The following is a 72,089-nucleotide window of genomic DNA, read 5'->3' on the forward strand; positions in this document are numbered from 1 at the left end:
CCCTCGGCCCCTCCGGTACGTTCCCCATTCACACCTGCACAAGCTCCTCCGCGTCTATGCCATGGCACCGCCTATCGTGGCGGTAAACACTTAGCTCGACGCCTGTCGCCGCCGTCAGGCTGCTGGCAAAGCCCACTGCATTTCGCCACTTCCGCTTGCCGCCGTCTATCGCCATCAACTTTCTCGACGCTGCTCACGGTCGACCCAGCTCCGCTCGGTTGGGGAATCTACCGTACTGAGGGTACTTTCTCATGGACGACAAGGTAACTAATTTAACGAGATATTATCTCATCTCTTATCTCAGTTCATCTGCCTCCTTTAATCACATGGCGGAAATCGCCGTGAATTCATTTTCATTCGAGCTGATTTGAGGGTTTTCTTTCATTCGTAGAATGTCCAGTGCGCCGACACTTCAGGACTTGGCGACCGCCGCCAGAGATTCCATCTCATCGTACCAGATAACTTGAGGACGCACGTGGTATGTTCAATTTCACCCTAAATCGGTTGGCATGGCCTGCTTTCCTGAACACATTCTAAATATTGCTACATTTGGATAAAAGGTGCCACATGCACCATATACGTCAAAGGGGATTTTCCCCCTCCTCTTTCTGTATTAGGAAAATTAATGATGTATTGTTCTTTCAATTACTCTCATATTTTCATGACATCATGTTTACCCTATCTGTTTAATTATAGAATTTTGTCCTTCGATTTCAACTGATGTACAGTTCTTCCAATTTGGGCCCATATTTGCATGTTACCATACTTTCTTTAACAATCCTACCATTTTCTGCAGGACATCCCTCTCTATGCAACAGATTATGTAGTGCACAATTTTTCCCTTTACATACATCAATGCTCCACGAATGTCGTACTGCACACAAATCATGGATTTACAATCGTTGCTACTGTAAGACTTGATGAACGTGGTGACTCCTATTTTGGCACTGGCTTTTGGAATGAAATTGCAAAGTTTTATGTACTGAAAGCTGGCACTAAAATTGCACTGCACATAGAAGGGCCTGGTCATGAGATATATGCTAACTTCCCCGACAAAATCATCCGTCCAGACTTTGTTTGGAGTAAGTTTTCTGTTCAATTATCTGCATATGTTGACTTACCCAGCAATGTCAAATGAATTGTGTAGTATTTAAGAAACCAATTGTTATTCCCTTTTCTTACTATATCCCTACCTAATAACTTCCGGTTACCAATACACTTTTCTATTGCCATGTTTTAACTAAATATTCCCTGTACTCCCATTTCTATCACAAAGCGCCGCTGACAAGGAGACTTCAAAGGTGGAGAATGGGGCTGCCAACAAGCGGAGGCGGGGCGAGCTAGAACCGCAAGCGACTCCAACAGGCCTAGACTTAATTAGTAGCCTCCCCGATGATATGTTGAGAGTCATCATCTCCCTCCTCCAAATCAAATATGGGGCGCGAACAACCCTCCTTTCCCGGCGGTGGCGCCCCCTATGGAACTCCAGCCCTGTCGACCTCATCGACACCCACGAGCTCGGCCATGGCTATCGCAAAAGCTTGGATGCGTTCTCCAAGATTCTTGGCAGTCACCTTGGCCCAACCAAAGGCCTTAGAATGGGCAAGTTACATTCCAACAGCAAGGACCGAGCCAAGCTTGACGACTGGTTCCGAGCCCCCGCCCTAGATCAACTCGAGGAGCTCACTTTTGAGGATGGGCATATGCGGTCCCTGCCAACGTCCACACTCCGCCTCGCGCCCATGCTGTGCGTCGCCAAGTTCAAGAACTACCATTTCTCGCCCCTTAATGACACGCTTGCTCTTATTCTACCATGACTGAAGCACCTCGAGCTCCATCACCGTCTGCCTCTCAAAGGGTGACATGGAGCGCCTGCCCCTCTCTGGTACTTCTTTCGCCCAATATTTTTTATATATTCTGAAACGTGCTCCCGTGAAATTTCAGGACTTTTGGAGATGTGCAGAATAGGTCTCTAACATTTGCTCCTTTTCCAGCCCAGAATTCCAGCTGTCGGCATTCTCCCTCTTCATGTAAACCTTATAAAATAAGAGAGATTAGGCATAAGTATTGTGACATAATGTGTAATAACAGCCCATAATGCAATAAATATTGATATAAAAGCATGATGCAAAATGGACGTATCAACTCCCCCAAGCTTATACCTCGCTTGTCCTCAAGCGGAAGCCGATATCGAAAAATATGTCCACAAGTTTAGAGATAGAGGTGTCGATAAAATAAAATACGGACATGAGGGCATCATGATCATTAATATAACAACAACATATATATATATATATATATATATATTGTCATATGATCTCTTATGCTAAAGTATCAATTCATTCACAGTTTCAAGTATGAATTATAAACTTCATTGAAAACTAACAAACTATAATCTCAGTCATTGAAGCAATTGCAATTTATCATAACATCAGAAAGAGTCAATATAAGAGCTTTTCAGCAAGTCCACATACTCAACTATCATTTAGTCTTTCACAATTGCTAACACTCACGCAATACTTATGGGTATGAAGTTTTAATCGGATACAGAGAAAGATAGGGGCTTATAGTTTTGCCTCCCAACCTTTTACCTCAAGGGTAATGTCAACAATAATAGTTCATGAAAACTCACACCCAATTAGCTATGTATATCAGGATCTTTCCAACACATTGTGCTTGCCAAAGGATAAAATGTAAAAAGGAAAGGTGAAAATCACCATGACTCTTGTATGAAGTATAAGACAAGAATAAAAGAAAGGCCCTTCACAGAGGGAAGCAGAGGTTGTCATGTGCTTTTATGGTTGAATGTACAAAATCTTAATGCGAAAGAACGTCATATTGCCACTTGTGATATGGACCTTTATTATGCAGTCCGTCGCTTTTATTTATTCCACATCACAAGATCGTACAAAGCTTATTTTCTCCACACTAATAAGTCATACATATTTAGAGTGCAATTTTTATTGCTTGCAACGATGACAACTTACTTGAAGGATCTTACACGATCCATAGGTAGATATGGTGGACACTTATGGCAAAACTGGGTTTAAGGATATTTGGAAGCACAAGTAGTATCTCTACTTGGTGCAAAGAATTTGGTTAGCATGAGAGGGAAAGGCAACCTCAACATGTTGAATGATCCATGACAATATAATTTATTTTGGATATAAGAAAAACATAAGCCATTAAGTTGTCTTCCTTTTCTAACATCAACTCTTTAGCATGTCATATTTTAATGAGTGCTCACAATCATAAAAGATGTCCAAGATAGTATATTTATATGTGAAAACCTCTCTTTCTTTATTACTTCTTATTAATTCCAACGATGACCAAAACTATGTTTGTCAACTTTCAACAACTTTTATTCATCATACTCTTTATATGTGAAGTCATTACTCTCCATAAGATCCATATGATCTCTTTATTTCTTTTTATTCTTTCTCTTCTCTTTTATTTTTATACCCTCAAGATCATCGCAAGATGGCAAAGCCCTTGACTCAGCACTAATCTTTATTATATATAGCTCACGGACTCGATTACATAGAAGGATCATAAAGCAAAACTCAAAACTAGATCATACTAAAACTTTATTCTACTAGATCAAGATATTACCAAAAGGATCAAACTAAGAAAACGGTAAAGATAAAAGTGTGATGGTGAGACGATACCGGGCACTCCCCCAAGCTTGGCAATTGCCAAGGGGAGTGCCCATACCCATGTGTTTATGTCTCTTTCTTCGGGGGTGGTGATGTGATATTCTTGGCGATGATGCCCCTTAGGATACGATTCTCTTCTTCGAGCTTATTCACTTGCTGCTTGAGGTCCATTATTTCTTTACGGAGCTTGCCCGTGACGGCTACAGCTCCTTTCACCCAAGGATGTTGCATAGCTGCGGGAGAACAAGTAACACTCTTTTTCATATTTTCATAAGAAAGAAATCTAACATTGGAAGGGATGACCGAGTTTGGAATAGTTGAGCTATGTAGTTCCCCCATCGTGAATCTGGCTCGGAAACAAGAAGTAACTTCTTGATCTTCCTCCATGGCATCTATCATTTTCAAGTCGACCTCCATCTGTTCCTCAGTTGATGGCCCAAAGTGGTCAACATCGCTGTTTGCTCTTGGCCCTGGTATCGGATGAGACACCCGACTCTCCCTGACTAACTCTTGAGAAGACATCTTGCTCTAGATCTGCAGCAGAAACAACTCGAAACAAAAACAGAGGATATTTGCGTGGTACGGTGGTCAAAACCTCCGGGAGATTATATAATGAAGTTTTACCAACCAAAAGAAGTATCGTGCAAGAAAACGGAGTCCGGAGGGCACACGAGGTGCCCACGAGATAGGGGGCGCGCCCTCCACCCTCGTGGAAGCCTCGTGGCTTTCCCAGACTGCTTCTTATTTCCCTATTTTCTTAAATATTCCAAAACGGGGAAAAATTGCTATTAGAACTGTTTTGGAGTCGGTTTACTTACCGTACCTCATACCTATTCCTTTTCGGAGTCTGAAACGTTCTAGAAAGTGTCATTTATCTATTCCTCCGGGGTTACGGTTTCAATAACATTAGTTTCAACATTTATGGGGTTACCTGAGATATAATGTTTGATTCTTTGATTGTTCACCACCCTCGGATTTGTGCCTTCGAAGTTGTTGATTTTTATAGCACCGGAACGATAGACCTCCTCAATGACGTAAGGGCCTTCCCATTTAGAAAGGAGTTTGCCTGCAAAGAATCTTAAATGAGAGTTGTATAACAATACATAATCACCTACATTAAACTCACCTTTTTGTATCCTTTTGTCATGCCATCTTTTAACCTTTTCTTTAAACAGTTTGGTATTCTCATAGGCCTGGGTTCTCCATTCATCAAGTGAGTTAATGTCAAAAAGCCTCTTCTCACCGGCAAGTTTGAAATCATAATTGAGCTCTTTAATGGCCCAATATGTCTTATGTTCTAGTTCTAGAGGTAAGTGACATGCTTTTCCATAAACCATTTTATATGGAGACATACCCATAGGATTTTTATATGCAATTCTATAAGCCCATAATGCATTTTCAAGTTTCTTGGACCAATTCTTTCTAGATCTATTAACAGTCTTTTGCAAAATTAATTTAAGCTCTCTATTACTCAGTTCTACTTGACCACTAGACTGTGGGTGATATGGAGATGCAATTCTATGATTAACATCATACTTAGCAAGCATTTTACGAAAGGCACCATGAATAAAATGTGAACCACCATCAGTCATTAAGTATCTAGGGACTCCAAACCTCAGAAAAAATAACTTTTTTAAGCATCTTAATAGAGGTGTTATGATCAGCACTACTAGTTGGAATAGCTTCTACCCACTTAGTAACATAATCAACGACAACTAAAATATGTGTATACCCATTAGAGGAAGGAAACAGTCCCATATAATCAGAGCCCCAAAAATCAAATGGTTCAATAACAAGTGAATAATACATAGGAATTTCTTGACGTCTACTAATGTTACCAATTCTTTGACATTCATCACAAGATAAGACAAACTTACGGGAATCTTTGAAGAGAGTAGGCCAATAAAAACCGGATTGCAATACCTTATGTGCAGTTCTATCTCCAAAATGGTGTCCTCCATAAGCCTCAGAGTGACACTTGCATAGGATCTGTTCATGTTCATGATCGGGTACACAACATCTAATAACACCATCTACTCCTTCTTTATAAAGGTGTGGGTCATCCCAAAAGTAATGTCTTAAGTTATAGAAGAACTTTTTCTTTTACTGGTATGTGAAACTAGGTGGTATAAATTTAGCAACAATATAATTAGCATAATCAGCATACCATGGAGCAGTACGAGAAGCATTTATGACAGCTAATTGTTCATCAGGAAAGCTATCATCAATAGGTAGTGGGTCATCAAGAACATTCTCTAACATAGACAAGTTTTCTGCAACGGGGTTCTCAGCTCCCTTTCTATCAAGAATATGCAAATCAAATTCTTGAAGCAAGAGAACCCATCTAATAAGTCTAGGTTTAGCATCTTTCTTTTCCATAAGATATTTAATAGCAGCATGATCAGTGTGAACAGTTACTTTAGAATCAACAATATAAGGTCTGAACTTATCACAATCAAATACAACTGCCAAAAATTCTTTTTCAGTAGTAGCATAATTTCTCTGGGCACTGTCTAGAGTTTTACTAGAATATTGGATAACATTTAATTTATTATCAACTCTTTGTCCTAGAACAGCACCTACAACATAATCACTAGCATCCCACATAATTTCAAAGGGTAAATTCCAATCAGGTGGTTGAACAATAGGTGCAAAAATCAAAGCTTTCTTAAGTACTTCAAATGCTTCTACACAATCATCATCAAAGACAAAAGGAACATCTTTTTGTAAGAGATTAGTCAGAGGCCTAGAAATTTTTGAGAAGTCCTTAATGAACCTCCTATAAAATCCGGCATGAACAAGGAAACTTCTTATACCTTTAATGTCCTTAGGACACGGCATCTTCTCAATAGCATCAACCTTAGCTTTATCAACTTTAATACCTCTTTCAAAAAAATTATGCCCCAAGACAATACCTTCATTAACCATAAAGTGGCACTTCTCCCAATTCAAGACAAGATTAGTTTCTTCACATCTCTGCAAAACTCGATCAAGGTTGCTTAAGCAATCATCAAAACAAGTTCCACATACAGAAAAATCATCCATGAATACCTCAACAATCTTTTCACAAAAGTTCGAGAATATAGCAGTCATACATCTTTGAAAGGTAGCAGGTGCATTGCATAAACCAAAAGGCATACGTCTATAAGCAAAGGTACCGAAAGGGCAAGTAAAAGTTGTCTTTTCTTGATCCTCTTTTGACATAGGTATTTGAGAGAAACCAGAATAACCATCTAGAAAGCAAAAATGTGTATGTTTGGATAATCTTTCTAGTATTTGATCAATGAAAGGTAAAGGGTAATGATACTTTTTAGTAGCTTTATTTAATTTGCAAAAATCAATTACCATTCGATAACCCGTGACAATTCTTTGTGGGATCAGTTCATCTTATCATTAGGAACAACAGTAATACCTCCCTTCTTAGGGACACAATGGACATGACTTACCCACTGACTAACAGCAATGGGATAAATTATACCTGCCTCCATAAGCTTTAGTATTTCTTTTCTTACTACTTCTTTCATCTTAGGATTTAACCGTCGTTGGTGATCAACAACCGGTTTCGCGTCTTTCTCCAATTTTATTTTGTGCTGGCGTAGAGTGGGACTAATGCCCTTAAGATCATCAAGTGTATATCCAATGGCAGCACGATGCTTCTTTAGAGTTTTCAATAGTTTCTTTTCTTCTTGCTCTGAGAGGTTAGCACTAATAATAACAGGATATGTCTCTTTCTCATCAAGATAAGCATATTTAAGAGTATCAGGTAAAGGTTTAAGCTCAAACACGGGATCACCCTTGGGTGGAGGAGGATCCCCTAGGATTTCAACAGGCAAGTTGTGTTTCAAAATAGGTCCCTGTTTGAAGAATACTTCACCTATTTCCCTTCTTTCATTCATAAACATATCATCTTCATGGTCGAGCAAATATTGTTCTAAAGGATCACTAGGAGGCACGGCAATAGAAGCAAGACCAATAGTTTCATCTTTACTAGGCAATTCTTTATCATGGGGTTGTCTATGAAATTTAGCAAAATTAAAATCATGAGACATATCCCCCAAACCAATAGTAACAACATCCTTTTTGCAGTCTATCTTAGCATTAACAGTATTCAAGAAGGGTCTACCAAATATAATGGGCCAAAAGTCATCTTGTGGGGAACCAAGAACAAGAAAATCAGCAGGATATTTAACTTTCCCACACAAGACTTCAACATCTCTAAAAATCCCAACTGGTGAAATAGTGTCTCTATTGGCAAGCTTAATTGTAACATCAATTTCCTCTATCTCATCAGGTGCAATATCATGCATAATTTCTTTATATAAGGAATGAGGTATTGCACTTGCACTAGCACCCATATCACACAAGCCATGATAGCAATGAAATCCTATTTTAACAGAAATAACAGGCATGCCTACAACAGGTCTATGTTTATTTTTAGTATCGGGTCTAGCAATTCTAGCAGCTTCATCACAGAAGTAAATAACATGCCCATCAATATTATCGGCCAAGAGATCCTTAACGGTAACAGATAGTTTTGTGATAAGGTAATTTGTAACGGGTAACAAATAATAAAAGTAAATAAGGTGCAGCAAGATGGCCCAATCCTTTTTGTAGCAAAGGACAAGCCTGGACAAACACTTATATAAAGGAAAGCTCTCCCGAGGACACATGGGAATTATCGTCAAGCTAGTTTTCATCACGTTCATATGATTCACATTCGATACTTTGATAATTTGATATGTGGGTGGACCGGTGCTTGGGTACTACCCTTCCTTGGACAAGCATCCCACTTATGATTAACCGCTCTTGCAAGCATCCGCAACTACAAAATAAGTATTAAGGCAAACCTAACCATATCATGAAACATATGGATCCAAATCAGCCCCTTACGAAGCAACTCATAAACTAGGGTTTAAGCTTCTGTCACTCTAGCAACCCATCATCTACTTATTACTCCCCAATTCCTTCCTCTAGTGTAACACCCCAGATATGACTTTCCCAATATGTACTCCAACTCTTGCCGTTTCCGGCGTTAAGTTATTTTATTTTCTCGGGTTCGGGTCTTTGTCTCCGTGTGTTGTTGTCATTGTCATGCATCTCATATCATGTCATCATGTGCATTGCATTCGCATACGTGTTCATCTCATGCATTCGAGCATTTTCCCCGTTGTCCGTTTTGCATTCCGGCACTTCGTTCTCCTCCGGTGGTCATTTCTACCTTTCTTTCATGTGTGGGGATTAAACATTTCCGGATTGGACCGAGACTTGCCAAGCGGCCTTGGTTTACTACCGGTAGACCGCCTGTCAAGTTTCGTATCATTTGGACTTCGTTTGATACTCCAACGGTTAACCGAGGGACCGAAAAGGCCTCGTGTGTGTTGCAGCCCAACACCCCTCCATTTTGGCCCAAAACCCACCTAACCCTTCTCCTTCACCTAGAGCGTTCGATCACGATCGCGTGGCTGAAAACCACACCTCATTTGGACTCTCCTTGCTCCCTCTATGCCTATATAAAGAACCCCTTCTAAAAATCCCGGATCCCCTCCATCCCTAACCTCAGATCCATCTCCACCCGCCGCCGCCGGACAAAACCGCCACCTACGGACATGTCCGGTCCGCCCCGCCGCTGCCACGTGGCCCTCTCCCGTTGGCCGCCGCCAGCGCGGCCCGCGGAAGCCCGCGGCCGGCCCTCCTCCACCGTCTCCCGGGTCGCGCCTCCACCGCGCCCCGCGCCGCTCCTCTCCTCCGCGCGCCGCCCGAGTCCGCCGGCGCCGCCCCGCCACTCGACGCCGGCCGCCGCGTCGCCTCGCCCGTCGGCCGCCTCGCCGGCCATCGCGCGCCCGGCCGCCGCTGACCCCGCCGACCTCGTCGCCGGCGCCTCCCCGGCCGGCCACTCCGTCCCGGTCTCCTTCCTCTACTCCGGCGAGCTTCCTCCCTCCGGTGAACAGTGATCTCAGCGAACCTCGTAAAGCTCGCCCGGCTGGATCTAGATCTGGGATATTTGCCTCGGTTGACTTTTTGCCCCGAAACCCTAATTATCTTGCCATGTTCATCGCATCGTAACTTTGCATCCGTAGCTCCGTTTTGGGTATATAGCATATCAAAATGTTCGTCTCAGAGAGTACATCATTTCATTCTATTGCATCATTTTCATTTGAGTTCATCTTGATGACCGAAATGCTGTTAGAAGAGTGCTACTTGAGATAATTGTCAGATCTGCTACTCCATTTAGATATTTGTCATTTTTGCCATGATTATTGTGTGCATGATATGCCTATGAGTTCTACAAATATTTTGTTAAGGGTTTTGCCATCTTTCCAAAGGTGCAACCCATGTATTTTTGTGATGTGTGTGGTGACTAGCACAAGCTTGCAAAGTGAGGCACTTGGTAATGCTGATTTCAAGGACTTAGCAATTCCACTAAGTCCTTGACCTGTTTATCTCATATGGCCATATGTTCATGTTGTTTCCTAGTGATCCGTGCCTCTTTTGAGGATGATCAGTAAGGATGTTTTGTTAATCTTGTAGTGCTCTATCCATCCATGCCTTTGTTTGCAATTATGGAGCACCCTACCTTGAGTCAATCGAGCTCTACTTTTGCTACTTCGTGAATCTGGGCAGATTGTCTACTTGTTAGCGATTTTGCCGATGATGTTGTAGTTGATTCGTGCATGCTATGCTATTGTTCTTGCCATGTATAGCTTGCATTTTATGTTTTCTTGATGGGTGTATGCTTAGATTATCATGACTTGCTCCGTAGTGAGTGCATTGAGCTCGTAAACATGCCTACTTGATATCTGTTTTCAGCATGCTCCAGTTTTCACTAAGTCTGAGAACTGATTATGTTTTTGCCATGTTCACATGCTTGCAATTGTATTTTCTGATCCCTTTTGGCTCAAGGTCACTAAGGGATTTTTGTTAAGCTCTTTGAATAGCTCCATGCCATGTTTTACTTTGCCATGTTCAGGTCCTGTAGCATGTAGTTTTGCTACTCCGAAGAGTGCTACCTGATCTGAAATTCCAGACAAGTGTTAATTTCACTAAGTCTGAAATCTGTTTGCCATATGCATTTTTGCCATGCTTGTTTGAACCTGTTAATGGATGAATTGGCCGTAGCTCAGTGCTAGAATTTTGTTAGGCATCATGAATGCATCCTTGCCATGTATTTTGATGCCATGTTTGGGTGCTGTAGCATGTTCATCTCATTGCATTTAGATGGCTACTTGCTGTAAATCGCAGACCGGTGTCATATTTGAATCGCTTGCCATTTCCAAACCGTAATTCCGATTCCGGTGTTCTTTATATCGTTTTCAAGCGATTTCATCTCATCTTTCCAGTGGCACACTTGGATTCCCAAGTTGAGGCCAGGTTCATGCATCCCTTGTCAAATCTTGCATATGCATCTCGCATCGCATCCCGCATAGCATATCGTCCTTGCATCGTATTGTTTGACCCTTGCACATGGTTGATTGTGTTCCGTTTGCTTGTTTGTCTTGTTTGGGTAGAGCCGGGAGACGAGTTCGCTAACGAGGAGCCCGTTGAGTTTGCTTTTGAGGATCCAGTCAACTCTGACAACTTTGCAGGCAAGATGATCATACCCTCGAAATCACTACTATCTTTGCTATGCTAGATTGCTCGCTCTTTTGCTATGCCAATGCTACGATGCCTACCACTTGCTTTCAAGCCTCCCAAATTGCCATGTCAAACCTCTAACCCACCATGTCCTAGCAAACCCTTGATTGGCTATGTTGCCGCTTTGCTCAGCCCCCCTTATAGCGTTGCTAGTTGCAGGTGAAGATTGGAGACCGTTCCTTGTTGGAACATTTATTTACTTATTGGGATATCATTATATTGCCATGTTATCTTAATGCATCTATATACTTGGTAAAGGGTGGAAGGCTCGGCCTCTCGCCTAGTGTTTTGTTCCACTCTTGTCGCCCTAGTTTCCGTCATATCGGTGTTATGTTCCCGGATTTTGTGTTCCTTACGCGGTTGGGTTATAATGGGAACCCCTTGATAGTTCGCCTTGATTAAAGCTTTTCCAGCAATGCCCAACCTTGGTTTTACCATTTGCCACCTAGCCTCTTTTCCCTTGGGTTTCCGGAGCCCGAGGGTCATCTTATTTTAGCCCCCCCCCCCCCCCGGGCCAGTGCTCCTCTGAGTGTTGGTCCAACCGAGCGATGTCCGGGGCTATCAGGGGCAACTCTGGACTGGCCTACCCGACGTCTTGCTCATCCGGTGTGCCTTGAGAACGAGATATGTGCAGCTCCTATCAGGATTTGTCGGCACATCTGGGTGGTGTTGTTGGTCTTGTTTTAACCTGTCGAAGTGTCTTGAAGAACCAAGGTACCGAGTCTGATCGGAACGTCTCGGGAGGAGGTATATTCCTTCGTTGACCGTGAGAGCTTGTCATGGGCTAAGTTGGGACTCCCCTGCAGGGATTTAAACTTTCGGAAGCCGTGCCCGCGGTTATGGGCAGATGGGAATTTGTTAATGTCCGGTTGTAGATAACTTGAACCTTAACTTAATTGAAATGAATCAACAGTGTGAGTTACCGTGATGGTCTCTTCTCGGCGGAGTTCGGGAAGTGAACACGGTGTTGGAGTAATGTTTGCGCAGGTTGTCCTCTAGTTTCTCGCTCGCGCTTTGCCTTCTCTTCTCGCTCTCTTTTGCGAACAGGATAGTCACCTTATATATTAGTCGCTTGCTGCAGCTCCACATATATTTACCTTACTTTACCTATAAGCTTAAATAGTCTTGATCACGAGGGTGCGAGATTGCTGAGTCCTTGTGGCTCACAGATTACTATGCAGGGCCTGATGATTCCGCTCCAGGTGACGCGCTCGCGCTCAAGTGGGAGTTCGACGAAGACTCTCAGCGATACTATGTTTCCTTTCCTGATGATCAGTAGTGGTGCCCTGTTGGGGTGATCGGGACCGTGTCGCATGTTGGGTTATCTTTTATTTTGGCGCCGTAGTCGGGCCATGAGTGTTTGGATGATGTAATGTTATTTATGTACCTTGATTGACGTGGCGAGTGTAAGCCAACTATGTTATCTCCCCTTTTATTATCTATATTACATGGGATGTTGTGAAGATTGCCTGACTTGCGGCATATGCCTTCAATGCGATTATGCCTCTAAGTCATGCCTCGACACGTGGGAGATATAGTCGCATCGAGGGTGTTACATCTAGGCCCAAACAATGGTGAAATGCCATGTAGTCGACGTTTACATGACACCACTAGAGGAAAGACAACATACATCTCATCAAAATATCAAACGAATACCAAATTCACATGACTACTTATAGCAAGACTTCTCCCATGTCCTCAGGAACAAACGTAACTACTCACAAATCATATTCATGTTCAGAATCAAAGGGTTATTAATATGCATAAAGGATCTGAACATACGATCTTCCACCGAATAAACCAACTAGCATCAACTACAAGGAGTAATCAACACTACTAGCAACCCACATGTACCAATCTGAGGTTTTGAGACAAAGATTGGATACAAGAGATGAACTAGGGTTTGAGATGATATGGTGCTGGTGAAGATGTTGATGGAAATTGACCGACTGCCGATGAGAGAAACTCTACAAAGCGCACGTCGTGTACGTGACCAAGGAGGCGTACACGAACTACGACATGTACAGGCGGATCGTTGACATGAGGAAGTCCCTCCTTCCCCAAAACGGTCAGGGATCCAGCCGGAAGCAGAGCAATGGCAAGCGTCATTGCAACAATCCAGCCGGAAGCAGAGCAATGGCAAGCGCCGTCGCAACAATAAGTAGATGATTAGATCCTCGTTTCTCCTACTTTAGTATGCATGTAATTGCTTTCTTTGGTGTGTGGAAATATTATGTGTGTAGTCACTTGTGTAATTGTATGCTTAATTTGGTTATGCAATGTTGTCTTTTTAAGTATATATGTTGATGCTGTAGACAGAGCGTAGATATTGTGCAGACAAAGAAAATCACATCGCACATGGACTAAACAATGGAACCCGTCAGTGATGTTTTCATCAATCACTCACAATTGTATACCAGCAATCGTTTGCTCACAACACACACGGCTTGTTAGCAGTGATCGTCTGTGTTGTTATCGGTCTTCCACACGTCTCCGATTACAGACCTATTTGCCTCATATCATACACATCTTGTTCATTTGAACCGTTTTTGTTCTCATGTCTCAACACAAACAGTTCATCCGAGTGAACCGCATGCCGTATACCACACACACCTTTGATCTGGCTGACCATTCCTTTTGTGTTGCCTAATCACAAACAGTTCATCCGAGTGAACCGTATGCTGTGTATCACACACGCCTTCATCTGGCTGCCTGTTTCTTTTGTTCCTCCTCATCGCAAATAGTTCATTGAACTGAACCGTATGCCCTTCATCGCACACGCAAATAAAACCTGAACCGTGTTTGATGCATCCGTCATCGCAAACGTTTTACACATTTCTGACGGTTTTCATATAGCACCGTTTGCGATTATTGCATCGCACACAGTTTCTCGAAGGGTCTCTGATCATAGTGTCGCGTTAGCAACATCCTGTAGTAGTGTTGCGTTGATTCTTCTTCCCCAAAATCACATATGATCCAAAATAAATCTCCGTAAATTTTTATCATGTGGACTTCGTTTGATATGGATATTCTACAAAACAAAAAACATGCAACAAACATGAACTGTCACTGGGCACTGGATCAATATGTTAGTTCCAAAAATAATATAAAATGTTTTCAAAAGTATATGAAAGTTGTAGAATATTGGCATGAAATAATAAAAAATTATAGATACGACAGAGACATATAACACACCTTTGTCATACAAAGTCCGGTTTCGATGATCTTGCGCTCGTTTTAAAGCTTTGGGAAAACACAAGATCCTCACATAGAGAACCAACCAAGATAAAAAAACATGCAAAGGTTTGAGCTCTCTACATGCGACGTGATCCAACTACTTGCCCGAAACTCCCTCTTGATAGTGCGACTATCAAACCTATAATCCGGTCTCCCACCAAGAACCATGAGACCGGAAAATCTAGGAAAACCTAGCTAAGTTACATCTTTGCCTTGCACATTCCACTTGAGCTTATTGATGACGTTAATGCTTGCCTCCAGTTGGAATCCTGTTCTTGACCACAAACACTTGGTGAAAGATATTTGAATTACTTCCCCATATTGCAACGAGGGAAGCCTTCACTTAAGCACATATTCACATGTACATAATCACAATTTGGACCACAAGCTTCAAAGCATATAACCTCCGGCTTTTCATCTTGCACTTGCACACCTCAAAAACGATGACCATCACCACTTGATGTCACCGTCACATAGCCTACTCAACATCTTTCTTTTGATGCAATCCCCTGAGAAACAACTAACCCACATAGACATAGCAAACACATAGCATGGGTTACTACACAAAACACAATTCACAATTACTTATCATACCACTAGATCACTTGATCCCACAAGGTACATTGTTTGCGCTTGTGTGTTGACAATCTAGATACAATCTTCAAGCTTCATCTTGGTCAACCAACATCTCTTCATGCTCCATATCGGTTTCTTGAAAGCCATAATGAACTCTTCATTTTACTTCATTGCTTCAAGACTAGATCACCAAAGACTCTTTCATGACCATATCAAGTTTCATCATGAACATCATATTGTTCATCACTTGCTCTTCTAAATGCCCCATTACAAACTCTTGAGAGGCACAACTCTAGTTTCTTGTTTCAAGACATGATCAACCAAAACCCAACACATTAGCTCATCATGATCTTCTCTTGGTACCATAGCTTGAATTCTTCTCTTTAATTATACTCTCAAGACCTTGATCCTTATAAGCCCAAATGTGTCAACCTTTGAGATCCTCTGGTGAACTTCACCTTGAACATATTTGGTTAGACATTGAGATAAATCTTGATGACTCCATTAGATACATCCAAAGACCAAGTCGTATCCTCACTAGGCAAGAGACCCCTGAGAGTCAAACCCTAGGCCCTGTGGCCCAAGGGGCATAGACCCCATGCACACGGGGTATCCCGAGAGTTTAACACCCCTGACCCCGTGTGCACGGGGGTTAGGAAGCCCGTGTGCAAGGGGTGTCGAGAAAGATTTCCATGGACACCGTGGGCACGACCCCTAGACCCCGTGTGCATGGGGTAAGCAAAGAGGATGCCATGAAGACTTCTTCCAGAGGCTTTTGATTCCACTCTTCCCAAATAAATCCAACATGCTTCATGCATAACTATGGAACATTTCTTCATATAAGATACAACGACCTTGATGCTCCATAGGAATTGCCATTCAATACCAAAACTTAGAGAAAATCTTCTTCTTTATGGCAATCAACCTTAAGGCACCACCCATGTAATATTCCTTCAAATATATCTGAGTGAAAGTATTAGTCCATAGAGAGTGTCATTAATTACCACAACACACATAGGGGCTACATGCCCTTTCACATAGCACTTAAGTGGCAAGAGTAAAATTCTTGGGGATTCTGGTTGAGAATCTGTAACGATTGTCCCTAAACTCAATGTGACTCTTGGATTCACCAAAATACCTATAAAGTATAAACTAAGATATCAAAGGAGAAACCCACTTAAAGATATAAAATTAGGGATCAATATTGATCTTTCCACTCACAAATGGGATGCATTTCTCGAAATAAACTTTATAAACTATTAATCCTTTCAATGTCCTTGTCGTTTGATCATCAAAACCCAACAAAGGGACATAAGATGCACTCTCACTCATGGAGGGGTTCGACTTTGGTGTCACGCTGCACAACAGAGCGGTATGGTGTCACTCTAGCGATGTTATCGCCATGATCAGGTCTGAGGAACCCCCCCCCCCCCCCCCCCCGCGCGCCAAAAAAACAACCTGATGAGACTATGGTTGATTGTGTGAAATCCCTCCCAGATTTATCTCTCAAGGTGGTTGACGACAAGTTGAGCATGTGGGCTTGGCTACATTACGGACGTGTGTGGGGTGTTGCAGTAAAATTGATTAGCACGACGTAGGATACGGAAATGAGGGTCCCATGGGGTGACGATCCTCGGGAGAAATCGATATCGGCCAACACTTAATGATGGGTAAAATAGGCGGTTTTTCATGTCCATCAATAACTCCTTGATCTTTTCGATGTTTTTCCAAAAAATGACTGGTTTGCCGCCTACAAAAGAAAGAGAGCTATGACACCTTAACTTCGAACGTCTGGCAGATCCAAAGTAGATGTCTCACCGTTCTTTCCATTTTCCACAACAATTATTTTGAGAATGGGTGGAGTCCACCTACCCCCACCCAGGCGCCTTCGGTTTCCTTTTTCACATTTGTTTGTTTTAGAACCGATCGAGTCAACCCCCTCCCCGCGTCGTCGACTGGGTAGAGGATCCATTTCTTTTTTCACCTTCGTTATTTTGAGAACTGGCGGAGTCCACCCCCTCCCCTTTCCTTCGGCAGAGTAGAGGCTATGTTTCCTTTTCACGACCGGTTGGTGAAAGGGTTCGTTTCCCTTTTTCACGCACGTTCTTTTAGAACAAAAGGCGTACAAAAATAAGATCCGCAATTTATTGAGCACGTAATGATTTTGCTATTCCTAAATCGACCGAGAAAATTAATAGAAAAATCACCGGTTAAATACCATCCGATCTAGACACGAGATACATGCAAGTGTAGACGTGTACAGAAATGTTTTTAACGGTTAAATACCATCCGATCTAGACACGAGGATCTATACTCACTTCACTTGCAACGAATAAAACCGAACGGAGAGATGAGAGGAGGGTGATTCCGTAACGCTAGACGGAACAGCACCGGTGCCTTGGAATAGATAGAGTAGACCAGGGTGCGGCCGGGGCCGTACCGCACCGCACCGTCCCAAATAAATCCATCCGTCCGTCCGGGCATTACAGCATCGCCCAACCACTCCTCCAGTCCCGTCCTCCCTCTCCCTCTCGAGCGAGCGAGCCAACCAAGGCGACAAAAATCCAAGCTGCAGCGCACGCTCCAGCAATCCGAACCCACCCAACCACCGCACGCTCCGCGGATCCTCCTCGTGCCCCGCCCGCGATCTGCCTCCGCGAGCCCAACCGCCCCTCGCCGGAGATGCGCGCCTGGTGATCCGGCGAGGAGGGGAGGGCCGATGAGGTGCAAGCTCCACCCGTACGCGAACGCGCTGGGCGTCTGCGCGCCCTGCCTCCGCGACCGCCTCCTCGTGCTCGCCGCCGAGCGCGACCGGGCCGGGGCCGGGGCCAGCAGCGGCGCCGACTGCAGCAGCAGCAGCAGCCGGGGCAGCTCGCCTGCGCGCGCGTCGCCCTTCGCCGCCGCTCCGGTGGCGCAGCAGCACCGGCGCTCCGACGCCTGCGCGTACACGTCGTCCCGCCACAGCCACAGCCACCGCCCCGAGCTCCTCTTCTTCAGCACGCCGCAGGTCGGCCCCGCCACCCGCGCCGCCGACGACGAGCCCCGGGAGAGCGAGCGGAAGAAGTCCTTCCACCGGAGGCGGTCCTTCCTGGCAACCCTCTTCGGCGGCGGGCGGCGCGGCGGCCGGGAGGAGGAGAGCGAGAGCAAGAAGGACTCGCCCCGGCGGTCCACCTCGTGGCTCTCCGCCATAGCCCGGCGCAAGCGGAGGCCGGACGCGTCATCCTCATCTCTGCCGCGGCCGGTGGACGAGGAGCCGGAGTCCCCAGGAGGCAGCACGAGCAGCAGCTGGTGGTTCCCGTCGCCCTCCCCGGCCAGGCACCATCATCACCCCCAGCGACGCGGCAGGCCGGGCGGATCAGGCGCGAGCGGCGACGGGATCTCGGGGTTCGCGGTGTGCCTGAGCCCGCTGGTCCGCCCCAGCACGGGCGGTCCTCGGCGGCGGTGCCAGCAGCCGGAGCCGTCGGCCCTGGGCGAGAGCCACCGGCGGCACCTGTCGGCCAGCAGCGCGGCGTCCTTCGGGCGCAACACCTCCCGGAAGCTGGCCGACATGGGCAGGTTCCGGTGACGTGGCCGCCGCTCCGCTCCGGCCGGCAAACCGCCTCCTCTTTTCCCCCGTCGGAAATCGTCACCTTGTCCTCCTCCCGCAAAATTTGACCTTCTGCTGATGCGCCGTGCGCTGTCACTGCTCGCTGAGAGACGACGAGAGAAAGATAATCAAATGAAGCTGTTTTGTTTTTGAGTTTCTTGTTTGAACGGGGGCAGAGCAGTTCAGCTGCGGTAGCTTGTGTGAATTACGACGAGACGACCTGGGCTGGGCTGGGGCTCACAGGTCACCTCATTTCTTTTGTTTGAACGTGTGTTCTCTGACCTCTGACGCCTACGACTTCAATTTTGTTCCGCTCTGCCCTCCCATTTATTTACGTGCGGCTGTATCGCTTCGAGAGCTCGTGAGCTGCTGCCGTGCCTGTGGCTGTGTTTTTCCATTCATGTTTCGAATTCTTGGAAGACGAAAGACGACTGTCAGCGGCATTGTTTAGCTGAGTAAGAAGAAGAAGCTTCTCCCGGGCAATGCATGTGTCTGTCAGTATGTTTTATTGTTTTCTAAAAAGTGGATAAAGCATTGTCCTGGACATTGGCGAGGCGAGGGCGGTGATTAGCACTCCTCCCTTGGGAACTGAGATGGCATCGAGCTCGAGTGAGAGAAGCTGGAGAGGGGGAGATGATGAAGGCGCGCGCACGCGCTGCCGGCGGTGCGATCATGAGCATACATAAAGGATAATGCGATGACATCACCATTAGGATGAAAAGGAAAGCAATGGGCGCATCACATCACCATTAGGATGATAATGCGATGCGACGCCATGGCTGGCCGTAACAAAAAGAAAACGCATATCCCTTCTCCTCCGCGACGCGCTACAACGACGTCTCCTCTGTGCTTCCCATTTGTAGTACCCACGTAGCACTATTACTACGTTGTGTGTGTGTGTGTGCGCTCCGGTCATCTAGGCAAGGCAGCACAAAACACCACAAAAGCGGGGGCGCCTCTTTCCTCGCAGCCAGGACTGCAAATTCCCACGCCTTTCTTTGTTTGATCGGACAGCCATGCCAAAAAGAGCCCGTAGAGCACGCGTCCTTGGCCTAGGAACAAGGTCCCCGATTCCTACTCATCACAAAACTACAGCTACACCACTCCAGTAAAAAGACACCAACCAAGCGCATCACAGCACCACTCAAGTGCTATCATCCATGATAATATATCTGCCGCAACGGGCCGAGTAAAAAAATACTCCCTCCGTCCGAAAAAGATTGTCCTCAAATGGATGTATCTATAGTGCTAGATACATCCACTTAAGAAACAAGCTTGGGGTAAGCTTTTTCGGACGGAGGGAGTATACGGTAACGCTAACTGGCAAATGTTTGATGGGAAGGAACTCCCAACGAACACTCTCGGCAGTTTTGGGTGAAAAAATTGTCTTCTCTACGAAGAAATTGTCATGCTAGTCTCAAGAAATTGCCACCCCCCTACTCAAAACAAATAGATTCAAGCAGCACAACAACAAGCGTAGCTACCAGCAAGCAGTGAATAATTCCAACCGTTCAAGCAAAAAAAAAAAAAGAATTAGACCAAAACCATGAGACCCATCCATGACTGCCGACTGCCTCACCGTAAAAAAAATAGACGACCGTTTCACCAAAGATACGCCAGCATCGGAACGCAAAGGATAGATGACCCGGCCATCAAGTACTCTATATGTTTACGCTTTCCCTCTGGAGAATGCGAACATATTCAAAAGCAGATGTGTGAAGTGCGTGGTGTGTTTTCTACGCCCTCCCCACAAAATGTCCTTGTCAGGAAAATCAGTGGGAAGGGAAATGCCCGGCAACTCGCTCATCTTGTTAGGGCCTTTATTTCCTTTCAGTATTGTTATAGCAATTAACAAGGCACATAAGTCAACTACCCAGTGCAGACAGTGTGCACTGAGCATGCAGCGAACGCAACGGTCAGGCGCTCACCTTTTCGGCGCTGAAAGAAACTTCCATCCAGCACAAGAGGGCCTACCGTGAAACAACTGCTAGTGGCCGGTGCTCGATGGCCGGCATGCCGAGCAATGGAGCTTTGCTCCTCCATTCTACAGGCTACCCAGTGTGAAAATCATTCGCCCAAAAGATGACTGAGAAATGAACGAAATATTTAATAGCAGGAGACTGAAAATGAAATGAACAGATGCACTTCTCTTGTCAAAAGGAATATTATAGCGGCTGATTGCCATCTTTCCACACGGGGAACCACCCTTCGTACACACGCAAAAGCGCGGGGCCGAAAGACTGATTTCATATAGCTGGTGATGGTCAGATACCAAATTTTAGAGGGGCTACAGGGCTACAGGCTAATCTATCAGTGGCGGTTCGACTGTGACGACTCTAGATGGATCAAGCGAGCAGACTGCCAACTGCTGAAAGCTCCGCTTGGGGTCCTAGTATGGTCAGTCAAGGCGGTGCAGCATCTTGATGTTGTCACTTGCCTCTTTGTTAGGTTGCAAACTTGATTCCAAAATATTATAAAGAAATCAATCTAGGGGTCCCACCGCTAGCTGTGGAGACGCAAATTTCCTCTCAGAATATTAAAGAATTATTAAAGAATTTTAGCCGACACCTTAACTGCTTCTGGTTAGAGTTAGCATCCTAGGATATGTGGTAGCCGCTCAATGGCAAGTGGTCCGAAACAGTGCACTGATCCCAAATGCAACAGCAGTGAAGCATAGTTCAGACCAGGGCTTGGCTCACAATGGCGTGCAGGTTTCAGCTTGCATTGCTGTTAAGAGTAGCTTAACACTGCTGTGTGTTATATGAAAATCTGGCCCGGATTCGTTGACCTATATAAGCTAATTCTTGCAGGAACTAAACAGAAACAATAGCGAAAAGGTACGACATGAGGTCTCTCAATTAGGACATACCTGAAAGCCTTGGGCCTATGTGTCAGGACTCCGCGAGTGCTTCTCGTCGGCCTTTAGTGGGGAACAAAATCATGCCTACCATATCCATTGGCATAACAGAAGGTTAGTGGTGCTAAATGATTGGCATACCTCAATGTGCTCCGCGGGACCCATACTTAGCGTCGAGATGCATATTTCCATTCAGATCTGAAAGCAGTCATGAGATCGATGTGAGGCAGATTTTCATACAGGCATAGAGCACTAGGATACTCTGGCACAAAAAGAACCAAAAAAAAAAAAAGAACAATCAACTGGAAACGGCAACAGGAAGAACAAACATGGGTATGCAGGGACCAGCTTCATGTAGCGTGGAATTCAATATACGGAAGAAGATAATGATAAACAGGACTTATTTTTCATGAAAAACGAATCATCAATCTTGCTAACTCCAGGAGGCCATACGGGAACAAAGTTAAACCCTATTATTCAGACTCATTTAGTTCCTATAAATCTAAAGCTTGATTGATTCTGCTCAGGTGTTTCAGTTTACCTAGATGGTAGCACTAAAGACTGATAGTTGAAGAAAGCTGGAGCGCAAGAACTATTATGTCATACAGACAGAAGTCACAAAGTGAACTACCAGAACCATGCTTTTTGTGAGACTAAGAACAGATAATTAAACTTCTGCAGGCATAGTCTTAGACTATTTGTAGACTTCAACACAGGAAAAACATTAGGTTTTCATGAAGGTCATAGACAAGGAGACGGGCAATAGAGATGCAAAATGAGTACAAGCTTCATAGGTCTGGATGAAGAGTATATATGGTTGGGAATGACAATAATCCGAATGTTAGACATACCTTAGAAAAGAATATTTAACATTAGTTGTACAAGATCTTGTGCTTCGACTTCCACTTCTCTTCTCTCTTGCTCTCTTCCAATTACTATTATTGGGCATAGTCGAAGCATGAAGAAAGGGCCAGTCTACTTCTGACAGCAAAAGATACAAGAACACTAAAAAGACATTTGCAATCAAAATTCAGGGCAAGGATGGGAAAGTAAACGAGTTGGAACGTTAACATACAAGAACAGATCAACAGAGTACTCCAAATAGTGATGAGACTTAGTTGCCTGCAGTTGTTTCCAATGCTAAGACTACAAACAGTATCCCCAGCTACATCCTAGCAGAAACAGTGCCTTACGTTGACACATAATAGTGACGAGTCATCCATCATGCATGATAAGCAGAGTAGTTTGCATGATTAGCACATACTCCCTCTGAAACAATGAAAAATTTATGTCAGAAAACTGTCTATCCTTTTCCCACTGCAAATGATGCTCCATCCGTTAAATGTGTGTACTACATTAACATCGACTGTTTTCTTTTCCTTGAAGATTATGCCCTGCGCACTACAAGTGTACAGGGGAAAACAAATAGAAAAGGAAACAATAAACTGAAACATACAGATTCTAGGACATGGATCAGTTGCAAAATATGGTTGAATGCCATTTTTTACTGAATCATTCAGGAAATAGTATGTCTTAATACATAAATTTATCGACAAATTATAGCATTTTGCTGTTGACAAAATTTTCTCCAAAACAGAAGAAAGTAGTACATATAGGCACAAACTGAACAAAAAAATGCAAATAAAATATGTGAGCAATTCAGGGGTTTCCGCATTTATCCTATGGCTCACACACTGCAATTGGCATCCAGTGAGCTACTCTCTCTGTATCAAAATATAAGATGTTTTTGATACTCCCTTTGTATTAAAAAAAAGTCTTATATTTTGATACAGAGGGAGTACTTCACCATATCAGCGAAACAAGTATCATGAGCAACCTTCCACAAGGCCAAGGAAATTTATTATCCTTTAGTAGTAACTTCAGCAAGCTCTGTATTTGATAAAAGATTGTACAGATGACCATTTGAACAAGCAGGATATGCTCTCACAGAATGTGTGTTCAATAAATTTCCTACATAAATTTTAATGCATAGGCTTGATAAAGTCTTACTAAAAGACATGAATGATGTATGAGCAGCTGCTGGCCTTGATGCAGATGCACTGTTTGGAAGCAAAATGATCCTGGAAGTTCATGTTCTTGCACCATGCCCTGAGCATTTGAAAATGGTCTTGAAGGATAGAGCCGCATGATATGTCATGACCTTGAGCAGGAAGTAACCATCTAGCTAGGCAGTTATGAACCAGCCAGCAAAATGCTAGAATCTGCTTGGCAGTAGTACACATTTACATAGTCTTTGTGGTCCATCGGTGAGTTGGTCTCTTGTAAATTCAGCGGCAGCAACCAACTGTTATCGTAATTAATCCTTGGTGATTTCACAGAAATTATTGACACTCAAGACATTTCAGTATGCTATGGAAAACCCTGATGGCCTCCATGCCCTAGCTCCTTGTTATTCAATTCATCTGTATCTGAACCAAGGTCTTCTATGGATTCTTGGACATCACTCTCTTTTGAAGAAGGTAGTAAAACTGCATTTTTCTTGTAGCTCCATACAAGCATTGAAATGTGGTCCTGTGGTGTTATAAGCCCCTCCTCTCTAATGCAACTCCGCTGCTCTTCCAGTGTTTGTTGATCTGTGAGCTTTATATATTCTAGCAAAAACTTCTCGTGGTCCGGGCGCCACCCGCTTGGTAGTGGTGTATAGTCAGGATCAGGAACCATTGACATCCTTGTATACTGAAGTCCATCAACTGAGTCTACAAGACCCATTCTCAGCAAATTGGTGTACTCTGGTGACTGCCCTTTCTTATCCTTCAATGGTCGACTAAGATTCCTTGATGCAATCTTATAAACCTTTGCCCTTGACCGCAGCTTATACTTGGCGGCATATAACTTTGCCAAGGACCCCCTTATAATGTACGAGCAAAAGTTGACAACCTTTTTGCGGTTATCAGCATAGCGATACCATTCTGCCATCGTCGTTAAAAGCTTATTCATCTGCAAGTTAGTGTGAGCTTGCGTGGCATGGAACATCCGGAAACATGGCTGTGGGTCTGGCTCACGGTCTCCCTTTAAAAACTCTAGCTTCCGGAACTGCCTGATGCACTGCTTCAAACTGGCTGTAACTGAGAGCAGAGTACCAACCCCCTTCTCGCTAATGATCTTGCCTCCAGTGGCTGTGTAACGGAGGGTTGGGTACACGACACGACGGCACAACACATGATCAAGAAACATGATCCCTTTAGTGATGTGTTCAATTGGGAGGCTCTCATTGTCAAGCTTGATCCTGAACCGCTGATCACAAAATTCAATGAGCTGCTTTCGAATCACTGCAGCGTCGGCCCTAGGGCCCCTTACTCCAATCAAGAAATGCCCGCCAAACCGAATATAGTCCACCTTCCTTGTTTTGTCAGGCCCGCTCGTGGGTACAAACTCCGGCCATGATGTATTCCCCTGCTCAATGCCATCCTCCCCTCCCACAACATCCGACTTGGACGGCTTGTAGAACTCCTTAATCTTCTCGTCCATCCATTTATCGAACTCATCAAGACAGACATTGGCGAGCAATGGGCTCAGCACCCCACAATGCCCCCAATCAGGCTGAGTCAGAGCCTCCTCTGGTGCAAACCCAAAGAATGTCTGCAACCAGTAGGGGTCAGGCTTCGGCTCCCCTTCAGGCAGCACCTTCTTTTTCTGGTACTTCCTCTTCTTCTTCTTCTTTGATGCATCATCATCACCAGGCCTGGCGGTCACCACTGGAGTAAGCAGTGCCGAGCGGACTAAATCGACCACTTTCTTGTCACGCACATCACGGATGAGCGCGCCGACCACGAGCGCAGGGTCAGGGGAATCAAGCAGCGGGGAGAGGTCTCCCTTGATGTACCAGAGGTAGGGCGCCCAGCTCCGGCGGATGCTACGGAGTGCGGCATGCGGGGATCGCCCAGGGCGGAAGGCGAAGGACTTGGGCGAGAACCGCGCCTCATAAACTGGTTCGAGCAGCAGCAGGAGCAGCTCCTGCACGACGCGGTCCTGGAACGGGGCCGGGCCCGGGGTGGTGAGGAGGGCGCGGAGCTTGCGCTTGGAGAGGGTGGCGGGGTCCGGGGCCGCCGCGGCGCGCGGGGAGTGGAGGTAGGGCGTGAGGCGGTTGCCGAAGCGGAAGCGGGCGTCGATGACGGCGTTGCGGAGGGTGAGGATGGAGGTGAGCGTGGAGGCGGGGATGGAGGAGCGGGGTAGGTAGGAGCCGGTCTCGTCCGCGTACGCCTTCTGGTAGGCGAGCACCCAGAGCTCGAGGCGAGTGAGGAAGGGGGCCAGCGCCGGCGGCGGTGGCGGAGCGGCGTCGCCAGGCGCGGCGGCGCGGAAGGAGGAGACCCACAGCGACGCGGTGATGGACACCGGGTCGTCGCGGAGGAGCTGCGTGGGGTCCAAGGGGTTGCCGCCGACGCTGCTTCGTCCCGTGCCGGCGGCGGCGTTGGGGTCGGCGACGAACTGGTGGCGGCGCGAGGAGGGCGGCGGCGGCCGCGGTGAGTGGTGGGCAAGGGAGGAGCAGGCGCGGAGGCGGAGGAGGGAGGAGATGAGCGCGCGGCGAGGCGGAGGCATCGGGCGGAGGCGGGGGCGGGGGCGGGGGCGGGGGCGGATGGCTAAAACCCTCGCGCCGCGCGGAGGTCGTCGGCGTCGCGGGTTTTGGCTGGGGAAGTGAGATGGTGGAGGCGGCCACGGCGGCGCGGCGAGAATGGAAGGGTTGGGCCACCACGCTCACAGTTGAAAGCCCATTGGGCTTTGTGGCACACATAGCGGTGCGGATTTTTGGAACCTGAGTGTAAGCGCACCCAATTATTAAGAAAATTAAATTAAATTAAACTTTGTCAGAATAAACATTGTCTAGTACTATATCACTCACGTGTAAAGTTTCACGAAAAAATGACTTATGTAGTATTATTGGCAAAACGACAAAATTGCAACTACAAACTATGAATTTTAAGCTCCGCTTGATATATTATCAGTTAGTTTGTATCCATTAGAATACCACGCAAGTCATTTTGTCATGAAATTTTACATGTGAGTGATACACTAGATTATGCTTGTTCCGACAAAGATCAAAAATATTTTACCCTTTTCTAGTTTTCTTTTAATTTATTTATTTTTGCAATTCGGGTACATAGGCATCCATGTCTCAAGGTGTATTTTCGGCAAATAATTCTCAAAAATAAACAAACAGTAGGCAAATTCTACACGTTATGGGCGGAACAGCGAGCACACACACGCATGCACCATGCATCTTCATGGACCTAGCGGCGAGGCGGGAGTGGAGTGACGATGGCGAGACAACGTCGAGCGAGGCACTGAGCCTGAGCTTGAGCCGCGACGACCAATGAGCGGTTCAGGTCACCTGTGTCGGAGGGGAGAGGGTTAGAGGGAAGGTCGAAGGGGGTGATGGCTCGATAAGGCGATACGAAAGGTGAAAGATCGTGGATGTCGCCTAGAGGGGGGTGAATAGGCGTTTTAAAATAATTACGATTTAGGCTTGAACAAATGCGGAATAAACCTAGCGATTAATTTGTCAAGCACAAAACCTAAAATAACTAGGCTCACCTATGTGCACCAACAACTTATGCTAATCAAGATAAGCAACTATGTGATAGAAAGACATATGACAAGAAACAATATGGCTATCACAAAGTAAAGTGCATAAGTAAAGAGCTCGGGTAAGAGATAACTGAGACACGCGGAGACGACGATGTATCCCAAAGTTCACACCCTTGCGGATGCTAATCTCCGTTTGAAGCGGTGTGGAGGCACAATGCTCCCCAAGAAGCCACTAGGGCCACCGTAATCTTCCCACGCCCTCGCACAATGCAAGATGTCGTGATTCCACTAAGGGACCCTTGAGGGCGGTCACCGAACCCGTACAAATGGCAACCCTTGGGGGCGGTCACCGAACCCGTACACTTTGGCAACCCTTGGGGGCGGTCACCGGTACCCGTCAAATTGCTCGGGGTGATCTCCACAACCTAATTGGAGACCCCGACGCTTGCCCGGAGCTTTACACCACAATGATTGAGCTTCGAACAACACCAACCGTTTAGGGCGCCAAGGCACCCAAGAGGAACAAGCTCTAGGGTGCCCAAACACCCAAGAGTAATAAGCTTCTCAAACTTCACTTCCACGTATCACCGTGGAGAACTCAAACCGATGCACCAAATGCAATGGCAAAGGCACACGGAGTGCCCAAGTCCTTCTCTCTCAAATCCCACCGGAGCAACTAATGCTAGGGAGGAAAATGAGAGGAAGAACAAGAAGGAGAACACCAAGAACTCCAAGATCTAGATCCAAGGGGTTCCCCTCACATAGAGGAAAGTGATTGGTGGAAATGTGGATCTAGATCTCCTCTCTCTTTTCCCTCAAAAACTAGCAAGAATCCATGGAGGGATTGAGAGTTAGCAAGCTCAAAGAAGGTCAACAAAGGGGGAAGAACACGAGCTCAAAGGGTTAGGGTCAATGGGGGAAGAAGACCCCCTTTTATAGGAGGGGGAAAATCCAACCGTTATGTGCTCAGCCCGCACACGAGCGGTACTACCGCTCCTGGTCCCGGTACAACTGGGACTCATAGTATACGTGCAGAACCCTACCAGGCAGTTCAACCGGGCGACCAGGCGGTAGCACCGGTTGAGAAAAACAACCGGACCAACCGCCCAGCCACCGCTCAACCACCGCATAGGAACAGAAGGGAGTCACCCCTGAGTGCGGTAGTCGAGCGGTACCGGGCGATGCAACCGCATGGCCTTGAGCGCTCGGGCGGCTAAGTCCTGAGCGGTAGAACCGCTCCGAACACCGGTGGTACCGGTACGACCGGACCAACCGGGCCACCACCGCCCGAGTACCGCATCAAAACAGAGGCCTGACCGGTACTTGGGCGGTGCCTGGCCGGAACAACCGCCCAAGACTTTGCTGAGCAAGTTGGTGGTACCACCGCCCGGAAGCAGCGGTACAACGGCTGAGAGCTCCAAGAGGTACTACCGCTGGGGCACGCGGTACTACCGCTGGGACCAGACAAAAACCACTCTCAAGAAAACCAGAACTGCCATAACTTCTGCATATGAGCTCCGAATTGAGCAAACTCAAGCTTGTTGGAAACAAGACGACGAGTAGCATCAAAACTGCGACTGGATATAGTAAGAAGAGGCCGGGGAGGTATGCCAACAAATAGAGGAGTGAAACCTCCAACCGAGAAGAACCGGCAAAACCTCCAACATCGAAAACATCATAGAAGATGCATGTGAACTCTGTTTTCGATGAATTCAAGCTTGTCATCAAGATGACCATAAGCTCTAAGACTCACAAAGAGAACCAAGCAAGAACCAAGAAATATGATGCAAGGATGCAATGGTTTGATCTCTCTACGAACGATACGATCAAGCTACTCATCGAGAGCCCCCCCCCCCCTTGATAGAACGGCAATCGATCCTATAACCCAGTCTCCCAACAACCATCATGAGACCGGTAAAATAGAAAACCTATCAAGGGCAAACCTTTGACTTGCACATGGTCCACTTGAGCTAGATGATGACAATCTTGACTCCCTCAAGTTGGATCACCTTTCTTGATTGTGTTGACTCGATGAAGACTAGTTGATTGCTCCCCATACTCCGCTATGGGTGAGCCACTCTTCCGCACATCTTCACAAGTCCATTATCACCACAAAGGACGGCAAGCTTCAAGCATTTGATCTCTTCGTGATGCTCCACTTGAACTTGCACACCGAAACCTAACCCCACAAAGAACTCTCACGAAGATCATGGGTTAGTACACAAAGCGTAATTGACAATTCTTACCATACCATGGGATCACTTGATCCCTCTCGATACATCTTCTGCGCTTTGTGAGTTGATCAACTTGATTCACTCTTGACTTAGTCTTGATCATCCTTTAACCTTTCCAATTCTCTTCATTTGAATGATGTCTTTAAGGTAGACATGAATGATCACACAATCTTCTTCTTCAAGACATGCTTGCAATAAGCTCAACTCTCACATGACCAATCTTTGGATAATTCCTTGAATAACACCTTGGTCGACACAAACTCTCCTTGAAACCAACACATGTACTCCAAGAAAAGCCTATGGACAAAACCCTCAAATATAACTCAAGGCAACCATTAGTCCATAGAGATTGTCATCAATTACCAAAACCAAACATGGGGGCACCGCATGTTCTTTCAAAAGGGACGTCAACCAACTTGCAAGCACCATGCGTCTTCTTGGGCCTGATCCAATTAGGGAATGACATCGTCGAGGCGGGGGTGAAAGGACAATGATGAAACGGCAGCGAGCGAGGCACTGAGCCTGAGCCGGCGATGACCAAACTTGAGCGACGCGGGTTACCGACTTTTTCCTATATAGTACTAAATGTGGTTGCCGTGATATATAAACTATGCACTCAACGAAAATAGCACATATATTCAAATCATTTCATTGTTGGCACAATTATGAATATGATATGTACAATTCATAATTTTGAAAGATATAAAGGTACTAACCACATCGAGATACTACGCCCCAACAACAATATAACAGAGAGTTGACTAATATATTTGTCCAAAAATGTATGCAAGCACTAGCTGCTATTTACATACTTCCTAGGTCCCAAAAAAAGTGTCTCATATTAAAGTTGAGACACTTATTTCAGATGGAGGGAGTACCTTTTATGTTTGAGAATTTTTCTGATTTGGTGAATAAGGAGTTCTGGACTCCCTTCTCCGGCATGATCTTGATCTTGTTTGAGCAATTGTGTAAAATAGAACTCTTTTCGTAATACCAGGGCTTATGAGATCGACAAAAAAGCTTGATAATCTAAGTCTGGTCCAAGCTTGTTAGAGACCTGTCTAGTAAGGGTCATCTTACCTACCCCCACCCTTTCCAAGAATAGAGATAACTCTTAGCTGATTTGTCAATTCATCTCCCTTGTCATTCAGCAAATTCACAAGCTCATCTCTCGGGGCATCGATGCCAACAAACTCTTATGCATCTTCATACCGCCCGGAAAGTCGTGGGTCACAAGGCATGGAGAGCCATCGACCTTGTCCCTTTAGTGATTAGGAAGCAAGAATTAGATATAAGTAACAAAGTTTAAGGGGTAACCATATGTGCTATGGTGGAGCTTACTGTTCGGGGTGGGGGTGTGGGGGGGCAAAGCCCCCCCCCACCTTACATCATTGGTGATCCTATGGCGAGTGTTGATGTCCAATATTTTTTTTATTTTGCCACGAATCTCCTTGAAGCTTTTCGACTTGGAAGCGGAGTCATGGTTCACAAGTAACATGAACTTGTTGATGCTGTCCTCAATATCATATGACAGCTCTCACACAACATCTGCATGAAGCTTGTCTTGGTGGTCAGGCTCCTCCACATCTGCCATCATGGCAGGAATGCTTGCATGGCCTTGAGCTCATCCTTGAGGAGCTTGATTGCATGACTCATGATGGACATCCTTGAGAAGCTTGTGCTCATTGGCAGCATGGTTCCCAACTTCCCCAAGAGGGATGTCATCGCTCCGGTCGTCGCGCTAACCAAAACGCTTTCCATGGTTATTGCGGAGAATCAAACTAACCATCATTACATCATATTTCTCAACGTGCTACAAGATCTGCTCATCCTATGCTTGTTCTCCTGCGACGACGAGGGGTTCTTTTTGTTGGAGACGACAGCCACCGACCGGAAGGGTACTGGTAATGGGCGAGTAACTTCAGTACTTGAGTGGGAGTGGGAGTGGGGGCAAGAGTGCTCAATAATGGAGAGACACCCCTCACAAAACTACGTCGGTTAAGGGCAGCCATAGTGTGTGCCAAATAGCATTGCCAAATTGAGTTTTGGCTTTTGGAAACCTCATTAGACTAGTACCATAGTGATACGTCTGCAACATATCTATAATTTTTGTATGTTTCGTAGCTTTTATCTATCATTTTTTTGCAAAGTTTTGAAGTTATTGGATTAACACATTAATAAAGTGCCCATCGTCAGTCTCTATTTGTCAGTGTTTGTGTTTTTTTAAGGAAAATAGGTATTTTAAACTTTCGAGAAAATTCCAGAAAAATAGAAGAGTAGTTTCAAGTCAGTAGGGGCACCATGGGCCACACCAGCTAGCCAGGTGGGCAATACGACCCCTAGGTGCCATATGTAGGCTCCATGGGCCTGAGTGTGCCTAGGGCCGCCTCTGGTGACCTCCGATGCCCGATGACTTATATATACCCCAGCACACACACCCTTCGATTTATGATGGATTTTTTATGATGCTGCCACTCCCTAGTTTTATGTATCTTTATTTTAGCCCTAATATGGCACTCTATGGGAGGGGGAACCTTCATCTTTAACCTCTTCATCAACCCTTATCGCTCCCATGGCAATGCGGGAGTAGTACCTTCGAGGTTGAGGGTTTGTGGTAGTAGCTATGTGGCATGTATCTCTTTTTCTTGATCATAAGAATTGCGACCATAATTGTGATCTAGGGAATTGATGATTGGTTGAATTATATAATGTACCTCTTGTGATGAGTACCTCTATGGACTAAATCTTGTTCATGTTATGTTGAACTTTAGGAGTTAACGAAACTGCATGATACATATCTAGTATAATTTCTGGAGACACATGTGGCACATTAGGGTAACTCGATAGATTAAGATTAGAACGATAAGGATCATATGGTGTTGTTGTAGTATAATTTCTGTGGTTGCTTGTGCTGATATTGGAGTGGCTTAGTATATTAAGATTAGGAAGACAACTTTGAGGTTGTTAGCACTCTGCACACCTGACAGATCTCATCCAGGTTTGATCCAATGAGGGACTTTGTGATGGTATATCATGTATTTTAATGAAGTTTTCATGTTGAGAATTGACACTAGTGAACCTATGAACCATATGCCTTGTTTCCAACCATTGCAAACCTCGTTTCAATCATGTTTTCATCTTGTTTGATAAAATGTCAATGGCTTTAACTACCATTTTTTTTATTTTAATCTTTAGCCGTTTGTAGTGATGGCTGTCTGCTCAATTCAAGTACCCCCACTATTCAAATTAATTGTCGCAGCTTTAGTACAACTTCAGTACTAAAGCATAAAGTTGTACCATAGTTGCATCAATTAATTTAGATCAGAAGGATTAACTTTCAAATCCAGTCAAGTCCAGTATAGTTGTCATGGAATTTGTTTATTTTAACAAGTTGGTTTCAGGGTGTACTCTCGGCATCTGTACGCAACAAATTAGTTGAACCCTATGTTTTACCAGCACGTAATCTTTACGTCTACCATGCGCATGTGCCTTGCAAACAGCTTAATTTAGAACATTTCCGCTGCCCCACAGGGCATTTTTCTACTTTTATCAATAAGAAACTTCGAAATGGGGAAACTAGAATGGGATGTGCAAGAAACTACTTGCAAAAAGGAAAATCTGCATTCCAAAATTTCAGTTTATATACACGAACTGAACAAAGTGGACCGTCTGGTTTGACTAGCGTAATGTCTAATTGTACACTAGGCTATTTCTGCTAAGTAAATCGCTTGGTTTACAAAATTATACAGGGCAACAGCCTATCAGAAAATCGACTAACTACTCCCATGGCTGCCTTTGGGAAGCATGCCATGAACTCTTCATCTTCTCTGGCTTGTGATGAACTTCAGTTTGCTGCATTGCCTCTTATAGCACACTGCATTAATATTTCATGGCAGTCGGTAGGCGATCAACCCTGCATTCAAGTTGAGCCGGAATGAGAATGGTGATAGCTTCAACTATTTATTCAGAAAGGGTTCGCTGAATGGAGGTTCAGTGTGCTTGCCTGCCTAACTGGAGTAGTTCAGGCTCCTGCAGCAGCAAATCTTGTAGACTCCCAGCCCTAGCATCGCTGCATCCAGCAGAAAAAAAATGGATTTCACTTTCAGCAACCGAACTTGAGTATGGGATAAAAAGTATCACCAAACGAGGTCGCTGATAGGAGCGCACCTGACATCCAGGGATAGAAGTCTGTGGTGAATTGAGTTATCGGAGCCAACATAGGTGACAACGAGGCTTCCAGCATCTGGATGTGGCCAGCTTCGTGTGGTAGGGAATCTGAGAACGAATGTTCCCGGCTTCTTGAGCAGTTCCCTGGAGCTTCTTAGTGCATTCTCGGCTTCCTCTGTTGTAATCAATCCCTCTATCCACGCAGGTGCAGTGCAACCCCATAGGCTGTTGATTTTATCTTTCGACAGAGAAACGGCCACTGGGTATAGCCAATACCATAGCCTATCAAATTCGTTCCTTCCAAGATCAGCCCCACAGCCAGCAATTCCTTTTAAAACCTCCAGATCCTATAATAAATAGTACGTGTTATGGAATCAAACATCTATTCTTGTGCTACTCACAAATAATTGACAACAGAACCCTCCTACTGAGTTAATGTATACCCCTCTCAAAAAATGAGGGGTAAAGGTGTTGAGACCTCATACAGAAGTAAGTGGATCTACCTGTTCTGACAAACCTCTGTTTGTAGAATGCGCGATGTCCATAAATTTTGACATGATTTCAGGAACTGCAGATGACCAAAGAGCACGCTCCTTGTTCTTTGAGATTATGCTCCAAGTTACAGCACCCTCTTCAAGCAATTGCTTTGAAATTAATATTTGGTTTCTTTAGAAGAAAAATGCAAATGCATGTTATTGTTAGTGATAAAGAGGGAGAGGAACCTCCTTATCTTATAAAATACATAAAACAAAAAATTATAAGACTACCTGTGATGGGAGCATCCACTATACAAAGAGACCTCATTTGCAAGTGTGATCAAATCGTCCACAATGATGGAAGAAGCTGCGCTTTTAAGAAATGTTGACCGCTCATACGTTCCTTCTAGACAATATCTGAAGATCATAGCATCTGAAAGAGTTTCAGCTTCATCCTTATCTGATCCACTCCAAGAACTTCTCGCATCAATGCTGTCGGAGTCTGACATCGTAGATTCAGTTCTGACACTTTGTGCTTCCACTACCATCTTTCTAGCCTGCTTACTCTGCAAACAAACCATTAACTACGAAGTTCAAGTGAAATTAAGCACAATTTCAGAAGTACCACAATCTAGCAGATTGACTACCTGGGATACCATTTTGTGAGTCTCTGTTCCATCGCCTTCTACCTTGAGAAACTTGGATGGATGCAAACACGCCACTGAACTTTGATCATGAGACAGTGAGCAAGAATTTGCTTTGCCATCACGATCAAGACCTTGTCCATTGTTAAACAAATGAATTTCATCGACTGTTGCAGAACTTGTCCGCTTTGCAGCACTCAATGGACGGCTGGGGCGGCCTCGGGATATACAGCGAATTGGCTTGGAAGATGCCTCCAGAAAAGGATATTTGCGTGTGTGAAGTGTTGAGAAATAAATGCGGAACAGCTTATTGTCACATTTAGAAGAGAGCTGCAACAATTGGATCAAATGTCATGAACGAAGATCAACCAAGCAAAATCATAGCATAAAATCCAGTTAAAAAAATCATAAAATCGTATATGTAGGTTCATTGAGACAAACATGGTACTTCTGACAGTATAAGCCTTCACTTGTACATACTATATAGCACCTGCGCAAATCCAGGGCCATACTGGGCCACAACGAAAGCTTCTATAGACATTTCAGCCTTTTCTTTCTTTTTGGCAGATATGTATTTCAGATTCAAGTTGCCAAACATTTTGTTACACCTTTAACTCAAGTGAATTTAATGAACAAAATATTCAAGGCACATGGCATAAATAGCAACCTTTTTTTTTCCTTCCTGCTGGAAAACTGGGGGGGGGGGGGGGGTGCAAAACAAGATGCTATTGTAAAGCGTTTAACTAAGATGGAGCATTGTGTAGCAGTCTGCTTCAGGATCACAATGGCTGCAGTGTTACAGATACGGCCTCATACCACTATGTTGCTGCTACAGAGCAATAACCAAACTGAAGCAATCAATATTTGTAGGAATTCAGCATATGGAGAAACCCACCTGAGATATCTTGAGCTTAAATAGTGCACGCCCACGAAGAATTGGAAGAGGCCTGCTTTCAGCTGGGTATTCAAGTCCTTCGCAAGCAATCAGTAGGGGAGGTTCTGCATCATCCCTTGATTTCTCGACTAATGCTCCATTGTCAGCGTAGACAAGTGAAGCAACAATCTAGAAGACGATTCATTTCTTAAGTCAGCAAACAAACAAGTAGCACACTTGCTAAAATGTACCAAAAAGAAGATAATCAAAAACCTGTGTATCCTTGTTCATATGTTCACCAAAAGCGTTCGTTAGTACTACTTCCAACATGAAGTTCCTCCGACAAGAAGCCTACAGAAACCAATTTCGACCATTAAAACAACAGTCAGGATTATTTAGAATATTATGTGATTTGTACATAGAATAAACATAGCTCAGCATTATCTTCTGCAACTCACTGCAGCTCTCAGGTTATCTTTCACATTTTTACAGGTTAAGCATAATAGAAATGCAGAAACATTTCTTGCTGTGCGTAAAATAGTTGAAATAAAGATAGGATAAATAGTTTGTGCCAGGAGACGGAATTTGGTCTACCTTCCCACCGACAATGCACCAAATGCCATCATCGCCCTCCTCAATTCCGTCGCAGCACGAGTAGTCAATAGATAGCTTAGACGGTGGATTCTGCAAAAAATAATTGTAAGTTTTCACCTTTACAGAAGAAGAAAAAAATAATGCCTTACTATTAGCTAAGCTGCATCACCTCTGTGTATTGCTCCTGTATGGCTCCTAGCATAGATAGCACTTGGACATTGTAGACATAGCCGTCGACCTTGCCATTGTTTCCAAGTAAGCAAACTTGGTATGCATCATCTTGATTGTCTAGCTGGCTAGATAGTGAACAAAGATGAGCCTCGGCAACTAGATCGCCATCAATGTGAAGGCGCATAACATTTTCAGTAACCTGACATGGGGGCACAGTTTTGCAAAACATATTAAATAAAGCAATGGTTGTAAACGTAAAGGAAGATTGCCATTTGGAGCCTGTCAGTGTGTTGCACATAAGTGAAAAACAAGTATATGCAGGAGAAAAATAGGAAGTGTGGAAAAACATTAAATGGATACTTCTGCTGACTCAACCAATCCAAGGATACTCAGCAACACAAAAGGCATGTTACAGACATTCATGCTTGCAGCATACCTCGCATCCAATGTGTATCCAGTGCTCAAGAGGGCATTCATTTACAGCCGATATATAGGTCGTGTCAGTCCATGGAGAGGAATTAGAGGAACTAGGAGCTTGCTTGTGCAAACTCAGCAATGGGAAGAGAAGCAGCTTATTTCCTTCACTTAAAGCAAGAAATGGCAACTTATTGCCATCTCCTGCAGTTATCTGCAAAAAATTGAGAATTCCCATCAGTTCAATACAAATCTTGGGAGAAGTACACATGGAAACCTAGAATTGCAGTTTAGTTCTTATCGCCGAACAAAAAAAAATCTTCTTACACCCATCCAAAAAAGAGATGTGACGAGAACAGAGTATCGCTCCGTTGGCAAGGCGTGCAAGTGCACAACCAGCCCGCCCAAGTTCGAGTCTCGGACTCCCCGAGGTGCTCAGGGTTATTTCTAATATTAAAATGTGCCGCCAAGGGCTAGTCCTGACTTGTCTCGATTAAAAAGAGATGTAGAACCCATTCCTAATGGCCCAATGAAGATTTTGCATACTGCTCAGTGTGCGACATAACGGGGGCCAACCTCTCACACAGATCGACCAATGAATCCGTATAATTGAAATGCACCAACGACCTACCAATTGCAGGCTGCAGCATCCACAGCACAACCATAAGCACGCGTCACAGCAGACCGATAAACTCCCCTCCCTAAGATATAATTTACTCCTCGTGCGCAATCACAAAATCAAATTCTATCGGTTCAATACAAGTCTTGGCAGGCTACACATGGAAACCTAGGATTGCATTTCAGGTCTAATCGCCGAACAAAAAACATTCTTATTGCACCCATCCTAAATAAATTACTACGAAACTTCCCGCGCTAAAAAAGAGATGTCCATCCTAAATAAATTACTACGAAACTTCCAGCGGTAAAAAAGAGATGTGATAACCGTTGGTAAGGCGTGCGAGTGCGCGATCAGCCCGCCCATGTTTGAGCCCTGGAGTCCGGGAGGTGCTCAGGGTTGTTTCTTTTACTAAAATATATGCTGCCAAGGGCCAGTCCTGGCTAGTCTCTCGATTAAAAAGAGATGTATAGCAGCACCCATTCTTAATGGTCCTATCAAGATTTTTGCCATACTGCTCAGTGTGCCACAGGATGGGCCTGTGAACCCATCACATGGACCGACTGATGAATCCTAGTATAATGTAAATGCACCAACCACCTACCAATTGCAGGATGTAGTATCCACGGGACAACCATAAGCACGCGTTACAGCAGACCGAGAAACTCCCCTCCCCCAAAAAAGACAGAATCCGCTCTTCGCGCGCACTCACAAGTCAGAAAATCAAAATTCCTACAGCAACGTAACGCCTAACGATCTCCTAAAACTGGGGAACAACCAAATGACTCGAATCTAGTCGAACCTGGTGAAGGATAACCGGGGAAGGCCTCGCGGAGCCGGAGAGGTAGAGCCAGAAGCAGACGGCGAATCCTCCGCCCGCGCCCTCGCCTCCTTCTCCCCCGCCTCGGGCCTTACCCAGGTCCAGCTCGACCCGCACGTCGCGGAGGCCGAGGTAGCCCTCGATTCCACCGGGTTCTGCCGGCGCCGCCATCCCGGGACCGCCGCACCGTGGTTCGGCGGAGGCAAGGGTTTTATTGGTCCCGCTTCCGCTACGAAATGGTTAACGGTATGTTCGGTGACGGCCGGGGGAGTGGGATACTGCTATCTGAAGCCGTTGGATATGAAAACTTGGGTTGCTCCTTGCCGTCAGATGCCAAGCGTTGATTCCACGTTTTTTTCATCTCGAAGGCTCTAGATTAGAAACGGAAAACGTAGGATTGAGATGTCTTATCATCATCTAATTCACTATGCTTCTTGATTTTGAAGCCCTCCCATCCATTCAGTTGAGATTTTTAATTTGAATTTGGTTCATGATTTTTATCGGGTCAACTATTTCTTAAAGGCTTCTCTCTTTCATTTGAGGTGCTTAATATTAGATTTGATTCATGATTTTGACTCTATCAACAATTAATCAACAGGAACGAGCCTGTAAAAACATATCAGTTCCATGAACCCACTAGAAAACACATGATTTACCATAGCATCTTTTTTTTTCGAATCATCTAATTCACCGTGTTTCCTAATTTTGGAGCCCACCCATTTAAAATGAGGTGTTCAATTTTAAATTTGATTCATGATCTTAACTAGATCAGCTATTTCTTAACGAGCTCTCTCATTTAGTTGAGATATTAAGTTTAGATTTGATCATGATTTTGACTAGATCGATGATCTCATAAATTAATCAGCAACAACCACTTTGTAAAACACATTAGTATTGTGCACCCTCTCACCATCTAAAGAAACATACTAGTCTTCTTAACATCTATTTTTCTCGGAATCATATTACATACACCACGCTTCCTAATTTTCAAGGGCTCATAATCAATTGAGGTCTTCAATTTGAAATTGGGTCATCCAATTTTAACTGGGTCAATAATTTCTCAAGGAGCTTTGTCATTTAATTATTTTAATTTAGTATGTTCTCTAATTTGCTTCCGTTTGATTAAGCTATACAATTTTAGACTTGGTTCATGAAAGTGCGTTAAGTCGACTACAGGGGGTGAATAGGCGATGTTTATGAATTCTTTACTGACGAATTTCAGGATGGGGAAATTTCTAAGCGAAGAACTACTTGCAGCGGAATAAGTACTCAGATGCAGACATGACATAACATAAGCATGGACATCATGATGAATAGAAAACAAACACAGAGTACAGAAAGCGTAAGCACATGATAAAACAGAATGAAGACAAACAGACTGAAGAAATTGAACTAAGGAAATTGAGAATGTCTTCAGTCAAAGTCTTCAAACAGATATGAACAGGTACACAACACAGTAATAAAGAAATGAAAGGGTTGAGGAAATAGAACCGGTTAGCTCGGTGAAGACAAAGATTTGATAGACCAGTTCCAACTGCTGTGACAGTTGTACGTCTAGTTAGAGCGGCTAGGTATTTAAACCTGAGGACACACAGTCATCACCGTATTATCCTTGAACTAAGGTCACACAGACCTCGTCCAAACACTCATGGTAAGTCTTCAGGTGACTTCCAAACCTTCACAAACTCGGTCACTTGTCGATCCACAATTTCCTCTTGGATGCTCTAGACCATGACGCCTAACCGTCTCGAGGATGCACAATCCTCAAAAGTAACAAGCGTCGGTTCCACACAAGAACAATCTCTTCAGTGATGCTCAATCACTTTGGGTTTGTAGGTGTTTGGTTTGGGGTTTTGTGTTTTCCCTCTTTTGATGATTTTTGCTCAAAGTCCTCGGAGGATGGGATGCTCTCAATGACAAGTGTCAGTTTCTCGCGGAGCAGCCAACCAGCTAGTGGTTGTAGGGGGCGGTTATTTATAGCCTAGGGACCAGCCCGACATGATAAGACATAAATGCCCTTCAATGATATGACTGTTAGGTGGATAAGATATTTTGGGACAGTTGAGCATAGCACAACAACGGTCAGAAATTTGAGATTCAAATTTCTCAGGGCTATCATGTTCCTCACTTGTAGGCAATCCGCATTGGCGAATTCCTAACTCCTCAGTCAGGATAAATTCCTCAGAGACCAGAATGTAACGCCCTCAATGCGGCTATATCTCCCACGTGTCGAAGCATGACTTAGAGGCATAACCGCATTGAAAGCAATGTCGCAAGTGAGGTAATCTTCACACAACCCATGTAATACATAAGGGAAAGAGATACATAGTTGGCTTACAATCGCCACTTCACACAATTACATGAATAAAGCATTACATCATCCAGATACAATCAATGTCCGACTACGGAACCAAAATAAAAGAAGAACTCCACATGCGACAAAGGTCCCTGATCGACCCCAACTGGGCTCCACTACTGATCAACTAGAACGAAACAACACAAAGGGCAAGATCTTCATCGAGCTCCTCCTTGAGCTTGGTTGCGTCACCTGTTCGGTAACATAGGCACCTGCAAACTGGTTTTGGAAGTATCTGTGAGCCACGGGGACTCAGCAATCTCGCACCCGCAAGATCAAGACTATTTAAGCTTATAGGAAGGATGGAGTAATGAGGTGGAGCTGCAGCAAGCGACTAGCATATATGGTGGCTAACATACGCAAATGAGAGCGAGAAGAGAAGGCAAAGCACGGTCGAGAAACTATGATCAAGAAGTGATCCTGAAACTACTTACGTCAAACATAACTCCAACACCGTGTTCACTTCCCGGACTCCGCCGAGAAGAGACCATCACGGTTACACACGCGGTTGATGTATTTTAATTAAGGTCAACTTCGGGTTTTCTACAACCGGACGTTAACAAATTCCCATCTGCCCATAACCGCGGGCACGGCTTTCGAAAGTTCAAATCCCTGCAGGGGTGTCCCAACTTAGCCCATGACAAGCTCTCACGGTCAACGAAGGAATAGACCTCCACCCGGGACACTCCGATCAGACTCGGTATCCCGGTACAACAAGACATTTCGACAGGGTAAAACTAAACCAGCAACACCGCCCGAATGTGCCGACAAATCCCGATAGGAGCTGCACATATCTCTTTCTCAGGGCACACTCAGATGAGCGCTCCATACAACTAAAACCAAACCTCGAGTTTCCCCGAGGGGGCACTGCACAGGACTCTAGTTCGGACCAACACTCAGAGGAGCACTGGCCCGGGGGGGGGTTAAAAAATGATGACCCTTGAGTCTGCAGAACCCAAGGGAAAGAAAAAGCTAGGTGGCAAATGGTAAAACCAATGTTGGGCATTGCTGGAGAAGCTTTACTTAAGGCGAACTGTCAAGGGGTTCCCATTATAGCCCAACCGCGTAAGGAACGCAAAATCCGGGAACATAACACCGATATGACGGAAACTAGGGCGGCAAGAGTGGAACAAAACACCAGGCATAAGGCCGAGCCTTCCACCCTTTACCAAGTATATAGATGCATTAATTAAGTAAGATATATTGTGATATCCCAACAAGTAAACATGTTCCAACAAGGAACAACATCTCCATGTTCCAACAAGGAACAAACTTCAATCTTCACCTGCAACTAACAACGCTATAAGAGGGGCTGAGCAAAGCGGTAACATAGCCAATCAACGGTTTGCTAGGACATGGTGGGTTAGAGGTTTGACATGGCAATTTGGGAGGCTGACAAGCAAATGGTAGGCATCGTAGCATTGGCATAGCAAAGAGCGAGCAAACTAGCATAGCAAAGATAGTAGTGATTTCGAGGGTATGATCATCTTGCCTGAGATCCCGCAAGGAAGAAGAAAGAGTCCATGAAGAAGACAAACGGACGTAGTCGAACGAATCCTCACAACTCCGGAACGAAACTGAAGCTAACGAGAGAAGCAACCCGGAAAGAAACAAACAACATAGTAAACAAACATCACATAAACATGGCATGATGCGCAAACAAGTATGATGCATGTCCGGTTTAAATATGCATGGCATGGGAAAGTGCACAAACAATCCTACAAATTAAGTGGAGCTCAATATGCAACGAGTTGCATATTGACGAAACACCACAACAAGTTATTTAGTTCGATCTCGGTTATGTACCCAACAATATTGAATGTTGATAACCATGGCAAGAGGTGAAACATAAGTAAACTAACTATCTAGGCAAGTTTAAATGAGGCCGGAACAACAAATAACAATTCCGGAAAATCCCCATATGTTACTTAGCAATTTAAAGCAAGCAACAATTTAAACATTTTAATTGATGTTATCATGATGCGGATGACATATACAAGTTTTATGCAATTTTTTATGAAAATGTTGACAAGAGCATTAAGAAGCATTTGGTCACCATGGCGGAACAAAAAGGGTGCCACGGCGACGAATCCGAAAATGATGCCACGGCAACATTCCGGTCCCGGTAACTCATGGAGGTACCGGTGCAAAAGGAAGTGTGACGTGAGCAAGTCATGCAAGATGGTGGGGTGATCCCGAATTCCGGGTTCCACGTGTCGACGGCAAGGCAATGAGGAACGCGCAAGGAACAACTCGGACATGGTGCAAACACGGCATCTCATACAACCCACATTCGTTCTCGGAAGGTCGTCTCGGGGTTATACCTTCGAAGCGTGCATCTTCGGAGCGGTTCGAGTCGTCGAGGGAAGTAGTGGTACTCGTTTCGTAGATGAACTTGACGGTTCCGTTACACAGGTCTTCGGCGACGGTAGTGGTACACGGGTCGAAGAGGAACTTGGCGTATCCACGTGTAGGGGTACTTGGCGATCGACGGACGTCGTGGTACTTGTTGGTCCGGGTCTTGGCGTAACCAGGGAACGTCTTGTGAGGCGGTAACAAAGGTGTTCGTCGAGGTACTTGGCGGACTTCGGGTCGAACAGCAACAAGCTTTGCAGGTGCATGAAGGCAGAGGCAGCGAGGAACCTCCGGGCAACGCAGGGAAGTCCTGCTGGAGCTACTGCTCGTCGCCGACGGGGAGGTACGGCTGGCTGCGGGAGAAACTTCGCTCGGGGCAGAGGCGGGCGAGGTCGAGGCCTCGATCCAAGGTGGAGGCGCACAGGAGGAGGCTCGAGGCGCGCTGGAGCATGGCGGCGCGGCGGCCGGACGAAGCACGGAGGCGCGATGGAGGTCGCGGCGCGGTGAAGTCGCAGGCGAGGTGCGGGCGTAGCAGAGGAGACGAGGCGGCGCTTGGGGCTCGGGGTCGCGGGGAAGGAGCAGCTCCGGTGCTGTGGCGCCGGAGACGGCAGGAGATCGACGTCCTGGGGCAGCGCGGCGAGGCCAAGCCCGTCGGCAGCAAGCGGGCTCCGGTGGCCGGCTGGAGGTGCGGAGGCGACGCGGGTGACGAGGAGGCGCGGGCCGAATGGCTGTGAAGGGGATCGGGCGAGGCGCTCCTCTCGTGCGTGGGAGGACGAGAGGGAGAGGGTGAGATCGAGAGGAGGGAGTGGATCGATCGGGAGAGAGGGCGACGAGGTCGGGCGCTGGCGGCGGAAGGAAAACGAGGAGGAGAGGATCGAGAGGAGGGAGTCGGGCTAGCGGGGCTAGGGTTCGGTCGGTGGGGCGCCGGCTGGGCTGCAGATGGGCCTTGGAGGCTGGGCCTGGGAGGTCCAAGAGGTCGGCTAGAGCCAGCCTCTGTCCCTCTCACTTATTTTCCATAACAGGAAAAATGTGTAGGGAATGAAAAGTTGTGAAGAAAAGGTTAAGGAGTTTGGGCATGGGGTTAATTTCATGGACTCACAAAAATGAGTTTGATCCAAGAAAAAATAGAAAGGCCATGATTGCAAGATTTAAATTCAAACTCATTTGAATTTAATTCAAATGGTTTTGAACTAGGACTTGGTAAAAGGAAGGTCCAAAAATGTTCGGATTTTTGGTGGAGCTCCGGAAAATGATGAAAGAAATTATGGCAAGGTTGGAGACCAAGAATTGAGATAACAAAGGCATGGGATATTTTGCAAGTGTGTTTTGGTGATTTCCAAAATAAAGAAATATTTAATATAGCTCCCTAATATTGGAGGATATGTTATAAAGAGAAGTCACCATGTGAGTTCCCTCGGTTTAAATAGATCAAAAGATCTATGCAATTTATTTAGAAGAGTTTTTTTTAAAAAAATGACATGATGGCATGATGCAATGCAAATGATGCAACAAACAAAACAAATCACACGACGAAACTCGGAGTCGCTGGAAGTCTTCTGGAGCGTCGGTCTCGGGGCGTTACAACACTCCACCACTATGAGAGGATCTCGTCCCGAGATCTAGGATGGCACCGGAGGGAAACAGAAGAGGAAGAGAAGAGGTAAAACTAAGTTGCTTCTTTGACCAATGAGTGAAACCAAAGAACCTTGAGAGGTTGAACAATTGAAAGAAAGAATACAAAGGAGATGAACGAGATTGCAAACAATCCGTTAGAAAGAGGAACAAGGAACATTACGAGAACTTGAAGGTTGCAAAGACATGAATCAAGAGTTTAATGGACAAGATAGAATTCGAAACCACTCCGGTTAAAACAAGATGAGAGGGGAAGAATTCGGGCAGTACTCCGGTTGAACATGGAAGGAATAGAACATGAACTTGAGAAGATGGGATGTTACTTGATGAAATCAACAACACACTGCCTCCGGAACTATTGAAAGAATGGCACAATGGGTAAGAAGGATTTCAGATAGCTCTCCAGTTGAGGAAGGAGGGAAAACTTGATAAGATTAGGGAACTCGAATGAAAACATGACACTCCGGTTAAATGGATAAGCAAGAAAAGAACACGATCCTCATGAATCGAGATGGTGAGTGAAAAGAGCAACGTCACAATGCCTCCGAAAGAAATAATAGAAGATATATCATTGGAATAACAGAATGGAGAAGGAAATGCCAACTTCTGCCACAAATGAGTTTGGAAAGCATCCTTGCAAAGAAGAATTGAACAGAGTTGTTGGAAAATCAACAACGAAAAGCACAAGCTTGTAGTGGGCTTATGGAAAACATCTCAAAATTATGAGGTGACAACCGGCCACTAACGGAAACAATTGCTTGCTTGAGATCAACGAAGAGATGAAAACTTCTTCCACCAAGATGATAAAGAGATAACTTGGATCATTGGCAAGCACCACAAATAGCAACATTCCCAATGGAAGGCTTTTAGGTGAAATATGACACAAGATAACTCCAACAACGAGGTTGATGGATTTAAAAATAACTCATTCTTAACAACATGTGAATCATGGAACATGAACTCAAATTATCAAGAATGACATAATACCACCTCCAAAATATGGTAGAAAGAATTGCACTCCGGATTACCATATGAAGAAAGCTTGAGCTCCTTAGGAAAGAATCTCGATGAAACTTTGAGAAGGGAATTAAATCCTTGATGAACCATCATGTAGAACCTCCATGAAGAACTCCGGTAAACAAAAGGAATGAAAAGAAAGAGAAATTGAAAACACAAGGTGAATCCTTGCAATGATTTAGATGGATCTCCGTGATAATTAGAGCTTGGAACTCCGGGAAAAAGAGAAGATGAAACAAATGAAACCGAGAATTTTAAGGGCCTCCGGAATAAAGAATTAATCACTTGGATGAACAAGAATAAGAATTATGTTATGCTTATCCTTCACCAATTAAATTGATGACAATCAACGGATTTGGCATACTACTTATTCTCGTAGAAAGGATTAAAAGAGATATATCAAAACTTGAGAAGGTCTTCAACGAACCACCGGTAGAATTGAAATAACAAATACATAGATATGATACACGAAGGAAGAAAACTCTTGAACGAACCACAGGAAGAATTGAAAAGAACGAATAAAAGATAACAAATCACCGGAAGAATTTTGCAAATGAACGAGGATGCTTGAGAGGATTTAGATACATGAGAGCGCAGAGATCACGAGCTGATTAGAGATCACTTGATGCACCGGTAAAATTGGAGAGTGATAACTGAAAGCTGAGAATGAATAATCCCGAAATAATGGCCTTCAGAGAATCAAACTGAAAAGACTCCTGAATTTGCACCGGATTGATAAAAAGAATATCTCACAATCGCAAATAATTATGAGAGGATGGCAAGAAGCTAGAATCACGAATCTCTGAGAGAGCGGATAGATATGGAGGAAAAGTCTTCATCGGTCTTCAATATCTGAGAATGACGATGAGAAACACCACCAAGAATTATTTAGACACTCCGGAAGAATCCAAACGAAGAGGTTAAGCCAACAGTGAAGAGAATTTGAAAGATCTTGGAGAAAACATTTGACTAATGATAACTCATTCTTATGTCAAACTTGGAGAAGAATTTAGGATAGCTCTGGGAAAATAGAAGAGTCAGGTAAGATCCTGGGAAAAGACCTGTGGGTTAGGGCCCACTCAAAAGAACACCGTTGAAAAGATTTAAAAGAGATGTTGCACCGGTTGAATTAAATGACTTGAATGAGATACCAATCTCGAAAGAGCTTGAACGAATGCAGAGTGGAAACACGAATCTTCGAGATATCTTGAGCACTCCGGAACAATTTAATAGCGAGAGATGGATGATTAAGAGGTGCACCGGCATAAGAAAAGCATTGGAAAAAAAAGAAAAGGAGTATGCTTAATACCAAAGCTTGAATTAAATCCACCGGAGAAGAAAACGAGTGAAGAGTGACGAACTTGAAGCTCCGTTAGAATATACGTGAGAATCACCGGATAAGAATATTGACGGGAAAAGAATGGAGAGATTTCCACCAATAAAATGGATACTTGAATAAGAATCTGGGTCCTTGGAGAAAAACAAAGGGAGGGAGGGTGGGAAAAACAAAGGCAACTTGGAGATGGATGACACAAACAACGTTAAGAAGAACTGATACTTGATCTTGTGAATGTTGAAATGATCGGAACCACTTGGAGAGAAAACACGCCGGTTGAAAAGGATTAACATAACAACATCAATGATCATGAAGGATTGGTATTTACATCGAAGTATGAGAACACCATTTAAGAAAGGTATGGAATCAACACTTGACACTGAAGCAACTCGAATACCACAACTCAAAACAAAAACAAAGGGTTGGCTTGCAGAATAAGCCGGAGCAAACATATGATAGAGATTTCGTCCGAAGTTTTCGTGGTGGGGCCTACACGGGCTCGATCGTACAGCACCATCATGTACAAGGCAGTGCACATGACATACGAAGCGTCCCCGAGTCGGCATAGCCAAGGACTCTTTAAGACACAACGAGACCACTGTAAAATTCAACCGTGAATAGGCGGACCACTAGACGTCGAACCCCAATTTCATATCATACATCCGTCGGAAAGATATCCTAAGAGCTACTTGAATTCCCACCTATGAAACTCCCGAAATTTTCAGGTTATGCAATCAGGTGTTGGGGATACAGGGGAAGCATAATATCTCACCCAAAACTAACAAATCCTACATCCAGCTGTATCCATCCTTCAACACATAACCAAGAAACCTTCGGAAATCATCTACCTCAACCTTCGAAAAGCATCCATTATACAAGTTATGGCAATACTCCCGAACTCCCGCCCCAGTACTGGGTGGCGTCGAGGTTATCTCACCAACGAACTGCATAAAAGAGATTTTCGATGTCGGCGTACTAAACTCAGGTATTCCAGAACTGCAATGATAAAATTATGACGACAACACCTCAGAGCTCAACTCCCCGGGACACTTCCACAAAACCCCTGACAGGAGGCACCAAGACAATGATCTCATCATAAAACCATCGGAACGATTCCAAGATACCCGCGTGATCCTAAAATTTTTTTAGTGAAATTTGAGAAGAGAAGAGTCAAAACTCTACGTCAGGATGCCTTACCAGAGCGATGAAGAGACTGGGGAGTAAAAAGAATTCCTAACTCTCCGATATATATAATCCTAAATGACTCAAAATATTTTTCTAGACACAACTCGGCCGCTAAAAACGATCAAGCAGTGGGGCTCCTAAGGTCGGGGAAGGCTCTGATTACCAACTTGTAACGCCCTCAATGCGGCTATATCTCCCACGTGTCGAAGCATGACTTAGAGGCATAACCGCATTGAAAGCAATGTCGCAAGTGAGGTAATCTTCACACAACCCATGTAATACATAAGGGAAAGAGATACATAGTTGGCTTACAATCGCCACTTCACACAATTACATGAATAAAGCATTACATCATCCAGATACAATCAAGGTCCGACTACGGAACCAAAATAAAAGAAGAACTCCACATGCGACAAAGGTCCCTGATCGACCCCAACTGGGCTCCACTACTGATCAACTAGAACGAAACAACACAAAGGGCAAGATCTTCATCGAGCTCCTCCTTGAGCTTGGTTGCGTCACCTGTTCGGTAACATAGGCACCTGCAAACTGGTTTTGGAAGTATCTGTGAGCCACGGGGACTCAGCAATCTCGCACCCGCGAGATCAAGACTATTTAAGCTTATAGGAAGGATGGAGTAATGAGGTGGAGCTGCAGCAAGCGACTAGCATATATGGTGGCTAACATACGCAAATGAGAGCGAGAAGAGAAGGCAAAGCACGGTCGAGAAACTATGATCAAGAAGTGATCCTGAAACTACTTACGTCAAACATAACTCCAACACCGTGTTCACTTCCCGGACTCCGCCGAGAAGAGACCATCACGGTTACACACGCGGTTGATGTATTTTAATTAAGGTCAACTTCGGGTTTTCTACAACCGGACGTTAACAAATTCCCATCTGCCCATAACCGCGGGCACGGCTTTCGAAAGTTCAAATCCCTGCAGGGGTGTCCCAACTTAGCCCATGACAAGCTCTCGCGGTCAACGAAGGAATAGACCTCCACCCGGGACACTCCGATCAGACTCGGTATCCCGGTACAACAAGACATTTCGACAGGGTAAAACTAAACCAGCAACACCGCCCGAATGTGCCGACAAATCCCGATAGGAGCTGCACATATCTCTTTCTCAGGGCACACTCAGATGAGCGCTCCATACAACTAAAACCAAACCTCGAGTTTCCCCGAGGGGGCGCTGCACAGGACTCTAGTTCGGACCAACACTCAGAGGAGCACTGGCCCGGGGGGGGTTAAAAAATGATGACCCTTGAGTCTGCAGAACCCAAGGGAAAGAAAAGGCTAGGTGGCAAATGGTAAAACCAATGTTGGGCATTGCTGGAGAAGCTTTACTTAAGGCGAACTGTCAAGGGGTTCCCATAATAGCCCAACCGCGTAAGGAACGCAAAATCCGGGAACATAACACCGATATGACGGAAACTAGGGCGGCAAGAGTGGAACAAAACACCAGGCATAAGGCCGAGCCTTCCACCCTTTACCAAGTATATAGATGCATTAATTAAGTAAGATATATTGTGATATCCCAACAAGTAAACATGTTCCAACAAGGAACAACATCTCCATGTTCCAACAAGGAACAAACTTCAATCTTCACCTGCAACTAACAACGCTATAAGAGGGGCTGAGCAAAGCGGTAACATAGCCAATCAACGGTTTGCTAGGACATGGTGGGTTAGAGGTTTGACATGGCAATTTGGGAGGCTGACAAGCAAATGGTAGGCATCGTAGCATTGGCATAGCAAGAGTGAGCAAACTAGCATAGCAAAGATAGTAGTGATTTCGAGGGTATGATCATCTTGCCTGAGATCCCGCAAGGAAGAAGAAAGAGTCCATGAAGAAGACAAACGGACGAAGTCGAACGAATCCTCACAACTCCGGAACGAAACTGAAGCTAACGAGAGAAGCAACCCGGAAAGAAACAAACAACATAGTAAACAAACATCACATAAACATGGCATGATGCGCAAACAAGTATGATGCATGTCCGGTTTAAATATGCATGGCATGGGAAAGTGCACAAACAATCCTACAAATTAAGTGGAGCTCAATATGCAACGAGTTGCATATTGACGAAACACCACAACAAGTTATTTAGTTCGATCTCGTTTATGTACCCAACAATATTGAATGTTGATAACCATGGCAAGAGGTGAAACATAAGTAAACTAACTATTTAGGCAAGTTTAAATGAGGCCGGAAACAACAAATAACAATTCCGGAAAATCCCCATATGTTACTTACCAATTTAAAGCAAGCAACAATTTTAAACATTTTAATTGATGTTATCATGATGCGGATGACATATACAAGTTTTATGCAATTTTTTTAAGAAAATGTTGACATGAGCATTAAGAAGCATTTGGTCACCATGGCGGAACAAAAAGGGTGCCATGGCGACGAATCCGAAAATGATGCCACGGCAACATTCCGGTCCTGGTAACTCATGGAGGTACCGGTGCAAAAGGAAGTGTGACGTGAGCAAGTCATGCAAGATGGTGGGGTGATCCCGAATTCCGGGTTCCACGTGTCGACGGCAAGGCAATGAGGAACGCGCAAGGAACAACTCGGACATGGTGCAAACACGGGCATCTCATACAACCCACATTCATTCTCGGAAGGTCGTCTCGGGGTTATACCTTCGAAGCGTGCATCTTCGGAGCGGTTCGAGTCGTCGAGGGAAGTAGTGGTACTCGTTTCGTAGATGAACTTGACGGTTCCGTTACACAGGTCTTCGGCGACGGTAGTGGTACACGGGTCGAAGAGGAACTTGGCGTATCCACGTGTAGGGGTACTTGGCAATCGACGGACGTCGTGGTACTTGTTGGTCCGGGTCTTGGCGTAACCAGGGAACGTCTTGTGAGGCGGTAACAAAGGTGTTCGTCGAGGTACTTGGCGGACTTCAGGTCGAACAGCAACAAGCTTTGCAGGTGCATGAAGGCAGAGGCAGCGAGGAACCTCCGGGCAACGCAGGGAAGTCCTGCTGGAGCTACTGCTCGTTGCCGACGGGGAGGTACGGCTGGCTGCGGGAGAAACTTCGCTCGGGGCAGAGGCGGGCGAGGTCGAGGCCTTGATCCAAGGTGGAGGCGCACAGGAGGAGGCTCGAGGCACGCTGGAGCATGGCGGCGCGGCGGCCGGACGAAGCACGGAGGCGCGATGGAGGTCGCGGCGCGGTGAAGTCGCAGGCGAGGTGCGGGTGTAGCAGAGGAGACGAGGCGGCGCTTGGGGCTCGGGGTCGCGGGGAAGGAGCAGCTCCGGTGCTGCGGCGCCGGAGACGGCAGGAGATCGACGTCCTGGGGCAGCGCGGCGAGGCCAAGCCCGTCGGCAGCAAGCGGGCTCCGGTGGCCGGCTGGAGGTGCGGAGGCGACGCGGGTGACGAGGAGGCGCGGGCCGAATGGCTGTGAAGGGGATCGGGCGAGGCGCTCCTCTCGTGCGTGGGAGGACGAGAGGGAGAGGGTGAGATCGAGAGGAGGGAGTGGATCGATCGGGAGAGAGGGCGACGAGGTCGGGCGCTGGCGGTGGAAGGAAAACGAGGAGGAGAGGATCGAGAGGAGGGAGTCGGGCTAGCGGGGCTAGGGTTCGGTCGGTGGGGCGCCGGCTGGGCTGCAGATGGGTCTTGGAGGCTGGGCTTGGGAGGTCCAAGAGGTCGGCTAGAGCCAGCCTCTGTCCCTCTCACTTATTCTCCATAACAGGAAAAATATGCAGGGAATGAAAAGTTGTGAAGAAAAGGTTAAGGAGTTTGGGCATGGGGTTAATTTCATGGACTCACAAAAATGAGTTTGATCCAAGAAAAAATAGAAAGGCCATGATTGCAAGATTTAAATTCAAACTCATTTGAATTTAATTCAAGTGGTTTTGAACTAGGACTTGGTAAAAGGAAGGTCCAAAAATGTTCGGATTTTTGGTGGAGCTCCGGAAAATGATGAAAGAAATTATGGCAAGGTTGGAGACCAAGAATTGAGATAACAAAGGCATGGGATATTTTGCAAGTGTGTTTTGGTGATTTCCAAAATAAAGAAATATTTAATACAGCTCCCTAATATTGGAGGATATGTTATAAAGAGAAGTCACCATGTGAGTTCCCTCGGTTTAAATAGATCAAAAGATCTATGCAATTTATTTAGAAGAGTTTTTTTTAAAAAAATGACATGATGGCATGATGCAATGCAAATGATGCAACAAACAAAACAAATCACACGACGAAACTCGGACTCGCTGGAAGTCTTCTGGAGCGTCGGTCTCGGGGCGTTACACAGAAGATCTTCGTCTCTGTCACTGAAGAAATTGACTGAACTGTATGAGATTTCCAATGGCTTCACTCAAAGGGATTGGTAGGTGTAGGATTTTGAGATGAGCATCACCTGGAAAGTTTTCATTAGTTTTACCTCGACCCCCTTTAACAGTACGGTGTTTCCTATGACTTAAGAAAGAGAAAATGAAACTACAAAAACAAAAGTCGTCACGCTTCATGTTCCTCACATGAATATCAAGTCTTCACGGTCACACCAATTTCTTCACTTTCAAAGTCTTCAGAAAGTCTTCAGAAATCCAATGTCTTCAGTTGAAGACATTCATTTTTAGGGGTCGACTTTCTTTGTAAATATCAAACTCCGCATAGACTTATAGTCCTATGTACACTCACAAACCCATTAGTCCCTTAATCTATAAGTCTTTAGTACACCAAAATCACTAAGGGGCACTAGATGCACTTACAATCTCCCACTTTTTGATGATTGGTGACAATATAGGTTAAGTTTTCAACGGGGATAAACATATGAAGTGTAAATACTGATATTGAGGAATTTGATTGCAAGATATAGAAGAACCCCCCCTGAAGATGTGCATAGTGAGGAATTTGCTTTTGAAGCAATGCACATTTGAAGAGTAGAATCATGGAGATCTCCCCCTATATCTTGTAATTCATACACGCATTTAACATATGCTATGAAGAATTTGAAATGCATGATGAAATATGATGGCTGATGTAATTCAGCATGCGTGCATTATTATACATGAGGAAATAGCATGCAAAAGAACATAGCAAAAGTATCAGACCACCATCGGACTTAAGTTTACAACTCGATCCAATAAATCTTCAGAAGAACGAGAGTTGTAACTTAGCAAAAAAATGCCCATATAAATAGACCCACTTGAAGACTAACTCAAAATTTCTCCCCTTTTGTCATCGAATGACCAAAAGGGATGAAAAGTGAGGAGTAACACCCCTGAAGAATATCAGCACTGAGTCGATGGAGGAGCGCCAGCATTGTTGGGGTCGGTTGTTGAAGTAGGGCCTGCCGCAGTGTCATCCAAATCTTCATGCTCATCCGTCTCGCGCGATGAAGAATAAGAGCTGGCCACCAAATGAGGAACTTTAACCTTCTTGAAATTCTTCGAAGGTGGCTGAGACCAGTCAAAGTCCTGCTTGAAGCCCATCTTGTTGAGATCATCTTCACCATAGAGATGAGACATAACAGCCCAGGTGCGATCAAATACTTCATGGAGGTAGTAATGGTTCTTCTTCACTGAATTCTGAGTGATGGTCATGTTCTGAAGAATTGAACCAAATTGACGCTTGACCCATTTGTAGCTGCGATCGACCTTCTGGTGAAGACTGAGGAGAAGCTCACGATCAGTCAATACCCTTGGAGCTGTGGCTTGAGGATGTTGCTTTGAAGCATTGGCGGTAGAGTCATGAGTGGCAGAGTCATCATTGGTGGAGTAAGATGCAACTTTGCGGAACTGACCATCCAATGGACAAATGCCTTCATCGATAACAGTAGGTGCCTTGCCCTTCTCATCAGATGAGGAAATAGTCGCTTGAAGACTTCAATTGGGGGCAAATAGCTGACGTGATTCTGCAAATCAGCCTTGTAATTGATTGAAGACCTTGATCTGAGGAATCTCATAATCCAAGGAGCACAAGGCTTCAACTCAAAAGGTGATAATGCAACATTTGCCAGAGTCCTCATGAAGAAATCATGGTAGTTGATTGGAACTCCATGGATGATATTAAAAAAGAAAATTCTTCATGATGCCAGCGACCTCTTCGTCATTCGAGTCGTGGCCTTTGATTGGACTCAACATCTTGGTCAGAATGCGATAGACAGTCTGTGGCACATACAACAATTCCTTCACGAGGAATTTGGTCCTTGGGGCTTGACCAGGCTTCAGCGGTTTCATCAGCACTTGCATGTAGTGATCTAAAAGCTCAGGTTCATGATAGATCAGCTGCGCACCTTCAAGGGGAGGACTGACAAGCAAGGCATGAAGCAATTCAGAGGTCGGTGCTTTGAAGTGAGTGTTATCGGTCATCCAGTCCAACACCCAAGAATTCACATCTTGAGCATTTCTTGTGATGTGCAGCATCAGTAGAACTGAAGAATTAGCTCTTCATTCCAGTCTACGATGTCGGTGCAGAAGTTCAGCAGCCCAGCTTCATGAAGCACACTGAGAACTGGTGCGAAGTAAGACAGTGATTCCATGTCCACATGTATGCGCATGATCAAATACTTTGTCCTTATCGAAAAGCAGTGAAGAATAGAAGTTGGCTTGGCTTGCAGTCCAGAAGCGCTTCCTTCGCAGATGAGCAGTGTCATATGGATTGTAATCTGTGAAGAATACATGCTCATGAAAGAAGTCATCAGCCTTGAATTTTTTGCTTCTTGGAGAAGGGATTCTTCGGCTTGGGCTGAGGAGTGTCAGTCAAGGTCATCACAGCCTCAGGAATCACATTCTCCGGAACCACAGGCTGAGGAATTTCAGTTTCTGCTTCAATAGCAGCCTGGGTCTTCAATTCTTCATCAACATTAACATCAGCACTAGTGGCTGGAATTTCTTCATGAATGGAAGGAGTGAAGTGATGATCTGCAGAACCCATTTGAACTTCAGTGTGCACTGGGGACTGAGGGATTTGTTGCAGTGGCGTGAAGAGCGGGGAGTTGGGGTGCTGACTATCCCAATAATCATCATTCAGCACTGGAGTGGAGCACCCAATGTTCACATCTTCATCTTATTCATTCAATTCTTCAACACATGCCTCTTCAGCTGTGAACTAAGGCATAGGCGATGAGATGACTAAGGTTGAAGGGATATTATCTGCTTTAATTTCTTCGTCCAACTGCTCTGAAGAAGCAGCAGAAGGAACATCTTCATCAGATCCGCTAGGGATCACATAATCCTCACCAAAGGGAACGAGTTTCTTTAATGGCATGCTTGAAACTGGAATAGCATCAATTGGATTCTCAAAAGAGCTTGTCAATTTCTTCATCTTCTTCGGTGCTGAAGAATCTGATGAAGCAGATGCTTTCCTTTTCTTCACTGCTCCTCGCTCCACAGCCTTGGTTTTCTTCGTTTCTGAGGCAGAAGGAAGAACTGGACTTCCTATTGGTGCAGGAGGAGCAGAGGAAATATGTTCATTCACCTCAGGCACAACTGATGCAGTTGGCCTGGTTGGTTCAATTTCTTCAAGCTCAGCGGTTGATATCTCAGCTGGCCTGGATTGTTCCTCAGGTGCAACACTAGTGGTTGCCCTGGCAATTTCATCAGCGGCTGGAATGAAGTCATCAGCCCTGGTACTAGCAGTTTCATCAGCAGCCTGATTTTCATCAGCGGTGCTGATATGTTCTTCAGTGGGCTGAGCAGATGCTTCACGCTGAGGAGATTCAGCTTTTGAAGTAAATTTCTCAGCCAACTTCATAGATCTGACTTTGGCTCCAAGCCAGTCTGTGCGGTAGACGTTGAATTCATCACTGAGTCCTTTGATCTCAGTTTGGATAGCCACAAGTTCATCAGTTGTCATGTTGACAACATTTTTCTTTAGAAAACGCTCCTTCTTGTACTGTGCTTTCTTCAACTGCCTGGCCTTCTCAAATTTCCACTTTTCTTCGCCAATGAATGCGGTCAGCATGTGACTTTGGCCAGGAGTGAGATTGAAGTCAGGCAAAGGTGTGTTAGAATCCTTGTGCCAGAGATCAATATACTCAAGGATCAGCTTGGAATCCAACATCAATGGCACATTTGTGCCTTTGGCTCTAGCGACCCTCTGTTGTCTGTCTCTGATGATTTCAGCGAGTTCATCATCATCAGCTTCGTCATCAGTGGATGGTACTTGAAAGGCGACGTGCTTCTTGTGAGGACTTGGTCTAGTGCCTCGTCCAGCAGTGGCCTTAGTCTTCAGCAATGTGGGGCCTGTTGAGGAATGCGGAGGAGCTGAAGAACTTGCAGAGGCTCCTGAGGCAATTGATTTGCCTGTGGTCCTTTGACACAAGGCGATATGCACAGGTGCTGAGGACTTTGCCGGAGGAGCTGAGCGTTCTGAAGCTTGAGGAACTGGGGCAGCTTGAGGAATTGGCCCCAAGGGCTTTACAGAACTGGGTTGTGAGGGCATAGCTGAGGAGCTTGGTCGTGAGGGCATTGAAGAAGAAGCACTGGGCTTATGTGTGAGCTTCTTTGGCATGGCCTTCTTGGACTTGCTAGCATAGGCCTCAGTAGAGGCAGCAACAGTATCTTCATTGAATTTCTTCACTGCATCTTTTGCCATTTTGGCCACTTTAGCTTGATGCTTGGCCCATTCAGCGGGAAATTCCTCACCTCGTATGATGCTAGAGGGATCAGCAACTTGTCCTGGTACCAGTGGAGGTCCTGGGCATGGAGGGTGTACAGCGAATTTCTTCATGTACTTGGGAATGACATAGCGATATTCTCTCAATTCTCTAGCCCATCTTTTTTCAATCTTCTGAATGCGCACCTTGCGCTCATTCTTCGTTTCCTTTCCATGAATTGCCTCATCTAGAGTGCAATACCCTGCATAGATGTCATCAGGGATTTCAAAGGCAGTGTTGACTTCCAATTTCTTGCCTTCCTTCTGAGGTTTCTTGCCATCTTCCATTTTCTCCAGCTGAGGATTTTGAACTATTGAGTTCTCTGAAGAGGTATGCAGTCTTTCTTCGAGGAACGCTGCAAATGAGTTAAGTTGATGAGAACCTAGTGATTCATCAGCGGACATGAGTACCTGTAAACAGAGTACATGTGCGAAGAATTTGGAGAGGTCATATGCGTTCTCAGAAGTTTTTTGCAAATAAGAACAAGTTTGAGGAATTTGACCAGATGAGTCTTGAGGAATTTCACTAAGCGTTCTTTGTCTTAGGTTCCAGAGTTGTATAGATTGAAAATCCACATGATTGAGGAATCTTGAAGAAAAAACATGGCTTAGGTAAATAGATCAAGAACATATGTTTGTGTGAGGTGTTTAGAGTGAAGATTGAAGAATAAACACCTTTTGAAGATTTTGAAGAAATCACTGGAATCAATAAGGGCGGTAAAAGTAGCTTTTAATTACCCTTGATGAAGAACACGACGAACTGGGAGTGTAGATTGGAAGTTCATCAGTCCAGATCTTCCACACCCTAACTTGGCAGAGGAAGACAGCTACGGCGGCGGCGGAGTGAAGAAATCCGTGGCCGACGCGAGTACGACGGCAACGAGGTCGAGGCAACGAAGCTCTTCCTCACCGGTGATGATGGAAGTAGCGGTGGCGCTAGGTTTTGAGAGATTGAGCGACGGAGTGAGGTCGAGCGGAGTAAAAACAGACTGAGGAAGGGAAGGGGGTATTTATAACCACGGTGAAAAACAGCTCGCCCGAGGAAAATGGACGAACGTGCCCCTGCCCTTTCTCATCCTTGTGACATGTGTCACCCACATACAGAGAGGTGGAGATCGTGAGTGATCGTGGGTGAATAGATAAGTATTATCGTGGGATGTGGAACGGTTTAGGCGGCAACAACCGAAAATTCAGATTAGAATAGTTTAAGGTTTCGCTCGCAGAATCTTCAGCTGACAAGGACACAATGAAGATTTTGAACGGGTTTCAAATAGAACGCACATGAAGAATTTTTGAACAGACTGGGTTGAGTGTAGCATAGAGGGGGAAGGGTCCAATCACATTCACTTAGCAAAAAGATCAATTTGAAGAAATAGCTATAAGTGAATGTTGTAGAGGACATAAACTCATATCTAATATGTATAGTCAATGAAGAAAAACAACGGAGAGAGTAAAGACATTGCAAAGTTGAAGAAATCAACTGAGGCATTTCAAGAATGAAGAAAAACTCAAATTGAAGATTTTTAACTTTTGTTGGTGGCGTGACCCACCATATAAGAATGTTGATTTCAGACGCCGCATACAATTGTCGTAGGGCTCTGAGAATCAAATTCTTCACACTTAGAGGGTCAGTCTTCATTGATCGAAGAAAAACGTTACTTTGTGTGTTGCACATCTAAGTCATCAATTTGCGTAAGTGTTAGGATGTGTGTCCTTTTCAAAGGACATTCGAAGATTCTAAAATATTTAGTTCACACCGCAACTTGCTAAATCTCTTTTCATCCAAGGGCTTTGTGAGGATATCGGCTAGTTGTTCTTCAGTCTTCACATGCTTGATGGAGATATCGCCCTTCAACACATGATCACGAAGAAAATGATGACGAATCTGAATGTGCTTTGTCTTCGAGTGCTGAACTGGGTTATGAGCAATCTTGATAGCACTCTCATTGTCACAATAGAGTGGCACATTCTTCACATTGATGCCGTATTCCTTGAGAGTTTGCTTCATCCATAGCAATTGAGCACATCACGAACCAGAAGCAATGTACTCAGCTTCAGCAGTAGAAAGTGATACGCAGTTCTGTTTCTTCGAAGACCAACAGACCAAGGATCGTCCGAGGGAATGGCATGTGCCTGATGCCGACTTGTGGTCCACACGATCACCAACATAGTCAGAATCTGAATATCCAATGAGATCAAAAGCCGAGCCCTTGGGATACCATAATCCAAGTGTTGGAGTGTGAACTAGATATCGAAGAATATGCTTCACAGTCTTATGGTGTGATTCCTTCGGTGTAGCTTGAAAACGGGCACACATGCAAACACTAAGCATAATATCTGGCCTAGATGCACATAAATACAATAAAGAGCCAATCATGGAGCGGTATACCTTTTGATCAAAGTCAATACCATTTTCATCAGTGCACAGATGGCCATTTGTGGGCATAGGGATTTTGACGCCTTTGCAATCTTGCATGCCGAATTCCCTCAACACATCCTTGAGGTATTTCTCCTGAGATATGAAGATGCCATTTCGTTGTTGACGAATCTGAAGACCTAAGAAGAATTTAAATTCTCCCATCATGGACATTTGATATTCTTCACTCATCACATAGGCAAATTGATCACTGTAACGTTGGCCAGTACAGCCAAAAATGATATCATCAACATATATTTGACACACGAATAATTCATCATCATAAGCTTTGGTGAAAAGAGTGTTGGTATCGTTGCAAAAATTAAAAAATTTCTACGCATCACCAAGATCAATCTATGGAGTAACTAGCAATGAGAGAGAAGGGAGTGCATCTTCATACCCTTGAAGATCGCGAGTCGGAAGCGTTGCAGGAACGCGGTTGGAGGAGTCGTACACGTAGCGATTCAGATCGCGGCCGAATCCGATCTAAGCACCGAACAACGGCGCCTCCACGTTCAACACACGTGCAGCCCGGTGACGTCTCCCGCGCCTTTATCCAGCAAGGAAGAGGGAGAGGTTGAGGAAGAAGGCTCCAACAATAGCACGACGACATGGTGGTGATGGAGTGGCACTTCTCCGACAGGGCTTCGCCAAGCTCACGCGGAGGAGGAGAGGTGTTGGGGAGGGGAGGGGCTGCGCCTTGGATGTGGTGTTGCTGCCCTCCCCTCACCCCTCTATTTATAGGGAGAAAGGGGAAGGGGGCCGGCCCCTCTAGATGAGATCTAGAGGAGGGGGGGGGGCGGCCAAGGGGGAGGGGGCTTGCCCCCCAAGCAAGAGTGGTGCCCCCTTTAGGGTTCCCCCCAAACCCTAGGCGCATGGGCCCTAGGGTGGGATGGCGCACAGCCCACTAGGGGCTGGTTCCCTTCCACCTACAGCCCATAAGGCCCTCCGGGGCAGGTGGACCTCCCGGTGGACCCCCGGAACCCTTCCGGTGGTCCCGGTACAATACCGACATACCCCTGAATATTTTCGGTGACCGTATGATGACTTCCCATATATAAATCTTCACATCCGGACTATTCCGGAACTCCTCGTGACGTCCGGGATCTCATCCGGGACTCCTAACAACATTCATTAATCACATACAAAACTTCCTAATAACCCTAGCGTCATCAAACCTTAAGTGTGTAGACCCTACGGGTTCGAGAACCATGCAGACATGACCGAGACAACTCTCCAGCCAATAAACAATAGCGGGATCTGGATACCCATGTTGGCTCCCACATGTTCCACGATGATCTCATCGAATGAACCACGATGTCGAGGATTCAAGCAATCCCGTATACAATTCCCTTTGTCAATCGGTACGTTACTTGCCCGAGATTCGATCGTCGGTATACCGATACCTCGTTCAATCTCGTTACGACAAGTCTCTTTACTCGTTCCATAACACATCATCCCGTGACCAACCCCTTAGTCACATTGAGCTCATTATGATGATGTCTTACCGAGTGGGCCCAGAGATACCTTTCCGTCATACGGAGTGACAAATCCCAGTCTCGATTCGTGCCAACCCAACAGACACTTTCGGAGATACCCGTAGTGTACCTTTATAGCCACCCAGTTACGTTGTGATGTTTGGCACACGCAAAGCACTCCTACGCTATCCGGGAGTTTCACAATCTCATGGTCTAAGGAAATGATACTGACATTAGAAAATCTCTAGCGGACGAACTACACGATCTTGTGCTAGGCTTAGGATTGGGTCTTGTCCATCACATCATTCTCCTAATGATGTGATCCCGTTATCAATGACATCCAATGTCCATGGTCAGGAAACTGTAACCATCTATTGATCAATGAGCTAGTCAACTAGAGGCTTACTAGGGACATGTTGTGGTCTATGTATTCACACATGTATTACAATTTCCGAATAACACAATTATAGCATGAACAATAGCCAATTATTATGAACAAGGAAATATAATAGTAACCATTTTATTATTGCCTCTAGGGAATATTTCCAACAGTCTCCCACTTGCACTAGAGTCAATAATCTAGTTACAATGTGATGAATCGAGCACCCATAGAGTTCTGGTGTTGATCATGTTTTGCTCGAGGAAGAGGTTTAGTCAACGGATCTGCGACATTCAGGTCCGTATGCACTTTACAAATATCTATGTCTCCATTTTGAACATTTTCACGAATGGAGTTGAAGCGACGCTTGATATGCCTGGTCTTCCTATGAAACCTCGGCTCCTTGGCAAGGGCAATAGCCCCAGTGTTGTCACAGAAGAGAGTCATCGGGCCCGACGCATTGGGAATAACTCCTAGGTCGGTAATGAACTCCTTCATCCAGATTGCTTCTTGTGCTGCCTCCGAGGCTGCCATGTACTCCGCTTCACATGTAGATCCCGCCACGACGCTTTGCTTGCAACTACACCAGCTGACTGCCCCACCATTCAAAATATACACGTATCCGGTTTGTGACTTGGAGTCATCCAGATCTGTGTCGAAGCTAGCATCGACGTAACCCTTTACGACGAGCTCTTCGTCACCTCCATAAACGAGAAACATATCCTTAGTCCTTTTCAGGTACTTCAGGATATTCTTGACCGCTGTCCAGTGTTCCATGCCGGGATTACTTTGGTACCTTCCTACCAAACTTACGGCAAGGTTTACATCAGGTCTGGTACACAGCATGGCATACATAATAGACCCTATGGCCGAGGCATAGGGGACGACACTCATCTTTTCTCTATCTTCTGCCGTGGTCGGGCATTGAGCCGTGCTCAATCTCATACCTTGCAATACAGGCAAGAACCCCTTCTTGGACTGATCCATATTGAACTTCTTCAATATCTTGTCAAGGTACGTACTTTGTGAAAGACCAATGAGGCGTCTCGATCTATCTCTATAGATCTTGATGCCTAATATATAAGCAGCTTCTCCAAGATCCTTCATTGAAAAACACTTGTTCAAGTAGGCCTTTATGCTTTCCAAGAATTCTATATCATTTCCCATCAATAGTATGTCATCCACATATAATATGAGAAATGCTACAGAGCTCCCACTCACTTTCTTGTAAACACAGGCTTCTCCATAAGTCTGCGTAAACCCAAACGCTTTGATCATCTCATCAAATCGAATGTTCCAACTCCGAGATGCTTGCACCAGCCCATAGATTGAGCGTTGGAGCTTGCACACCTTGTCAGCATTCTTAGGATCGACAAAACCTTCTGGCTGCATCATATACAATTCTTCCTTAAGGAAACCATTAAGGAATGCCGTTTTGACGTCCATTTGCCATATCTCATAATCATAGAATGCGGCAATTGCTAACATGATTCGGACGGACTTCAGCTTCGCTACGGGTGAGAAAGTCTCATCGTAGTCAACCCCTTGAACTTGTCGATAACCCTTAGCGACAAGCCGAGCCTTATAGATGGTCACATTACCATCCGCGTCTGTCTTCTTCTTAAAGATCCATTTATTTTCTATGGCTCGCCGATCATCGGGCAAGTCAGTCAAAGTCCATACTTCGTTTTCATACATGGATCCTATCTCGGATTTCATGGCTTCCAGCCATTTGTCGGAATCTGGGCCCGCCATTGCTTCTTCATAGTTCGAAGGTTCACCATTGTCTAACAACATGATTTCCAGGACAGGGTTGCCGTACCACTCTGGTGCGGAACGTGTCCTTGTGGACCTACGAAGTTCAGTAGCAACCTGATCTGAAGTTTCATGATCATCATCATTAACTTCCTCTCTAGTCGGTGCAGGCACCTCAGAAACATTTTCTTGAGCTGCGCCACTCTCCGGTTCAAGAGGCAATACTTCATCAAGTTCTACTTTCCTCCCACTTACTTCTTTTGAGAGAAACTCTTTCTCTAGAAAGGATCCATTCTTGGCAACAAAGATCTTGCCTTCGGATCTGAGGTAGAAGGTATACCCAATAGTTTCCTTAGGGTATCCTATGAAGACGCATTTTTCCGATTTGGGTTCGAGCTTTTTAGGTTGAAGTTTCTTGACATAAGCATCGCATCCCCAAACTTTCAGAAATGACAGCTTAGGTTTCTTACCAAACCACAATTCATATAGTGTCGTCTCAACGAAATTCGACGGAGCCCTATTTAAAGTGAATGCGGCAGTCTCTATAGCATAACCCCAAAATGACAGCGGTAGATCGGCAAGAGACATCATAGATCGTACCATATCCAATAGAGTGCGATTATGACGTTCGGACACACCATTACACTGAGGGGTTCCAGGCGGCGTGAGTTGTGGAACAATTCCGCATTTCCTTAAGTGCGTGCCAAATTCATGACTCAAATATTCTCCCCCACGATCTGATCGTAAGAACTTGATTTTCCTGTCATGTTGATTCTCAACCTCACTCTGAAATTCCTTGAACTTTTCAAAGGTCTCAGACTTGTGTTTCATTAAGTAGACATACCCATATCTACTCAAGTCATCAGTGAGGGTGAGAACATAACGATAGCCTCCGCGAGCCTCAACACTCATTGGACCGCACACATCAGTATGTATGATTTCCAATAAGTTGGTTGCTCGCTCCATTGTTCCGGAGAACAAAGTCTTGGTCATTTTGCCCATGAGGCATGGTTCGCACGTGTCAAATGATTCATAATCAAGAGACTCCAAAAATCCATCTGCATGGAGTTTCTTCATGCGTTTGACACCAATGTGACCAAGGTGGCAGTGCCACAAGTATGTGGGAGTATCATTATCAACCTTACATCTTTTGGCATTCACACTATGAATATGTGTAATATCACGTTTGAGATTAAATAAGAATAAACCATTGACCAGCGGGGGCTGACCATAAAACATGTCTCTCATATAAATAGAACAACCATTATTCGCAGATTTAAATGAGTAGCCATCTCGCATTAAACGAGATCCAGATACAATGTTCATGCTCAAAGCTGGTACTAAATAACAATTATTGAGGTTTAAAACTAATCCCGTAGGTAAATGTAGAGGTAGCGTGCCGACGGCGATCACATCGACCTTGGAACCATTCCCGACGCGCATCGTCACCTCGTCCTTCGCCAGTCTCCGTTTATTCTGCAACTCCTATTTTGAGTTACAAATATGAGCAACCGCACCGGTATCAAATACCCAGGAGGTACTACGAGCGCTGGTTAGGTACACATCAATAACATGTATATCACATATACCTTTGACATTGCCGGCCTTCTTATCCGCTAAGTACTTGGGGCAGTTCCGCTTCCAGTGACCGTTTCCCTTGCAATAAAAGCACTCAGTCTCAGGCTCGGGTCCATTCTTTGTCTTCTTCTCGGCAGCTTGCTTACCGGGCGCGACAACTCCCTTGCCGTCCTTCTTGAAGTTCTTTTTACCCTTGCCTTTCTTGAACTTAGTGGTTTTATTCACCATCAACACTTGATGTTCCTTTTTGATTTCCACCTCCGCTGATTTCAACATTGAATATACCTCAGGAATGGTCTTTTCCATCCCCTACATATTGAAGTTCGTCACAAAGCTCTTGTAGCTAGGTGGGAGCGACTGAAGGATTCTGTCAACGACCGCATCATCCGGGAGGTTAACTCCTAGTTGAGACAAGCGGTTGTGCAACCCAGACATTTTGAGTATGTGCTCGCTGACGGAACTATTCTCCTCCATCTTACAACTGTAGAACTTGTCGGAGACTTCATATCTCTCGACCCGGGCATGAGCTTGGAAAACCATTTTCAGCTCTTGGAACATCTCATATGCTCCGTGTTGCTCAAAACGCTTTTGGAGCCCCGGTTCTAAGCTGTAAAGCATGCCGCACTAAACCAGGGAGTAATCATCACTACACGTCTGCCAGGCGTTCATAACGTCTTGATCTGCTGGGAAAACAGGTGCTTCACCTAGCGGTGCATCAAGGACATATGCTTTCTTGGCAGCTATGAGGATAATCCTCAGGTTACGGACCCAGTCCGTGTAGTTGCTGCCATCGTCTTTCAGCTTGGTTTTCTCTAGGAACGCGTTGAAGTTGAGGGCAACATTAGCGTGGGCCATTTGATCTACAAGACATATTGCAAAGATTTTTAGACTTTGTTCATGATAATTAAGTTCATCTAATCAAATTATTTAATGAACTCCCACTCAGATAGACATCCCTCTAGTCATCTAAGTGATACATGATCCGAGTCAACTAGGCCGTGTCCGATCATCACGTGAGACGGACTAGTCATCATTGGTGAACATCTTCATGTTGATCGTATCTTCTATACGACTCATGTTCGACCTTTCGGTCTTCCGTGTTCCGAGGCCATGTCTGTACATGCTAGGCTCGTCAAGTCAACCTAAGTGTATTGCGTGTGTAAATCTGGCTTACACCCGTTGTATGCGAACGTTAGAACCTATCACACCCGATCATCACGTGGTGCTTCGGAACAACGGACCTTAGCAACGGTGCACAGTTAGGGGGAACACTTTCTTGAAATTATTGCGAGGGATCATCTTATTTATGCTACCGTCGTTCTAAGCAAATAAGATGTAAAACATGATAAACATCACATGCAATCAAATAGTGACATGATATGGCCAATATCATTTTGCTCCTTTTGATCTCCATCTTCGGGGCGCCATGATCATCATTGTCACCGGCATGACACCATGACCTCCATCATCATGATCTCCATCATCGTGTCTTCATGAAGTTGTCTCGCCAACTATTACTTCTACTACTATGGCTAACGGTTAGCGATAAAGTAAAGTAATTACATGACGTTTATGTTGACACGCAGGTCATAAATAAATTAAGACAACTCCTATGGCTCCTGCCGGTTGTCATACTCATCGACATGCAAGTCGTGATTCCTATTACAAGAACATGATCAATCTCATACATCACATATATCATTCATCACATCCTTTTGGCCATATCACATCACACGGCATATGCTGCAAGAACAAGTTAGACGTCCTCTAATTGTTGTTGCAAGTTTTTACGTGGCTGCTATAGGTTTCTAGCAAGAACGTTTCTTACCTACGCCAAAACCACAACGTGATATGCCAATTTCTATTTACCCTTCATAAGGACCCTTTTCATCGAATCCGATCCGACTAAAGTGGGAGAGACAGACACCCGCTAGCCACCTTATGCAACTAGTGCATGTCAGTCGGTGGAACCAGTCTCACGTAAGCGTACGTGTAAGGTCGGTCCGGGCCGCTTCATCCCACGATGTCGCCGAATCAAGATAAGACTAGTAACGGCAAGTAAATTGACAAAATCGACACCCACAACAACTTGTGTTCTACTCGTGCATAGAAACTACGCATAGACCTAGCTCATGATGCCACTGTTGGGGATCGTTGCAGAAATTAAAATTTTCCAAGATCAATCTATGGAGTAACTAGCAACGAGAGAGAAGGGAGTGCATCTTCATACCCTTGAAGATCGTGAGTCGGAAGCGTTGCAAGAACTCGGTTGGAGGAGTCGTACACGTAGCGATTCAAATCGCGGCCGAATCCGATCTAAGCACCGAACAACGGCGCCTCCACGTTCAACACACGTGCAACCCGGTGACGTCTCTCGCGCCTTGATCCAGCAAGGAGGAGGGAGAGGTTGAGGAAGAAGGCTCCAACAGCAGCACGACGGCGTGGTGGTGATGGAGTGGCAGTTCTCCGGCAGGGCTTCGCCAAGCTCACGTGGAGGAGGAGAGGTGTTGGGGAGGGGAGGGACTGCGCCTTGGATGTGGTGGTGCTGCCCTCCCCTCGCCCCTCTATTTATAGGGAGAAGGGGGAAGGGGGGCCGGCCCCTCTAGATGAGATCTAGAGGGGGGCGGCGGCCAAGGGGGAGGGGGCTTGCCCCCCAAGCAAGGGTGGCGCCCCCCTTTAGGGTTCCCCCCAAACCCTAGGCGCATGGGCCCTAGGGTGGGATGGCGCCCAGCCCACTAGGGGCTGGTTCCCTTCCACCTACAGCCCATAAGGCCCTACGGGGCAGGTGAACCCTCCCGGTGGACCCCCGGAACCCTCCGGTGGTCCCGGTACAATACCGGCATACCCCTGAATATTTCCGGTGACCGTATGATGACTTCCCATATATAAATCTTCACCTCCGGACTATTCCAGAACTCCTCGTGACGTTCCGGATCTCATCCGGGACTCCGAACAACATTCGGTCATCACATACAAATCTTCCTAATAACCCTAGCATCATCGAACCTTAAGTGTGTAGACCCTACGGGTTTGGGAACCATGCAGACATGACCGAGACAACTCTCCGGCCAATAACCAACAACGGGATCTGGATACCCATGTTGGCTCCCACATGTTCCACGATGATCTCATCGGATGAACCACGATGTCGAGGATTCAAGCAATCCCTTATACAATTCCCTTTGTCAATCGGTACGTTACTTTCCCGAGATTCGATCGTCGGTATATCGATACCTCGTTCAATCTTGTTACGGCAAGTCTCTTTACTCGTTCCATAACACATCATCCTGTGACCAACCCCTTAGTCACATTGAGCTCATTACGATGATGTCTTACCGAGTGGGCCCATAGATACCTTTCCGTCATACGGAGTGACAAATCCCAGTCTCGATTCGTGCCAACCCAACAGACACTTTCGGAGATACCCATAGTGTACCTTTATAGCCACCCAGTTACGTTATGACGTTTGGCACACCCAAAGCACTCCTACGGTATTCGGGAGTTGCATAATTTCATGGTCTAAGGAAATGATACTGACATTAGAAAAGCTCTAGTAGACGAACTACGCGATCTTGTGCTAGGCTTAGGATTGGGTCTTGTCCATCACATCATTCTCCTAATGATGTGATCCCGTTATCAATGACATCCAATGTCCATGGTCAGGAAGCTGTAACCATCTATTGATCAATGAGCTAGTCAACTAGAGGCTTACTAGGGACATGTTGTGGTCTATGTATTCACACATGTATTACGATTTCCGGATAACACAATTATAGCATGAACAATAGAAAATTATTATGAACAAGGAAATATAATAATAACCATTTTATTATTGCCTCTAGGGCATATTTCCAACAAAGATTTGGGTTAAGTGAACCGGGTTTGATGCCTTTCTTCATGAGGAATTCCTTCAAAGTGTCATACCACGCCCGAGGGGCCTGCTTGAGGCAATAGAGGGCCTTATTGAGTCTGAAGACTTTGTTGGGATGCTTTGGATCCTCAAAACCTGGGGGTTGAGCAACATATACTTCTTCCTCAAGGTTACCATTGAGGAATGCACTTTTCACATCCATTTGATATAAGATGATATTATGATGGTTAGCATAAGCAAGTAATGTGCGAATAACCTCAAGTCTAGCAACAGGTGCAAAAGTTTCATCGAAATCAATTCCTTCAACCTGTGTGTAGCCTTGAGCTACAAGCCATGCCTTATTCCTCACCACAAGGCCATTTTCATCTTGCTTGTTGCGGTAGATCCATTTTGTGCCGATGATATTGTGCTTGCGAGGGTCTGGTCGCTTGACAAGTTTCCACACATTGTTGAGATCGAACTGATGTAATTCCTCTTGCATCGCTTGAATCCACTCAGGCTCCGGAAATGCTTCATCTACCTTAGTGGGTGAGGGAGTCCTGGACTAAGGGGTCCTCGGGTGTCCGGCCTGTTAGCTATGGGCCGGACTGATGGGTTGTGAAGAACACGAAGACCGAAGACTACACCCGTGTCTGGATGGGACTCTCCTTGGCGTGGAAGGCAAGCTTGGTGACCAAATATGTAGATTCCTTTCTTTGTAACCGATCTTGTGTAACCCTAGATCCTCCCGGTGTCTTATATAAACCGGAGGACTTAGTCCGGAGGGGAGGGAGAGATAGATATTCATTACCATAGCCATACAAGCTAGGCCTATAGGGTTTAGCCATTACGATCTCGAGGGAGATCAACTCTTGTAATACTCATATTCATCAATATCAATCAAGAAGGACGTAGGGTATTACCTCCATAGAGAGGGCCCGAACCTGGGTAAACATCGTGTCCCCTGTCTCCTGTTACCATCGACCTAAGACGCACAGTTCGGGACCCCCTACCTGAGATCCACCGGTTTTGACACAGGCATTGGTGCTTTCATTGAGAGTTCCACTGTGCCATCCTCAAAAGGTTCGATGGCCCCTTCAATCGTCAACAATGACGCTGTCCAAGGAGAAACCTTCCTTCCCGGACAAATTTTCGTGTTCGGCGGCTTCGCACTGCGGGCCAACTCGTTTGGCCATCTAGAGCAGATCGATAGCTACGCCCCTGGCCATCATGTCAGATTTGGGAGCTTGAACTATGTCGCAGACATCCATGGAGATTTGATCTTCACTGGATTCGAAACCGCGACGATCGCTCCTAGTCACCTCGATGAACATGACCTAAATCTGTCATCGGACCACATTCAGGAGATAGCTCCTGTAACTGCTCTGGCCTTAGATCCGGAGCATACGGCGCCATCTAAGGACTGGTGGTTCAATCCCACCACGGAGGCCACAGATTCCCCGACGTTGGAGTTGCACATGGACTTAAACTCACACAATATTTGTGTCACCGGAACCCCAGACTCGTCTCTAGGTGTAAGTTCCGTACCATGTGAGTCCACGGATGCCGAACCTAATCATTTATCAATCTTCAAATTCAGCGCCACAGACATCTTCCAGCACTCGCCCTTGGGCGACATGCTAAACTCATTAAAGAACTTGTCCTTGGCGGAGGACTTACAACCGAATTATATCCGGTTCGAAATAGGGGCTGGTGATGGAGAATTTTGCTTCCCACCCGCCACCCACTCCATAGCCACTGTCGAGGACTTAACCGACGTGCTCGATTATGGCTCCGAAGACCTCGACGGTATAGACGACGATGCCGATGAGGAGCAGGGCCAAAACCCATCGTTTACCGGACGTTGGACGGTCACTTCTTCATACGACGTATACATGGTGGATACACCTAAAGAAACTAACGACAATGACAAAGATGATCTGGTCGAGGATAAACCTTATGAGACACAGCCTAGATGCCGGCATCAGCGGCGCCGCTCTAAGTCACGTCATGCAAAAGACAGCAACGCCGACACCGGAGAAAACAATACCTCGGACGATGCCGGAGACAATGAAGACCCTGTTGAGGCAACGTCCGAACAGGATGAACGGGAAGACGTGCACGATAGCCCCGATGAACAGGCCATACATGAAGACTCGGAGGACAGTAATTATCTTCGGCTCTCCGAGGATGAGGAGAGCCTCGGCGATGAGGATTTCATCGTGCCTGAGGAACCTCTCGAGTAGGAGCACTTTAAACGACGGCTATTGGCCACTGCAAGGAGCCTGAAAAAGAAGCAGTAGCAGCTCCAAGCTGACCAAGACCTGCTCAATGATAGATGGACAGACATCCTAATAGACGAAGAATACAACCTCAAGTGCACAACCAAGGGTTACCTGAAGCGCAGATTGCTACCTCTGTTCGATGAGGAGGCGCCGGAACCTGTACCACACGGTCGGGACAATGTGGTTAACCGACCACCATGCGGTCGGGATAAAGCGGCAGCTCGAGCCGAACAACAGCTCGCCTCAACCCAAAGAAAAAACAGAGATAAAACAGCTCAGGATCATACATACGACCCTCGACAGGACCTGTACAGTAGAGCAGAACATACCAAATCGATCTACGGATCGCGAGGACGTGCCTTGACGCGCAACGACGGCTACCTATTCGGATGTGACAAGTCTAGTCATGACCGGGCCGAAAACCGCAGACGGACTCCATCTAAGCTACATCGTGACGTGGCCCAATATAGAGGCGCCACACACCCACTCTGCTTCACTTAAGAAGTAATGGAGCATGAATTCCCAGAAGGGTTTAAACCCGTGAATATCGAATCATACAACAGAACAATAGGTCCCACGGTGTGGATTGAGGATTTCCTTCTCCATATCCACATGGCCCGTGGAGACGACCTTCATGCCATCAAATACCTCCGTTAAAACTCAAAGGACCAGCTCGGCACTGGTTAAACAGTCTGCCTAAAAACTCAATTGGCAGCTGGGAGGAGTTGGAAGATGCCTTCCGCGATAACTTTCAAGGTACATATGTCCGGCCACCGGATGCTGATGACCCACAAGTGTAGGGTATCTATCATAGCCTTTTCGATAAGTAAGAGTGTCAAACCCAACGAGGAGCAGAAGGAAATGATAAGCAGTTTTTAGTAAGGTATTCTCTGCAAGCATTGAAATTATTGGTAACAGATAGTTTTGTGACAAGGTAATTTGTAACGAGTAGCAAGTAATAAAAGTAAATAAGGTGCAGCAAGATGGCCTAATCCTTTTTGTAGCAAAGGACAAGCCTGGACAAACTCTTATATGAAGGAAAGCGCTCCCGAGGACACATGGGAATTATCGTCAAGCTAGTTTTCATCACGTTCATATGATTCACGTTCGGTACTTTGATAATTTGATATGTGGGTGGACCGGTGCTTGGGTACTGTCCTTACTTGGACAATCATCCCACTTATGACTAACTCCTATTGCAAGCATCCGCAACTACAACAAAAGTATTAAGGTAAACCTAACCATAGAATGAAACATATGGATCCAAATCAGCCCCTTACGAAGCAACGCATAAACTAGGGTTTAAGCTTCTGTCACTCTAGCAACCCATCATCTACTTATTACTTCCCAATGCCTCCCTATAGGCCCAAACAATGGTGAAGTGTCATGTAGTCGACGTTCACATGACACCACTAGAGGGATGACAACATACATCTCATCAAAATATCGAACGAATACCAAATTCACATGACTACTAATAGCAAGACTTCTCCCATGTCCTCAGGAACAAACGTAACTGTAAGTGCATCTACTGCCCCTTAGTGATTTTGGTGTATTGAAGACTTATAGGTTAAGGGGCTAATGTGTTTATGAGTGTACACAGGCCCATAAGTCTATGAGGAGTTTGATATTTACAGAGAAAGTCGACCCCTAAAAATGAAGTTCTTCGACTGAAGACTTTGGATTTCTGAAGACTTTGAAGATGAAGAAATTGGTGCAATCCTGAAGACTTGGTATTCATTCGAGGAAC

At 45.3% G+C, this 72,089-nt stretch overlaps 3 protein-coding genes across 4 annotated transcripts; 1 reads left to right on the forward strand and 2 right to left on the reverse strand.

Annotated features, from left to right (window-relative positions):
- Positions 1 to 17,516: 17,516 nt before the first annotated feature.
- On the forward strand, positions 17,517 to 19,044 carry LOC123051991 (uncharacterized). The gene has a single exon (XM_044475008.1). The coding sequence runs from the start codon at positions 17,821 to 17,823 to the stop codon at positions 18,664 to 18,666; it is 846 nt and encodes a 281-aa protein (XP_044330943.1). The 5' UTR covers positions 17,517 to 17,820; the 3' UTR covers positions 18,667 to 19,044.
- A 4,329-nt stretch (positions 19,045 to 23,373) lies between these two features.
- Positions 23,374 to 26,157, reverse strand: LOC123051984 (nuclear intron maturase 2, mitochondrial). The gene has a single exon (XM_044474998.1). The coding sequence runs from the start codon at positions 26,099 to 26,101 to the stop codon at positions 23,915 to 23,917; it is 2,187 nt and encodes a 728-aa protein (XP_044330933.1). The 5' UTR covers positions 26,102 to 26,157; the 3' UTR covers positions 23,374 to 23,914.
- Positions 26,158 to 32,904: 6,747 nt separating this feature from the next.
- LOC123052000 (SH2 domain-containing protein B) lies at positions 32,905 to 38,349 on the reverse strand. Of its 2 annotated transcripts, none has more exons than XM_044475027.1 (12): positions 38,081 to 38,349; positions 36,685 to 36,876; positions 36,247 to 36,447; positions 36,078 to 36,167; positions 35,757 to 35,834; positions 35,505 to 35,672; positions 34,613 to 34,939; positions 34,257 to 34,522; positions 33,993 to 34,155; positions 33,490 to 33,836; positions 33,326 to 33,391; positions 32,905 to 33,235 (listed from the first exon to the last, which is right to left on the reverse strand). In XM_044475027.1, the coding sequence occupies exons 1-12, from the start codon at positions 38,267 to 38,269 to the stop codon at positions 33,202 to 33,204; spliced, it is 2,121 nt and encodes a 706-aa protein (XP_044330962.1). In that variant the 5' UTR covers positions 38,270 to 38,349; the 3' UTR covers positions 32,905 to 33,201. The 2 variants fall into 2 exon arrangements, with proteins under 2 accessions (XP_044330962.1, XP_044330954.1); XM_044475019.1 differs by having other exon boundaries at positions 34,257 to 34,531.
- Positions 38,350 to 72,089: the final 33,740 nt, after the last annotated feature.

The sequence above is a fragment of the Triticum aestivum genome, chromosome 1A (assembly GCF_018294505.1).
Source record: "Triticum aestivum cultivar Chinese Spring chromosome 1A, IWGSC CS RefSeq v2.1, whole genome shotgun sequence".
NCBI lineage: Eukaryota > Viridiplantae > Streptophyta > Magnoliopsida > Poales > Poaceae > Triticum > Triticum aestivum.

What these genes read in the sequence shown, in the direction of transcription:
- LOC123051991 (XM_044475008.1), top strand. Translation starts at nt 17,821, where the DNA reads ATGAGGTGCAAGCTCCACCCGTACGCGAACGCGCTGGGCGTCTGCGCG.
- LOC123051984 (XM_044474998.1), bottom strand. Translation starts at nt 26,101, where the DNA reads ATGCCTCCGCCTCGCCGCGCGCTCATCTCCTCCCTCCTCCGCCTCCGC.
- LOC123052000 (XM_044475019.1), bottom strand. Translation starts at nt 38,269, where the DNA reads ATGGCGGCGCCGGCAGAACCCGGTGGAATCGAGGGCTACCTCGGCCTC. An exon ending in CCCCGGTTATCCTTCACCAG is followed by an intron (nt 36,877 to 38,080) that starts GTTCGACTAGAT and finishes AATTTTTTGCAG; the next exon opens with ATAACTGCAGGAGATGGCAA. An exon ending in CTTCTATCCCTGGATGTCAG is followed by an intron (nt 33,392 to 33,489) that starts GTGCGCTCCTAT and finishes TGCTGGATGCAG; the next exon opens with CGATGCTAGGGCTGGGAGTC.